The following is a 72,089-nucleotide window of genomic DNA, read 5'->3' on the forward strand; positions in this document are numbered from 1 at the left end:
GGATCAGCGAGACGCTGATTGGCCTTTTCCATCTGTCTCTCGCTCTTGTGCTCTCTCTCTCTCTCTCTCTCTCCTCCTCTCTGTCGCCGGGGCGGAACTCATTGCGGGTTCACGCCCTCGGCCCACGCCCACGGGAAAGAACACACCTGGTGCCCATCAAGGTGAACGGCATTTAAGCCAGGAAGTGACTGCTGGTCTTCGCTGGATCGTTGTCTGCCACGCGTCAGTGAAAGTCGAACCTCAGCTCAAGATAAGTCAAGTGCCTTCTGTAAATATTGTTCTCATTCCTGTCTTCTGATCTGCAGACCCCCTGGATAACCCCTCCCGTGTGAATCTGTGTCGAGTGTGAAAAAAGAGGACTGCTGTCGTGTATGTGGAGAGCTGGAGAGCGAGTGATTCCCCCCTTGGATCCCCTGGAGCCCGTCCCTCACATTTCTGTATATAGCACTACCCCGCACTCTCTGTATATACACTTTGGTGACCCCTGTTAATAAACCCTTGTCTTAAGCTGATTCAGGAGTCCCGCGTTTGAGTCCCCTGCGTTGAACCCTAACACAAACAGCATTCTCACATACGCATCCCTTTTCTCCAGGTGCGAGAGGGCAGTATGTAGTGTCAGGGCTATGGCATCATCAGTGGACCTGTTGGGGTGGTATTCAAATTTTAGAGGGTCCAGTGAGTTGGGTAGTGCAGAGCAGATGAAGTCCCTGACCAGCCTCTCAAAGCATTGCTCACGAAGGGGGTCATGGCTACCGGTCACCAGTCATACAGTGATGAGATGTTGGAGAATTTGGGTACAGGGACGATGGTGGCTGTTTTGAAGCAGGCTGGGACTACAGACAGAGAGAGGTGAAGGTTGAAGATGTGTGGAAACACTCCAGCCAGCTTGACCTCAAGCATGACTTGAGGACACAGCCGGGATTCCCATCCAGACCAGTAGCTTTGCGTGCATTCACCTTTTTGAAGCACTTCCACACATCCTCCTCAGCACTGACGTCATTCATGATGCATACATTGTCCAGTCTCCTGGTGTAGCAATAGCAATAAAGTGTGTTAAAGACACACCTTAAAAAACACTGTAGTGCTGGTAAAGAACAAGAAAATTAAAAACTGAGACAAAAATCAGTTTTGCACAAATTTTATTCTTGTTGGGATTTTTTCCCCTTAACCTCCTAAGACCCGAACTCTTTCATGGCATGCATTTAAAATTTTTCTTTGCTATTTAGGTTGATTGGGACCTGATGAATATAAAAACAAAGAATTACCAGATTTTTTTTTTTTACCTAATTTTTGTTTCTGAGACAAATGAGATCCACATATGAGGACACTGGTTTTAAATTTTGATAGAACAGTGGCAGTATAATGTCCTCGTAGTGGATATCAGACCCTTGTAGAGAAAAATTAAGTATTTTGGTCTAGACATCCCAAAATGTGATGTCCACATATGTGGACGCCAGGTCCTAGGAGGTTAAATCTTCCCCTTAAATTGTGTAAATGTTCAAAACATTCAATCAATATCTTTTAAACTAGTTTATAACTAGGCAAACAGTTATGGCAACAACTAGGAAATTCTGAATTATTACATGACATCCCATGATGTTTTCAGAATAGAGAAATATAGTAAGTGAGGTCCTCTGGTTGTGTCCGTGACAAAATGTTCTGTTGTATGCACAGCACTGTTATGAAAAAGGGAGTCACCTGGTATTTGACAAGGGTGTATATGAAACTAAGCAAAGTTACAAGAATAACATTTATTATTTGAACATAAATTTTCGTTCTTTAAACAACTGTCAGTCACATGATCACTGTAAGCATATATAATAATGGCTCAGTTTGTGAAAATACAGATTGAACCTACTATGAGACTCCTACCTACACTTGAAGGTAATTCCTTGGTAGAATAGGATGATATGAGTTTTTCCATGTATTTTGTAAAATATATCTATATATATCTATATAGATATATATTACCAAAAAAGCAAAACAAAAAAGGAAAAAGAAAAAACCAAAGGAAAAAAACAAAAAAAGTACTTAACTTAAATGTGACAGTAATACCATTAATAACCTTCAGTTGTCAAACTAATATATTTTTGGAAATATTCTACCTTATCAAGGCTTAATTACTGCTATAATTTAAAAATTGACAATTGTATTTAAAAAATTACTCTAGAAGGAATCATTGGAATTTGGCCCAAATCGCAAACCATTAACAAAAATTGTACATCTGTCAAACACTCAAATCCAGATTAAATATGATAAACTTTACATGAAATAATGTTTTCTTTTGTCTATAGGATGTTGACTACGGCTGCAATATTTGTCTTGTTATCTATTCTGGGAAAGCTGACTGGAAATTTGGGTGAGATTAAAAAATGTATTTAGGAAATATAATAAGTAAACGTGAATTCATTACAATTTTAGGATTTGGTTAATTTAACTCACGAAAAGATTTTAAAAGTAAATAACTGGTTTGTAGAATTAATATTTAATTATATATTTTAATTAGATCACTGAAAAAGTGTTTTCAAAAAGATTATAGGAAACATTCAATTAAAGAAGCTGACTGTAGATATTTTGGTGAAATTACTTACACCACTGTTAATTACATTTGGTAATTCTGTGCATCTTTCTATCTTTTAAATATCAAGGTGAAAATGTTGCCAGAATTGGACAAGTGGCTCAGTCTTCAATGTATGGGAATGCCAAACCCGAAAATGCCATTGATGGGAATCGTGCCAGCAACTTCAACCAGGGATCCTGTGCCTGTACAAACAGCAACTTGAATCCATGGTGGAGACTTGACCTTTTGAAGACATATAAAATCAACACTGTGACTGTCACCAACAGACAAGACTGTTGCCCTGAGAGGATCAATGGAGCTGAGATCCGCATTGGAAATTCACTTAATGACAATGGCAATGCGAATCCCAGGTAAATGAGCTATTTATCTTATACTTGATTGAAACTTTGATGTAACAGTCATATATGTGGCAATCATTAATTATGTTTGTAAAAGATATCTACTTCTACCTCTTTTTTTAGAGTTAAGTTCATCAGGCAATAACGAGCAGCACCTTGATTTTCTGAAATTGACATTTATACAAACTTTTATTTTAGATTAATCTTATGTTACTTGTTAATCTGTTTCCTTGTCATTTGTTTTCAGATGTGCTGTAATCTCATCTATCGCTGCTGGGGCATCACAAACCTTTGAATGTAATGGAATGGAAGGTCGCTACATAAACATCGTTATTCCTGGGAGAACAGAATACCTGACACTTTGTGAGGTGGAAGTTGATGGTACACTTTCAGGTAAATCTTGTCCAATTCTTCTTGTGTGTTCCAGCTTAAATGAATACATAATGGTTTTTGGAGTTCTTCTTATCATATTATTGTTAATATTTGCAACTTTTCAGAGACTAATGTTGCCAGACTTGGACAAGTGGCTCAGTCTTCAACGTATGGGAATGCCAAACCCGAAAATGCCATTGATGGGAATCGTGCCAGCAACTTCAACCAGGGATCCTGTGCCTGTACAAACAGCAACTTGAATCCATGGTGGAGACTTGACCTTTTGAAGACATATAAAATCAACACTGTGACTGTCACCAACAGACAAGACTGTTGCCCTGAGAGGATCAATGGAGCTGAGATCCGCATTGGAAATTCACTTAATGACAATGGCAATGCGAATCCCAGGTAAATGAGCTATTTATCTTATACTTGATTGAAACTTTGATGTAACAGTCATATATGTAGCAATCATTAATTATGTTTATAAAAAATTCTACTTCTACCTCCTTTTTTAGAGTTAAGTCCACCATACAATATCGAGCAGCATCTTAACTATCTGAGAGGGACATTTATACAAATTTTTATTTCACATTAGTCTTATGTTACTTGTTAATCTGTTTCCTTGTCATTTGTTTTCAGATGTGCTGTAATCTCATCTATCGCTGCTGGGGCATCACAAACCTTTGAATGTAATGGAATGGAAGGTCGCTACATAAACATCGTTATTCCTGGGAGAACAGAATACCTGACACTTTGTGAGGTGGAAGTTGATGGTACACTTTCAGGTAAATCTTGTCCAATTCTTCTTGTGTGTTCCAGCTTAAATGAATACATAATGGTTTTTGGAGTTCTTCTTATCATATTATTGTTAATATTTGCAACTTTTCAGAGACTAATGTTGCCAGACTTGGACAAGTGGCTCAGTCTTCAACGTATGGGAATGCCAAACCCGAAAATGCCATTGATGGGAATCGTGCCAGCAACTTCAACCAGGGATCCTGTGCCTGTACAAACAGCAACTTGAATCCATGGTGGAGACTTGACCTTTTGAAGACATATAAAATCAACACTGTGACTGTCACCAACAGACAAGACTGTTGCCCTGAGAGGATCAATGGAGCTGAGATCCGCATTGGAAATTCCCTTAATGACAATGGCAATGCGAATCCCAGGTAAATGAGCTATTTATCTTATACTTGATTGAAACTTTGATGTAACAGTCATATATGTGGCAATCATTAATTATGTTTGTAAAAGATTTCTACTTCTACCTCCTTTTTTAGAGTTAAGTCCACCATACAATATCGAGCAGCATCTTAACTATCTGAGAGGGACATTTATACAAATTTTTATTTCACATTAGTCTTATGTTACTTGTTAATCTGTTTCCTTGTCATTTGTTTTCAGATGTGCTGTAATCTCGTCTATCGCTGCTGGGGCATCACAAACCTTTGCATGTAATGGAATGGAAGGTCGCTACATAAACATCGTTATTCCTGGGAGAACAGAATACCTGACACTTTGTGAGGTGGAAGTTGATGGTACACTTTCAGGTAAATCTTGTCCAATTCTCCTTGTGTGTTCCACGTTTAATGAATACATAATGGTTTTTGGAGTTCTTCTTATCATATTATTGTTAATATTTACAACTTTTCAGAGACTAATGTTGCCAGACTTGGACAAGTGGCTCAGTCTTCAACGTATGGGAATGCCAAACCCGAAAATGCCATTGATGGGAATCGTGCCAGCAACTTCAACCAGGGATCCTGTGCCTGTACAAACAGCAACTTGAATCCATGGTGGAGACTTGACCTTTTGAAGACATATAAAATCAACACTGTGACTGTCACCAACAGACAAGACTGTTGCCCTGAGAGGATCAATGGAGCTGAGATCCGCATTGGAAATTCCCTTAATGACAATGGCAATGCGAATCCCAGGTAAATGAGCTATTTATCTTATACTTGATTGAAACTTTGATGTAACAGTCATATATGTGGCAATCATTAATTATGTTTGTAAAAGATATCTACTTCTACCTCTTTTTTTAGAGTTAAGTTCATCAGGCAATAACGAGCAGCATCTTGATTTTCTGAAAGTGACATTTATACAAACTTTTATTTTAGATTAATCTTATGTTACTTGTTAATCTGTTTCCTTGTCATTTGTTTTCAGATGTGCTGTAATCTCATCTATCGCTGCTGGGGCATCACAAACCTTTGAATGTAATGGAATGGAAGGTCGCTACATAAACATCGTTATTCCTGGGAGAACAGAATACCTGACACTTTGTGAGGTGGAAGTTGATGGTACACTTTCAGGTAAATCTTGTCCAATTCTTCTTGTGTGTTCCAGCTTAAATGAATACATAATGGTTTTTGGAGTTCTTCTTATCATATTATTGTTAATATTTGCAACTTTTCAGAGACTAATGTTGCCAGACTTGGACAAGTGGCTCAGTCTTCAACGTATGGGAATGCCAAACCCGAAAATGCCATTGATGGGAATCGTGCCAGCAACTTCAACCAGGGATCCTGTGCCTGTACAAACAGCAACTTGAATCCATGGTGGAGACTTGACCTTTTGAAGACATATAAAATCAACACTGTGACTGTCACCAACAGACAAGACTGTTGCCCTGAGAGGATCAATGGAGCTGAGATCCGCATTGGAAATTCACTTAATGACAATGGCAATGCGAATCCCAGGTAAATGAGCTATTTATCTTATACTTGATTGAAACTTTGATGTAACAGTCATATATGTGGCAATCATTAATTATGTTTGTAAAAGATTTCTACTTCTACCTCTTTTTTTAGATTTAAGTTCGTCAGGCAATAACGAGCAGCACCTTGATTTTCTGAAAGTGACATTTATACAAACTTTTATTTTAGATTAATCTTATGTTACTTGTTAATCTGTTTCCTTGTCATTTGTTTTCAGATGTGCTGTAATCTCGTCTATCGCTGCTGGGGCATCACAAACCTTTGCATGTAATGGAATGGAAGGTCGCTACATAAACATTGTTATTCCTGGGAGAACAGAATACCTGACACTTTGTGAGGTGGAAGTTGATGGTACACTTTCAGGTAAATCTTGTCCAATTCTTCTTGTGTGTTCCAGCTTAAATGAATACATAATGGTTTTTGGAGTTCTTCTTATCATATTATTGTTAATATTTGCAACTTTTCAGAGACTAATGTTGCCAGACTTGGACAAGTGGCTCAGTCTTCAACGTATGAGAATGCCAAACCCGAAAATGCCATTGATGGGAATCGTGCCAGCAACTTCAACCAGGGATCCTGTGCCTGTACAAACAGCAACTTGAATCCATGGTGGAGACTTGACCTTTTGAAGACATATAAAATCAACACTGTGACTGTCACCAACAGACAAGACTGTTGCCCTGAGAGGATCAATGGAGCTGAGATCCGCATTGGAAATTCCCTTAATGACAATGGCAATGCGAATCCCAGGTAAATGAGCTATTTATCTTATACTTGATTGAAACTTTGATGTAACAGTCATATATGTGGCAATCATTAATTATGTTTGTAAAAGATTTCTACTTCTACCTCCTTTTTTAGAGTTAAGTCCACCATACAATATCGAGCAGCATCTTAACTATCTGAGAGGGACATTTATACAAATTTTTATTTTACATTAGTCTTATGTTACTTGTTAATCTGTTTCCTTGTCATTTGTTTTCAGATGTGCTGTAATCTCGTCTATCGCTGCTGGGGCATCACAAACCTTTGAATGTAATGGAATGGAAGGTCGCTACATAAACATCGTTATTCCTGGGAGAACAGAATACCTGACACTTTGTGAGGTGGAAGTTGATGGTACACTTTCAGGTAAATCTTGTCCAATTCTCCTCGTGTGTTCCAGCTTAAATGAATACATAATGGTTTTTGGAGTTCTTCTTATCATATTATTGTTAATATTTGCAACTTTTCAGAGACTAATGTTGCCAGACTTGGACAAGTGGCTCAGTCTTCAACGTATGGGAATGCCAAACCCGAAAATGCCATTGATGGGAATCGTGCCAGCAACTTCAACCAGGGATCCTGTGCCTGTACAAACAGCAACTTGAATCCATGGTGGAGACTTGACCTTTTGAAGACATATAAAATCAACACTGTGACTGTCACCAACAGACAAGACTGTTGCCCTGAGAGGATCAATGGAGCTGAGATCCGCATTGGAAATTCCCTTAATGACAATGGCAATGCGAATCCCAGGTAAATGAGCTGTTTATCTTATTCTTGATTGAAAGTTTGATGTAACAGTCATATATGTGGCAATCATTAATTATGTTTGTAAAAGATTTCTACTTCTACCTCTTTTTTTAGAGTTAAGTTCATCAGGCAATAACGAGCAGCACCTTGATTTTCTGAAAGTGACATTTATACAAACTTTTATTTTAGATTAATCTTATGTTACTTGTTAATCTGTTTCCTTGTCATTTGTTTTCAGATGTGCTGTAATCTCATCTATCGCTGCTGGGGCATCACAAACCTTTGAATGTAATGGAATGGAAGGTCGCTACATAAACATCGTTATTCCTGGGAGAACAGAATACCTGACACTTTGTGAGGTGGAAGTTGATGGTACACTTTCAGGTAAATCTTGTCCAATTCTTCTTGTGTGTTCCAGCTTAAATGAATACATAATGGTTTTTGGAGTTCTTCTTATCATATTATTGTTAATATTTGCAACTTTTCAGAGACTAATGTTGCCAGACTTGGACAAGTGGCTCAGTCTTCAACGTATGAGAATGCCAAACCCGAAAATGCCATTGATGGGAATCGTGCCAGCAACTTCAACCAGGGATCCTGTGCCTGTACAAACAGCAACTTGAATCCATGGTGGAGACTTGACCTTTTGAAGACATATAAAATCAACACTGTGACTGTCACCAACAGACAAGACTGTTGCCCTGAGAGGATCAATGGAGCTGAGATCCGCATTGGAAATTCCCTTAATGACAATGGCAATGCGAATCCCAGGTAAATGAGCTATTTATCTTATACTTGATTGAAACTTTGATGTAACAGTCATATATGTGGCAATCATTAATTATGTTTGTAAAAGATTTCTACTTCTACCTCCTTTTTTAGAGTTAAGTCCACCATACAATATCGAGCAGCATCTTAACTATCTGAGAGGGACATTTATACAAATTTTTATTTTACATTAGTCTTATGTTACTTGTTAATCTGTTTCCTTGTCATTTGTTTTCAGATGTGCTGTAATCTCGTCTATCGCTGCTGGGGCATCACAAACCTTTGAATGTAATGGAATGGAAGGTCGCTACATAAACATCGTTATTCCTGGGAGAACAGAATACCTGACACTTTGTGAGGTGGAAGTTGATGGTACACTTTCAGGTAAATCTTGTCCAATTCTCCTCGTGTGTTCCAGCTTAAATGAATACATAATGGTTTTTGGAGTTCTTCTTATCATATTATTGTTAATATTTGCAACTTTTCAGAGACTAATGTTGCCAGACTTGGACAAGTGGCTCAGTCTTCAACGTATGGGAATGCCAAACCCGAAAATGCCATTGATGGGAATCGTGCCAGCAACTTCAACCAGGGATCCTGTGCCTGTACAAACAGCAACTTGAATCCATGGTGGAGACTTGACCTTTTGAAGACATATAAAATCAACACTGTGACTGTCACCAACAGACAAGACTGTTGCCCTGAGAGGATCAATGGAGCTGAGATCCGCATTGGAAATTCCCTTAATGACAATGGCAATGCGAATCCCAGGTAAATGAGCTGTTTATCTTATTCTTGATTGAAAGTTTGATGTAACAGTCATATATGTGGCAATCATTAATTATGTTTGTAAAAGATTTCTACTTCTACCTCCTTTTTTAGAGTTAAGTCCACCATACAATATCGAGCAGCATCTTAACTATCTGAGAGGGACATTTATACAAATTTTTATTTTACATTAGTCTTATGTTACTTGTTAATCTGTTTCCTTGTCATTTGTTTTCAGATGTGCTGTAATCTCGGCTATCGCTGCTGGGGCATCACAAACCTTTGCATGTAATGGAATGGAAGGTCGCTACATAAACATCGTTATTCCTGGGAGAACAGAATACCTGACACTTTGTGAGGTGGAAGTTGATGGTACACTTTCAGGTAAATCTTGTCCAATTCTCCTTGTGTGTTCCACGTTTAATGAATACATAATGGTTTTTGGAGTTCTTCTTATCATATTATTGTTAATATTTACAACTTTTCAGAGACTAATGTTGCCAGACTTGGACAAGTGGCTCAGTCTTCAACGTATGGGAATGCCAAACCCGAAAATGCCATTGATGGGAATCGTGCCAGCAACTTCAACCAGGGATCCTGTGCCTGTACAAACAGCAACTTGAATCCATGGTGGAGACTTGACCTTTTGAAGACATATAAAATCAACACTGTGACTGTCACCAACAGACAAGACTGTTGCCCTGAGAGGATCAATGGAGCTGAGATCCGCATTGGAAATTCACTTAATGACAATGGCAATGCGAATCCCAGGTAAATGAGCTATTTATCTTATACTTGATTGAAACTTTGATGTAACAGTCATATATGTGGCAATCATTAATTATGTTTGTAAAAGATTTCTACTTCTACCTCTTTTTTTAGAGTTAAGTTCATCAGGCAATAACGAGCAGCACCTTGATTTTCTGAAAGTGACATTTATACAAACTTTTATTTTAGATTAATCTTATGTTACTTGTTAATCTGTTTCCTTGTCATTTGTTTTCAGATGTGCTGTAATCTCGTCTATCGCTGCTGGGGCATCACAAACCTTTGCATGTAATGGAATGGAAGGTCACTACATAAACATTGTTATTCCTGGGAGAACAGAATACCTGACACTTTGTGAGGTGGAAGTTGATGGTACACTTTCAGGTAAATCTTGTCCAATTCTTCTTGTGTGTTCCAGCTTAAATGAATACATAATGGTTTTTGGAGTTCTTCTTATCATATTATTGTTAATATTTGCAACTTTTCAGAGACTAATGTTGCCAGACTTGGACAAGTGGCTCAGTCTTCAACGTATGAGAATGCCAAACCCGAAAATGCCATTGATGGGAATCGTGCCAGCAACTTCAACCAGGGATCCTGTGCCTGTACAAACAGCAACTTGAATCCATGGTGGAGACTTGACCTTTTGAAGACATATAAAATCAACACTGTGACTGTCACCAACAGACAAGACTGTTGCCCTGAGAGGATCAATGGAGCTGAGATCCGCATTGGAAATTCCCTTAATGACAATGGCAATGCGAATCCCAGGTAAATGAGCTATTTATCTTATACTTGATTGAAACTTTGATGTAACAGTCATATATGTGGCAATCATTAATTATGTTTGTAAAAGATTTCTACTTCTACCTCCTTTTTTAGAGTTAAGTCCACCATACAATATCGAGCAGCATCTTAACTATCTGAGAGGGACATTTATACAAATTTTTATTTTACATTAGTCTTATGTTACTTGTTAATCTGTTTCCTTGTCATTTGTTTTCAGATGTGCTGTAATCTCATCTATCGCTGCTGGGGCATCACAAACCTTTGAATGTAATGGAATGGAAGGTCGCTACATAAACATCGTTATTCCTGGGAGAACAGAATACCTGACACTTTGTGAGGTGGAAGTTGATGGTACACTTTCAGGTAAATCTTGTCCAATTCTCCTCGTGTGTTCCAGCTTAAATGAATACATAATGGTTTTTGGAGTTCTTCTTATCATATTATTGTTAATATTTACAACTTTTCAGAGACTAATGTTGCCAGACTTGGACAAGTGGCTCAGTCTTCAACGTATGGGAATGCCAAACCCGAAAATGCCATTGATGGGAATCGTGCCAGCAACTTCAACCAGGGATCCTGTGCCTGTACAAACAGCAACTTGAATCCATGGTGGAGACTTGACCTTTTGAAGACATATAAAATCAACACTGTGACTGTCACCAACAGACAAGACTGTTGCCCTGAGAGGATCAATGGAGCTGAGATCCGCATTGGAAATTCCCTTAATGACAATGGCAATGCGAATCCCAGGTAAATGAGGTGTTTATCTTATTCTTGATTGAAAGTTTGATGTAACAGTCATATATGTGGCAATCATTAATTATGTTTGTAAAAGATTTCTACTTCTACCTCCTTTTTTAGAGTTAAGTCCACCATACAATATCGAGCAGCATCTTAACTATCTGAGAGGGACATTTATACAAATTTTTATTTCACATTAGTCTTATGTTACTTGTTAATCTGTTTCCTTGTCATTTGTTTTCAGATGTTCTGTAATCTCGTCTATCGCTGCTGGGGCATCACAAACCTTTGCATGTAATGGAATGGAAGGTCGCTACATAAACATCGTTATTCCTGGGAGAACAGAATACCTGACACTTTGTGAGGTGGAAGTTGATGGTACACTTTCAGGTAAATCTTGTCCAATTCTCCTCGTGTGTTCCAGCTTAAATGAATACATAATGGTTTTTGGAGTTCTTCTTATCATATTATTGTTAATATTTGCAACTTTTCAGAGACTAATGTTGCCAGACTTGGACAAGTGGCTCAGTCTTCAACGTATGGGAATGCCAAACCCGAAAATGCCATTGATGGGAATCGTGCCAGCAACTTCAACCAGGGATCCTGTGCCTGTACAAACAGCAACTTGAATCCATGGTGGAGACTTGACCTTTTGAAGACATATAAAATCAACACTGTGACTGTCACCAACAGACAAGACTGTTGCCCTGAGAGGATCAATGGAGCTGAGATCCGCATTGGAAATTCCCTTAATGACAATGGCAATGCGAATCCCAGGTAAATGAGGTGTTTATCTTATTCTTGATTGAAAGTTTGATGTAACAGTCATATATGTGGCAATCATTAATTATGTTTGTAAAAGATTTCTACTTCTACCTCCTTTTTTAGAGTTAAGTCCACCATACAATATCGAGCAGCATCTTAACTATCTGAGAGGGACATTTATACAAATTTTTATTTCACATTAGTCTTATGTTACTTGTTAATCTGTTTCCTTGTCATTTGTTTTCAGATGTGCTGTAATCTCGGCTATCGCTGCTGGGGCATCACAAACCTTTGCATGTAATGGAATGGAAGGTCGCTACATAAACATCGTTATTCCTGGGAGAACAGAATACCTGACACTTTGTGAGGTGGAAGTTGATGGTACACTTTCAGGTAAATCTTGTCCAATTCTCCTTGTGTGTTCCACGTTTAATGAATACATAATGGTTTTTGGAGTTCTTCTTATCATATTATTGTTAATATTTACAACTTTTCAGAGACTAATGTTGCCAGACTTGGACAAGTGGCTCAGTCTTCAACGTATGGGAATGCCAAACCCGAAAATGCCATTGATGGGAATCGTGCCAGCAACTTCAACCAGGGATCCTGTGCCTGTACAAACAGCAACTTGAATCCATGGTGGAGACTTGACCTTTTGAAGACATATAAAATCAACACTGTGACTGTCACCAACAGACAAGACTGTTGCCCTGAGAGGATCAATGGAGCTGAGATCCGCATTGGAAATTCACTTAATGACAATGGCAATGCGAATCCCAGGTAAATGAGCTATTTATCTTATACTTGATTGAAACTTTGATGTAACAGTCATATATGTGGCAATCATTAATTATGTTTGTAAAAGATTTCTACTTCTACCTCTTTTTTTAGAGTTAAGTTCATCAGGCAATAACGAGCAGCACCTTGATTTTCTGAAAGTGACATTTATACAAACTTTTATTTTAGATTAATCTTATGTTACTTGTTAATCTGTTTCCTTGTCATTTGTTTTCAGATGTGCTGTAATCTCGTCTATCGCTGCTGGGGCATCACAAACCTTTGCATGTAATGGAATGGAAGGTCACTACATAAACATTGTTATTCCTGGGAGAACAGAATACCTGACACTTTGTGAGGTGGAAGTTGATGGTACACTTTCAGGTAAATCTTGTCCAATTCTTCTTGTGTGTTCCAGCTTAAATGAATACATAATGGTTTTTGGAGTTCTTCTTATCATATTATTGTTAATATTTGCAACTTTTCAGAGACTAATGTTGCCAGACTTGGACAAGTGGCTCAGTCTTCAACGTATGAGAATGCCAAACCCGAAAATGCCATTGATGGGAATCGTGCCAGCAACTTCAACCAGGGATCCTGTGCCTGTACAAACAGCAACTTGAATCCATGGTGGAGACTTGACCTTTTGAAGACATATAAAATCAACACTGTGACTGTCACCAACAGACAAGACTGTTGCCCTGAGAGGATCAATGGAGCTGAGATCCGCATTGGAAATTCCCTTAATGACAATGGCAATGCGAATCCCAGGTAAATGAGCTATTTATCTTATACTTGATTGAAACTTTGATGTAACAGTCATATATGTGGCAATCATTAATTATGTTTGTAAAAGATTTCTACTTCTACCTCCTTTTTTAGAGTTAAGTCCACCATACAATATCGAGCAGCATCTTAACTATCTGAGAGGGACATTTATACAAATTTTTATTTTACATTAGTCTTATGTTACTTGTTAATCTGTTTCCTTGTCATTTGTTTTCAGATGTGCTGTAATCTCGTCTATCGCTGCTGGGGCATCACAAACCTTTGAATGTAATGGAATGGAAGGTCGCTACATAAACATCGTTATTCCTGGGAGAACAGAATACCTGACACTTTGTGAGGTGGAAGTTGATGGTACACTTTCAGGTAAATCTTGTCCAATTCTCCTCGTGTGTTCCAGCTTAAATGAATACATAATGGTTTTTGGAGTTCTTCTTATCATATTATTGTTAATATTTGCAACTTTTCAGAGACTAATGTTGCCAGACTTGGACAAGTGGCTCAGTCTTCAACGTATGGGAATGCCAAACCCGAAAATGCCATTGATGGGAATCGTGCCAGCAACTTCAACCAGGGATCCTGTGCCTGTACAAACAGCAACTTGAATCCATGGTGGAGACTTGACCTTTTGAAGACATATAAAATCAACACTGTGACTGTCACCAACAGACAAGACTGTTGCCCTGAGAGGATCAATGGAGCTGAGATCCGCATTGGAAATTCCCTTAATGACAATGGCAATGCGAATCCCAGGTAAATGAGCTGTTTATCTTATTCTTGATTGAAAGTTTGATGTAACAGTCATATATGTGGCAATCATTAATTATGTTTGTAAAAGATTTCTACTTCTACCTCCTTTTTTAGAGTTAAGTCCACCATACAATATCGAGCAGCATCTTAACTATCTGAGAGGGACATTTATACAAATTTTTATTTCACATTAGTCTTATGTTACTTGTTAATCTGTTTCCTTGTCATTTGTTTTCAGATGTGCTGTAATCTCGTCTATCGCTGCTGGGGCATCACAAACCTTTGCATGTAATGGAATGGAAGGTCACTACATAAACATTGTTATTCCTGGGAGAACAGAATACCTGACACTTTGTGAGGTGGAAGTTGATGGTACACTTTCAGGTAAATCTTGTCCAATTCTTCTTGTGTGTTCCAGCTTAAATGAATACATAATGGTTTTTGGAGTTCTTCTTATCATATTATTGTTAATATTTGCAACTTTTCAGAGACTAATGTTGCCAGACTTGGACAAGTGGCTCAGTCTTCAACGTATGAGAATGCCAAACCCGAAAATGCCATTGATGGGAATCGTGCCAGCAACTTCAACCAGGGATCCTGTGCCTGTACAAACAGCAACTTGAATCCATGGTGGAGACTTGACCTTTTGAAGACATATAAAATCAACACTGTGACTGTCACCAACAGACAAGACTGTTGCCCTGAGAGGATCAATGGAGCTGAGATCCGCATTGGAAATTCCCTTAATGACAATGGCAATGCGAATCCCAGGTAAATGAGCTATTTATCTTATACTTGATTGAAACTTTGATGTAACAGTCATATATGTGGCAATCATTAATTATGTTTGTAAAAGATTTCTACTTCTACCTCCTTTTTTAGAGTTAAGTCCACCATACAATATCGAGCAGCATCTTAACTATCTGAGAGGGACATTTATACAAATTTTTATTTTACATTAGTCTTATGTTACTTGTTAATCTGTTTCCTTGTCATTTGTTTTCAGATGTGCTGTAATCTCATCTATCGCTGCTGGGGCATCACAAACCTTTGAATGTAATGGAATGGAAGGTCGCTACATAAACATCGTTATTCCTGGGAGAACAGAATACCTGACACTTTGTGAGGTGGAAGTTGATGGTACACTTTCAGGTAAATCTTGTCCAATTCTCCTCGTGTGTTCCAGCTTAAATGAATACATAATGGTTTTTGGAGTTCTTCTTATCATATTATTGTTAATATTTGCAACTTTTCAGAGACTAATGTTGCCAGACTTGGACAAGTGGCTCAGTCTTCAACGTATGGGAATGCCAAACCCGAAAATGCCATTGATGGGAATCGTGCCAGCAACTTCAACCAGGGATCCTGTGCCTGTACAAACAGCAACTTGAATCCATGGTGGAGACTTGACCTTTTGAAGACATATAAAATCAACACTGTGACTGTCACCAACAGACAAGACTGTTGCCCTGAGAGGATCAATGGAGCTGAGATCCGCATTGGAAATTCCCTTAATGACAATGGCAATGCGAATCCCAGGTAAATGAGGTGTTTATCTTATTCTTGATTGAAAGTTTGATGTAACAGTCATATATGTGGCAATCATTAATTATGTTTGTAAAAGATTTCTACTTCTACCTCCTTTTTTAGAGTTAAGTCCACCATACAATATCGAGCAGCATCTTAACTATCTGAGAGGGACATTTATACAAATTTTTATTTCACATTAGTCTTATGTTACTTGTTAATCTGTTTCCTTGTCATTTGTTTTCAGATGTGCTGTAATCTCGGCTATCGCTGCTGGGGCATCACAAACCTTTGCATGTAATGGAATGGAAGGTCGCTACATAAACATCGTTATTCCTGGGAGAACAGAATACCTGACACTTTGTGAGGTGGAAGTTGATGGTACACTTTCAGGTAAATCTTGTCCAATTCTCCTTGTGTGTTCCACGTTTAATGAATACATAATGGTTTTTGGAGTTCTTCTTATCATATTATTGTTAATATTTACAACTTTTCAGAGACTAATGTTGCCAGACTTGGACAAGTGGCTCAGTCTTCAACGTATGGGAATGCCAAACCCGAAAATGCCATTGATGGGAATCGTGCCAGCAACTTCAACCAGGGATCCTGTGCCTGTACAAACAGCAACTTGAATCCATGGTGGAGACTTGACCTTTTGAAGACATATAAAATCAACACTGTGACTGTCACCAACAGACAAGACTGTTGCCCTGAGAGGATCAATGGAGCTGAGATCCGCATTGGAAATTCACTTAATGACAATGGCAATGCGAATCCCAGGTAAATGAGCTATTTATCTTATACTTGATTGAAACTTTGATGTAACAGTCATATATGTGGCAATCATTAATTATGTTTGTAAAAGATTTCTACTTCTACCTCTTTTTTTAGAGTTAAGTTCATCAGGCAATAACGAGCAGCACCTTGATTTTCTGAAAGTGACATTTATACAAACTTTTATTTTAGATTAATCTTATGTTACTTGTTAATCTGTTTCCTTGTCATTTGTTTTCAGATGTGCTGTAATCTCGTCTATCGCTGCTGGGGCATCACAAACCTTTGCATGTAATGGAATGGAAGGTCACTACATAAACATTGTTATTCCTGGGAGAACAGAATACCTGACACTTTGTGAGGTGGAAGTTGATGGTACACTTTCAGGTAAATCTTGTCCAATTCTTCTTGTGTGTTCCAGCTTAAATGAATACATAATGGTTTTTGGAGTTCTTCTTATCATATTATTGTTAATATTTGCAACTTTTCAGAGACTAATGTTGCCAGACTTGGACAAGTGGCTCAGTCTTCAACGTATGAGAATGCCAAACCCGAAAATGCCATTGATGGGAATCGTGCCAGCAACTTCAACCAGGGATCCTGTGCCTGTACAAACAGCAACTTGAATCCATGGTGGAGACTTGACCTTTTGAAGACATATAAAATCAACACTGTGACTGTCACCAACAGACAAGACTGTTGCCCTGAGAGGATCAATGGAGCTGAGATCCGCATTGGAAATTCCCTTAATGACAATGGCAATGCGAATCCCAGGTAAATGAGCTATTTATCTTATACTTGATTGAAACTTTGATGTAACAGTCATATATGTGGCAATCATTAATTATGTTTGTAAAAGATTTCTACTTCTACCTCCTTTTTTAGAGTTAAGTCCACCATACAATATCGAGCAGCATCTTAACTATCTGAGAGGGACATTTATACAAATTTTTATTTTACATTAGTCTTATGTTACTTGTTAATCTGTTTCCTTGTCATTTGTTTTCAGATGTGCTGTAATCTCGTCTATCGCTGCTGGGGCATCACAAACCTTTGAATGTAATGGAATGGAAGGTCGCTACATAAACATCGTTATTCCTGGGAGAACAGAATACCTGACACTTTGTGAGGTGGAAGTTGATGGTACACTTTCAGGTAAATCTTGTCCAATTCTCCTCGTGTGTTCCAGCTTAAATGAATACATAATGGTTTTTGGAGTTCTTCTTATCATATTATTGTTAATATTTGCAACTTTTCAGAGACTAATGTTGCCAGACTTGGACAAGTGGCTCAGTCTTCAACGTATGGGAATGCCAAACCCGAAAATGCCATTGATGGGAATCGTGCCAGCAACTTCAACCAGGGATCCTGTGCCTGTACAAACAGCAACTTGAATCCATGGTGGAGACTTGACCTTTTGAAGACATATAAAATCAACACTGTGACTGTCACCAACAGACAAGACTGTTGCCCTGAGAGGATCAATGGAGCTGAGATCCGCATTGGAAATTCCCTTAATGACAATGGCAATGCGAATCCCAGGTAAATGAGGTGTTTATCTTATTCTTGATTGAAAGTTTGATGTAACAGTCATATATGTGGCAATCATTAATTATGTTTGTAAAAGATTTCTACTTCTACCTCTTTTTTTAGAGTTAAGTTCATCAGGCAATAACGAGCAGCACCTTGATTTTCTGAAAGTGACATTTATACAAACTTTTATTTTAGATTAATCTTATGTTACTTGTTAATCTGTTTCCTTGTCATTTGTTTTCAGATGTGCTGTAATCTCGTCTATCGCTGCTGGGGCATCACAAACCTTTGCATGTAATGGAATGGAAGGTCACTACATAAACATTGTTATTCCTGGGAGAACAGAATACCTGACACTTTGTGAGGTGGAAGTTGATGGTACACTTTCAGGTAAATCTTGTCCAATTCTTCTTGTGTGTTCCAGCTTAAATGAATACATAATGGTTTTTGGAGTTCTTCTTATCATATTATTGTTAATATTTGCAACTTTTCAGAGACTAATGTTGCCAGACTTGGACAAGTGGCTCAGTCTTCAACGTATGAGAATGCCAAACCCGAAAATGCCATTGATGGGAATCGTGCCAGCAACTTCAACCAGGGATCCTGTGCCTGTACAAACAGCAACTTGAATCCATGGTGGAGACTTGACCTTTTGAAGACATATAAAATCAACACTGTGACTGTCACCAACAGACAAGACTGTTGCCCTGAGAGGATCAATGGAGCTGAGATCCGCATTGGAAATTCCCTTAATGACAATGGCAATGCGAATCCCAGGTAAATGAGCTATTTATCTTATACTTGATTGAAACTTTGATGTAACAGTCATATATGTGGCAATCATTAATTATGTTTGTAAAAGATTTCTACTTCTACCTCCTTTTTTAGAGTTAAGTCCACCATACAATATCGAGCAGCATCTTAACTATCTGAGAGGGACATTTATACAAATTTTTATTTTACATTAGTCTTATGTTACTTGTTAATCTGTTTCCTTGTCATTTGTTTTCAGATGTGCTGTAATCTCGTCTATCGCTGCTGGGGCATCACAAACCTTTGAATGTAATGGAATGGAAGGTCGCTACATAAACATCGTTATTCCTGGGAGAACAGAATACCTGACACTTTGTGAGGTGGAAGTTGATGGTACACTTTCAGGTAAATCTTGTCCAATTCTCCTCGTGTGTTCCAGCTTAAATGAATACATAATGGTTTTTGGAGTTCTTCTTATCATATTATTGTTAATATTTGCAACTTTTCAGAGACTAATGTTGCCAGACTTGGACAAGTGGCTCAGTCTTCAACGTATGGGAATGCCAAACCCGAAAATGCCATTGATGGGAATCGTGCCAGCAACTTCAACCAGGGATCCTGTGCCTGTACAAACAGCAACTTGAATCCATGGTGGAGACTTGACCTTTTGAAGACATATAAAATCAACACTGTGACTGTCACCAACAGACAAGACTGTTGCCCTGAGAGGATCAATGGAGCTGAGATCCGCATTGGAAATTCCCTTAATGACAATGGCAATGCGAATCCCAGGTAAATGAGGTGTTTATCTTATTCTTGATTGAAAGTTTGATGTAACAGTCATATATGTGGCAATCATTAATTATGTTTGTAAAAGATTTCTACTTCTACCTCCTTTTTTAGAGTTAAGTCCACCATACAATATCGAGCAGCATCTTAACTATCTGAGAGGGACATTTATACAAATTTTTATTTCACATTAGTCTTATGTTACTTGTTAATCTGTTTCCTTGTCATTTGTTTTCAGATGTTCTGTAATCTCGTCTATCGCTGCTGGGGCATCACAAACCTTTGCATGTAATGGAATGGAAGGTCGCTACATAAACATCGTTATTCCTGGGAGAACAGAATACCTGACACTTTGTGAGGTGGAAGTTGATGGTACACTTTCAGGTAAATCTTGTCCAATTCTCCTCGTGTGTTCCAGCTTAAATGAATACATAATGGTTTTTGGAGTTCTTCTTATCATATTATTGTTAATATTTGCAACTTTTCAGAGACTAATGTTGCCAGACTTGGACAAGTGGCTCAGTCTTCAACGTATGGGAATGCCAAACCCGAAAATGCCATTGATGGGAATCGTGCCAGCAACTTCAACCAGGGATCCTGTGCCTGTACAAACAGCAACTTGAATCCATGGTGGAGACTTGACCTTTTGAAGACATATAAAATCAACACTGTGACTGTCACCAACAGACAAGACTGTTGCCCTGAGAGGATCAATGGAGCTGAGATCCGCATTGGAAATTCCCTTAATGACAATGGCAATGCGAATCCCAGGTAAATGAGGTGTTTATCTTATTCTTGATTGAAAGTTTGATGTAACAGTCATATATGTGGCAATCATTAATTATGTTTGTAAAAGATTTCTACTTCTACCTCCTTTTTTAGAGTTAAGTCCACCATACAATATCGAGCAGCATCTTAACTATCTGAGAGGGACATTTATACAAATTTTTATTTCACATTAGTCTTATGTTACTTGTTAATCTGTTTCCTTGTCATTTGTTTTCAGATGTGCTGTAATCTCGGCTATCGCTGCTGGGGCATCACAAAACTTTGCATGTAATGGAATGGAAGGTCGCTACATAAACATCGTTATTCCTGGGAGAACAGAATACCTGACACTTTGTGAGGTGGAAGTTGATGGTACACTTTCAGGTAAATCTTGTCCAATTCTCCTTGTGTGTTCCACGTTTAATGAATACATAATGGTTTTTGGAGTTCTTCTTATCATATTATTGTTAATATTTACAACTTTTCAGAGACTAATGTTGCCAGACTTGGACAAGTGGCTCAGTCTTCAACGTATGGGAATGCCAAACCCGAAAATGCCATTGATGGGAATCGTGCCAGCAACTTCAACCAGGGATCCTGTGCCTGTACAAACAGCAACTTGAATCCATGGTGGAGACTTGACCTTTTGAAGACATATAAAATCAACACTGTGACTGTCACCAACAGACAAGACTGTTGCCCTGAGAGGATCAATGGAGCTGAGATCCGCATTGGAAATTCACTTAATGACAATGGCAATGCGAATCCCAGGTAAATGAGCTATTTATCTTATACTTGATTGAAACTTTGATGTAACAGTCATATATGTGGCAATCATTAATTATGTTTGTAAAAGATTTCTACTTCTACCTCTTTTTTTAGAGTTAAGTTCATCAGGCAATAACGAGCAGCACCTTGATTTTCTGAAAGTGACATTTATACAAACTTTTATTTTAGATTAATCTTATGTTACTTGTTAATCTGTTTCCTTGTCATTTGTTTTCAGATGTGCTGTAATCTCGTCTATCGCTGCTGGGGCATCACAAACCTTTGCATGTAATGGAATGGAAGGTCACTACATAAACATTGTTATTCCTGGGAGAACAGAATACCTGACACTTTGTGAGGTGGAAGTTGATGGTACACTTTCAGGTAAATCTTGTCCAATTCTTCTTGTGTGTTCCAGCTTAAATGAATACATAATGGTTTTTGGAGTTCTTCTTATCATATTATTGTTAATATTTGCAACTTTTCAGAGACTAATGTTGCCAGACTTGGACAAGTGGCTCAGTCTTCAACGTATGAGAATGCCAAACCCGAAAATGCCATTGATGGGAATCGTGCCAGCAACTTCAACCAGGGATCCTGTGCCTGTACAAACAGCAACTTGAATCCATGGTGGAGACTTGACCTTTTGAAGACATATAAAATCAACACTGTGACTGTCACCAACAGACAAGACTGTTGCCCTGAGAGGATCAATGGAGCTGAGATCCGCATTGGAAATTCCCTTAATGACAATGGCAATGCGAATCCCAGGTAAATGAGCTATTTATCTTATACTTGATTGAAACTTTGATGTAACAGTCATATATGTGGCAATCATTAATTATGTTTGTAAAAGATTTCTACTTCTACCTCCTTTTTTAGAGTTAAGTCCACCATACAATATCGAGCAGCATCTTAACTATCTGAGAGGGACATTTATACAAATTTTTATTTCACATTAGTCTTATGTTACTTGTTAATCTGTTTCCTTGTCATTTGTTTTCAGATGTGCTGTAATCTCGTCTATCGCTGCTGGGGCATCACAAACCTTTGCATGTAATGGAATGGAAGGTCGCTACATAAACATCGTTATTCCTGGGAGAACAGAATACCTGACACTTTGTGAGGTGGAAGTTGATGGTACACTTTCAGGTAAATCTTGTCCAATTCTCCTTGTGTGTTCCAGCTTAAATGAATACATAATGGTTTTTGGAGTTCTTCTTATCATATTATTGTTAATATTTGCAACTTTTCAGAGACTAATGTTGCCAGACTTGGACAAGTGGCTCAGTCTTCAACGTATGGGAATGCCAAACCCGAAAATGCCATTGATGGGAATCGTGCCAGCAACTTCAACCAGGGATCCTGTGCCTGTACAAACAGCAACTTGAATCCATGGTGGAGACTTGACCTTTTGAAGACATATAAAATCAACACTGTGACTATCACCAACAGACAAGACTGTTGCCCTGAGAGGATCAATGGAGCTGAGATCCGCATTGGAAATTCCCTTAATGACAATGGCAATGCGAATCCCAGGTAAATGAGGTGTTTATCTTATTCTTGATTGAAAGTTTGATGTAACAGTCATATATGTGGCAATCATTAATTATGTTTGTAAAAGATTTCTACTTCTACCTCCTTTTTTAGAGTTAAGTCCACCATACAATATCGAGCAGCATCTTAACTATCTGAGAGGGACATTTATACAAATTTTTATTTCACATTAGTCTTATGTTACTTGTTAATCTGTTTCCTTGTCATTTGTTTTCAGATGTGCTGTAATCTCGTCTATCGCTGCTGGGGCATCACAAACCTTTGCATGTAATGGAATGGAAGGTCGCTACATAAACATCGTTATTCCTGGGAGAACAGAATACCTGACACTTTGTGAGGTGGAAGTTGATGGTACACTTTCAGGTAAATCTTGTCCAATTCTCCTTGTGTGTTCCACGTTTAATGAATACATAATGGTTTTTGGAGTTCTTCTTATCATATTATTGTTAATATTTACAACTTTTCAGAGACTAATGTTGCCAGACTTGGACAAGTGGCTCAGTCTTCAACGTATGGGAATGCCAAACCCGAAAATGCCATTGATGGGAATCGTGCCAGCAACTTCAACCAGGGATCCTGTGCCTGTACAAACAGCAACTTGAATCCATGGTGGAGACTTGACCTTTTGAAGACATATAAAATCAACACTGTGACTGTCACCAACAGACAAGACTGTTGCCCTGAGAGGATCAATGGAGCTGAGATCCGCATTGGAAATTCACTTAATGACAATGGCAATGCGAATCCCAGGTAAATGAGCTATTTATCTTATACTTGATTGAAACTTTGATGTAACAGTCATATATGTGGCAATCATTAATTATGTTTGTAAAAGATTTCTACTTCTACCTCTTTTTTTAGAGTTAAGTTCATCAGGCAATAACGAGCAGCACCTTGATTTTCTGAAAGTGACATTTATACAAACTTTTATTTTAGATTAATCTTATGTTACTTGTTAATCTGTTTCCTTGTCATTTGTTTTCAGATGTGCTGTAATCTCATCTATCGCTGCTGGGGCATCACAAACCTTTGAATGTAATGGAATGGAAGGTCGCTACATAAACATTGTTATTCCTGGGAGAACAGAATACCTGACACTTTGTGAGGTGGAAGTTGATGGTACACTTTCAGGTAAATCTTGTCCAATTCTTCTTGTGTGTTCCAGCTTAAATGAATACATAATGGTTTTTGGAGTTCTTCTTATCATATTATTGTTAATATTTGCAACTTTTCAGAGACTAATGTTGCCAGACTTGGACAAGTGGCTCAGTCTTCAACGTATGAGAATGCCAAACCCGAAAATGCCATTGATGGGAATCGTGCCAGCAACTTCAACCAGGGATCCTGTGCCTGTACAAACAGCAACTTGAATCCATGGTGGAGACTTGACCTTTTGAAGACATATAAAATCAACACTGTGACTGTCACCAACAGACAAGACTGTTGCCCTGAGAGGATCAATGGAGCTGAGATCCGCATTGGAAATTCCCTTAATGACAATGGCAATGCGAATCCCAGGTAAATGAGCTATTTATCTTATACTTGATTGAAACTTTGATGTAACAGTCATATATGTGGCAATCATTAATTATGTTTGTAAAAGATTTCTACTTCTACCTCCTTTTTTAGAGTTAAGTCCACCATACAATATCGAGCAGCATCTTAACTGTCTGAGAGGGACATTTATACAAATTTTTATTTTACATTAGTCTTATGTTACTTGTTAATCTGTTTCCTTGTCATTTGTTTTCAGATGTGCTGTAATCTCGTCTATCGCTGCTGGGGCATCACAAACCTTTGCATGTAATGGAATGGAAGGTCGCTACATAAACATCGTTATTCCTGGGAGAACAGAATACCTGACACTTTGTGAGGTGGAAGTTGATGGTACACTTTCAGGTAAATCTTGTCCAATTCTCCTCGTGTGTTCCAGCTTAAATGAATACATAATGGTTTTTGGAGTTCTTCTTATCATATTATTGTTAATATTTGCAACTTTTCAGAGACTAATGTTGCCAGACTTGGACAAGTGGCTCAGTCTTCAACGTATGGGAATGCCAAACCCGAAAATGCCATTGATGGGAATCGTGCCAGCAACTTCAACCAGGGATCCTGTGCCTGTACAAACAGCAACTTGAATCCATGGTGGAGACTTGACCTTTTGAAGACATATAAAATCAACACTGTGACTGTCACCAACAGACAAGACTGTTGCCCTGAGAGGATCAATGGAGCTGAGATCCGCATTGGAAATTCACTTAATGACAATGGCAATGCGAATCCCAGGTAAATGAGCTATTTATCTTGTACTTGATTGAAACTTTGATGTAACAGTCATATATGTAGCAATCATTAATTATGTTTATAAAAAAATTCTACTTCTACCTCCTTTTTTAGAGTTAAGTCCACCATACAATATCGAGCAGCATCTTAACTATCTGAGAGGGACATTTATACAAATTTTTGTTTTACATTAGTCTTATGTTACTTGTTAATCTGTTTCCTTGTCATTTGTTTTCAGATGTGCTGTAATCTCGTCTATCGCTGCTGGGGCATCACAAACCTTTGCATGTAATGGAATGGAAGGTCGCTACATAAACATCGTTATTCCTGGGAGAACAGAATACCTGACACTTTGTGAGGTGGAAGTTGATGGTACACTTTCAGGTAAATCTTGTCCAATTCTCCTTGTGTGTTCCACGTTTAATGAATACATAATGGTTTTTGGAGTTCTTCTTATCATATTATTGTTAATATTTACAACTTTTCAGAGACTAATGTTGCCAGACTTGGACAAGTGGCTCAGTCTTCAACGTATGGGAATGCCAAACCCGAAAATGCCATTGATGGGAATCGTGCCAGCAACTTCAACCAGGGATCCTGTGCCTGTACAAACAGCAACTTGAATCCATGGTGGAGACTTGACCTTTTGAAGACATATAAAATCAACACTGTGACTGTCACCAACAGACAAGACTGTTGCCCTGAGAGGATCAATGGAGCTGAGATCCGCATTGGAAATTCCCTTAATGACAATGGCAATGCGAATCCCAGGTAAATGAGCTATTTATCTTATACTTGATTGAAACTTTGATGTAACAGTCATATATGTGGCAATCATTAATTATGTTTGTAAAAGATTTCTACTTCTACCTCTTTTTTTAGAGTTAAGTTCATCAGGCAATAACGAGCAGCACCTTGATTTTCTGAAATTGACATTTATACAAACTTTTATTTTAGATTAATCTTATGTTACTTGTTAATCTGTTTCCTTGTCATTTGTTTTCAGATGTGCTGTAATCTCGTCTATCGCTGCTGGGGCATCACAAACCTTTGCATGTAATGGAATGGAAGGTCGCTACATAAACATCGTTATTCCTGGGAGAACAGAATACCTGACACTTTGTGAGGTGGAAGTTGATGGTATACAACTCGATTCCTACAAAGAATCTGAGTGTAACTGGGTCTAAACAAAATTATTTAGTCTTGTAGTATTCCTTCAGTTGTAAAGTAGGTGTGTGATAATAAGGGTCATTTAGTTCAAGTTTTTTGCAACTTTTTATTGACTCTTTTTTGTACCCCCTACTTTTCATGACACACTGCAGGGAAATTCTATTCTGATCAATCAATTTTACTGAATGCTTCCATTCATATATCAGCTCATAAATAAAGTTTTCCTTTATCTGTTGTATCACTTGTAATATTTTACAAAACATATTACACTTTCTGTTTCTTTTCCATGCACATGTTTAAACTCCAAATAAATATTGGTGCAGCACATGTTTGAAGAGTCATTCGTTTCAGTTGCAGAGGCATAGTTGAAAGGTTAGAATCCTTTGCTCTACCCATCAGTCAATCAATCAATCGTTAGAGAACCACCATTCTGTCGTTCTCTAAAAGTGAACATTAACTTTATTAAAAGTGCTTTCAAAGTCCAAATACCCACAGGTACAAACATCTGACTGGCACTACCCCCTCTAGGTATCCCACGCAGGATTCTCATTGCGTCATTATATGCAACATGCAGCTTCTGCATGCTACATTGCTTGTAAGATGACCACAAGGAAGCAGTATATAGTGCTGTGCAATACGCTTTAAGCCAGTGGTTCTCAACCAAGAGAGGCCAACAGTGATCACTGACTGTTTTTTAGGTGCTTTTTCAGATTAAATAGAACAAAATACAAAGCATTAAAACATGTTAAAAACACAACAGCCTTAATAAACGCAGAGTAGTTTGGTCCCAGAAGCAGAGTTCATCAGGTCATTACTTAAAGATTGGATATCCAATCTGCTGTGAGTGTTTTAATCCAATACAGTTGTTATTATTATCATTTGTCACATCCTGTTTATGACAGTTGAAATATATAACAGTCATATAAGTAATAAAATTGTCTCATGTAAACTGTATGTGGTGTTAAATAGGCCTATACTACTGTACTTTAATGTCAGTCATAAGGGTGGTACTTCAAGAGCCATATATTTTATGAGGTGGTACTCATTGAGAAAAGTTTGAGGACCACTGCTTTAAGCAAAGCCACTTTAAATGGAACTGAACAGAAGCTGAACTTACATGCAGTGGTATTTGCCTGGATATAGAGCTTACAACATTGTCTATATAAGTATAAAGTGTTGGGAAGGTTACTTTTAAAATGTATTCCATTACAGAATACCGAATACATGCCCCAAAATGTATTCTGTAACGTATTCCGTTACGTTACTCAATGAGGGTTACGTATTCTGAATACTTTGGATTACTTAATATATTATCATGCTGTTTACAACTACGTGAATGTACTATTGCTGTGATTTATTACTGTTACTGAAGGTCCGCGGCTCCGAACCGTAGTAAAGGGACATCTGGCTAATACGGTGGGTTCCGTGTCGGGCTCGTAGCTGAAAACTAGCTTTACTTTGTTGTCTGGGTCAACTTTGCTAGCGAGAGACAGAGAGAGGCGTTGAAAGGCTGCTACGGAACTTATTTTTTCCGGAGGAAAACACGAACACAGTGTACAGTCGAGTCTTAATAGCTTACTTACAAATGGGCTCGTCAGGCACTCTTCTTGGCTGCAGTGGTTATTATTATATTTACATGCTTCCAGCTCCCGTTTTTGCTCCATGACAGCTCGGACTTTTCCTTTCTCTCCCTCCCTCGCTCACAGACACATAACGTGTATGGTAGTCCATTCTCGCTGCAGCACGGACTACACTGCCCATGAGGCTACATTCTTTAGGGCCATGCCTGTAGCATTCTGCCTTTTAGCTTAGCACAACAACAACAACAACAACAAAAAAGCGCTCTCTCACCCAGGAAACACGCAGAGAGAGAGAGTGTCACCCTGTAACCATGGCAACCGTAACGCCGCCGCCTGGAACAACAGAGCGTAGCTGTCAAACAAACCCAAACAGTCCTGACCCGCCACAATATGAAACAGGAAAGTACCGCCGTGTAATCCATTTATTTCAACAAAGTAACTGTATTCTAAATACCACCTTTTTAAACGGTAACTGTAACGGAATACAGTTACTCATATTTTCTATTCTAAATACGTAACGGCGGTACATGTATTCCGTTACTCCCCAACACTGTAAGTATATATATATATCTCATCGCCATCATTCATTTGATCAGTAATAAAGTGACCCACGTATTTCACCTTTTTTATAAACCTCAAGAGTAGGGCTGGGTATCGTCACTGATTTCTAGAATCGATTTTGTCGAGACTTTATCAAAGGTGTAAGCATCACAGCAGATGTCAAAGTAACTGAGGATAAAACAGAAAAACATGAAGGAGATTTTACTGGCCTGGCTTTTTATATCAGATAACCTTAAAAATATTCTGCAGTAGAACAAAAACTAAAGAAAACCATAAATCAACATATAAACATTACCTGATGCTGCTGAAGTGAAGCAGAGCAAAGTTACAGAGGTTTTATTAGAGACACAGCCAAGCGTTTTGCAGTTTCGCATAATTTTAAAAAGTTTACATTTCTTCAGTATTGAGACTTACTTGCTGGAAGTCAGTTAAATAAAAAAAGAAAAAAAAAACAGCGGCTGACAGCGCTGTAAACAACGGTAGACTGGTGGTTAATAAGCAAGCGAATAATGCAGAAAACAGAGATTTTTAGATGGGAAACTGTTCTTGGAGTACACTGAGAGAGAGAGAGAGCTGTACATGAAGTGTGATTTTATCGTGGTGGAAGCAAAACAGCAAAACTAAGAGGGAATTCATGACGATGTTTATGTGAAGCGAAATGTGAAGCGTAGTTTGGATCTTCTTTTGCTGCTGGTTCAGTGAATATTGTTTGGAGAGTGATGAAACCTGCAGCTTCAGAATCTAGTGCAAAAAAGATGTAAACACAAAGCTCGGACCCAGCAACACATCAGAATCTGTGAGCTGTCAGCTTTTAGCCCCGACGGCGCGTCGGTGTGAGAAGGCCAACATCTCACTGATTCTGATGCGGAGATTCTGGAGTTTTGGGCAAAATAAATTTATATTTAAAAATTGATTCAGGATTTTAATGAATCGATATCGAGTTATTCATGCTCAAATCGATTTTCTATCGGAAAATCGATAATCAAAACAGACCCCTACTCGAGAGTATGGTCTGACAGTTTAAACACAGGGAAATTTAGCTGTTCCTCTAACAGCATTTCTGCAAGCAGGCTGTCCACAACAATCTGTCAAGCTTTATCCCCTGCACTCTGTCCCAAACACAGGCTTTGTGCATATAAAAACTAATCTGAACTAAAGTATAAGCCCCATTCTAAAAAAGAAATGGGTTGCTGTGTAAACTTTTTTTTAAAAAGAAATTTTTATCCAAATTTGTACTTCTTTAAACAACAGCCCAGATTCGTGGGATCTATTCCAAATTTATGTCTAATAAAGGATTCCAGCTGATCAATAGTTCTGGTTCTTCCTTTTGTTATTTTTCTTTTCATGATGTGACACATTTTCAGTTGGTGAATTGGTAAATTGTCCAGATATCTGGCAGACTAGTTCAGAACTCAAATTCAGACTCTTCCTCTACAAACAAGAAGTCCTGACATAAAGCCAGATGGTCTATCCTTGAAGCTCGGGTCCTCTACCAGAGGCCTAGGCGCTTGAGGGTCCTGCGCAGTTTCTTAGCTTTTCGTAGGACTGCACTCCCCTGTTGTTCCTGGGATCTGATGGAGCCACTCACCTAGTTTGGGAGTCACTGCACCTAGTGCTCCAATTACCACTGGACCACTGTTACCTTCACACTCCAGATCTTCTTGAGCTCTTCTCTGAGCCCTTGGTATGTCTTCAGCTTCTCATGTTCCTTCTTCCTGATGTTGCTGTCATTCAGTATCGCTACATCTATCACTGCTGCTGTCTTCCTCTGCTTGTCTTTCACTACTATATCTGGTTGGTTAGCCATCACCATTTTGTCCGTCTGTATCTGGAAGTCAATTTTAACCACCCTAGTGGGCGTCTCCCAATTTGACCTTGGGATTTCCAGGCCATACTCAGCACAGATATTTCTGTATACTATGGCATTCCATGTATGCCCTGCCTGCTAATATCTTGCACTCTGCTGTTATGTGTTGGATTGTCTCAGGGGCATCTTTACACAGCCTCTATGGATCTTGTGCTCAAAGCTTGTTTCTGTGCTGACATGATTAAGACCTCTGTGCTGTCTTTCATTCCAGCTTTGTCCAGCCACTGGTAGGACTTCTGGATGTCAGCCACTTCCTCTATCTGCCGTTGTTACATACTGTGCAGGGGCCTGTTCTTCCATGATCGTTCCTCCTCTTGCTCCTCTTTCTTGGGTTTCTGCTGCCTGAGGTATTCACTGAGCATGTGGTCGGTTGGGGCCATCTTCCTGATGTATTCGTGGATGTTTGTTCTCTCATCCTTGACTGTGGTGCTGACACTCACCAGTCCCCGGCCTCCTTCCTTAGCATACAGCCTCAGGGTGCTGGACTTGGGGTGAAACCCTCCATGCAGGGTCAGAAGCTTCCTCGTCTTGATGTCAGTCTCTTCTTTCTCTTCCTTTGGCCAGCTTATTATCCCAGCAGGGTACATGATCATGGGCAGGGCATAGGTGTTGATACCCCAGATATTGTTCTCACTGTTGAGCCGATTCCTCAGGACTTGCCTGACCCTCTGCAGGTAATTAGTGGTTGCAGCTTTCCTAGCAGCCTCTTCATGGTTCCCATTTGCCTGTGGGATTCCCAGGTACTTGTAGCTGTCCTCGATGTCTGCAACGTTGCCTTCTGGTAGTGCAATCCCTTCAGTTCTGACTACCTGTATATCTGTATATCCGGGTGGTGTGGATCAGTGAATTGATGTCTAGTTGACTCTTGGCATACAGCTTGATGTCATCCATGTAGAGGAGGTGGCTTGCTCCATTCCGTAGTCGGTATCCATCATCAGTCTTGACAATGATCTCACTGAGAGGGTTCAGGCCTATTCAGAACAGCAGTGGGGACAGTGCATCTCTTTGATATATCCCACACTTGATGGTGATGCATGGTGCATGGGTTGGTGAGCTTGGTGTTGCAGTCTTAGGCAACAACTGCTATGTCTACCAGGAGATGGTGTTTCACCCCTCTGGTATTCCTGCCAATTCCTTTGTGTGCCCTGCTTACACACTACAGGTCAAAGGTTTAGACACACCTTCTCATTTAATGCTTTTTCGTTATTTCTTTTGCTTTCTGCATTGTAGAGACATTCTAAAGACATCAAAAATAGGAAGTGTATATTTGGAATTATGTAGCAAAGAAAAAATAGGTAAATAACTCTAAAAATGACTTATATTTTAGATTCCTCAAAGTAGCCACCCTTTGCTTTGTTGACAGCGCTGCAAACCCTTGGCCTTCTCTCAGTGAGTTTCATGATGTTGTCACCTGAAATGGTTTTCACTTCACAGGTTTGCCTTATCAGGGTTCATCTGTGGAATTTCTTGCCTTGTTAATGGGGCTGGGACCATCGGTTGATACACAGCTGACAGCCCTATTTGACAACTTTTAGAATTCATATTATGTCAAGAACCAATCAGCTAAGAAAAGTGAAATGACAGTCTATCATTACTTTAAGAACTGAAGGTCGGTCAGTTTGGAAATTTGCTAAAACTTTGAATGTGTCCCCAACTGTAGTTGCAAAAACCATCAAGCAATACAATGAAACTGGCTCACATGAGGACCACCCCAGGAAAAGAAGACCAAGATTCACCTGTGCTGCTGAGGATAAATTCATCCGAGTCACCAGCCTCAGAAATTTCAAGTTAACACCACCTCAGATTAGAGCCCCGATAAATGCCACACAGAGTTACAGTAGAGGGCACATCTCTACATCAATTGTTGAGAGGAGACTGCACTAATCAGGCTTTTGTGGTCAAATACCTGCCAAGAAACCACTACTAAGACCAAGCAACAAGAAGAAGAGGTTTGTTTGGGCAAAACCCCTCACAAGGGGTTTTGAAATCAGTCAGTAACACAGATGTGACTTAGGCTACGTTCACACTGCAGGTCTTAATGCTCAATTCCGATTTTTTGATCAAATCCGATTTTTTTGTCTGCTTGTTCACACTACAAATAAAATGTGACAGCAAACACGCTCTAGTGTGAACCCTCAAAGCGGCCCGCATGCGCAAAAGAAGACGTCACACACAACGCGCTCTGTTTAGACCCAGAGCAAACAATATTGTTTGACTGATGGCCCTTAATATAAAGACTTCGGACTTTACGTTTCCCAATTTTTGCTTTAAGTTATTTTGTTATTCACATAATAATGTAAATAACCTAATAATTATCCTTATTGCTGTTTTAGAGGAGCGGTGCTTCAAAGGATAGTTGCAGATTTCTGTCAGAATCTGCAGATTATACAGTACAAATAAAATGTTCACGTTTCTCCAACGTTGTCTTCCCAACAGTTTCACTAACATCTACACGGGATGACCAGGAAGCGTTCGCGATGTCTTCTCCGGCGCTGATAATTGGCGTCTGTCTTGTGTCAGTGACGTAAAAGACGGATTTAATGTGACCTGACCATTCAAGCAGCAGTCGCTTTCTAAAACATCGGATATGTATCGGATTCAGTACCAGATACGAAAGTGACCCAGATCGGATTTGAAAATATCGGATTTGTGCCGTTCACACTGTCATACCATGATCGGATATGGGTCGCATAGGGTCAAAAAAATCGGATTTGATGCGCTTTCGCCTGCAGTGTGAATGTAGCCTTACTTTGGTAAAATGATACGTATATGTTTTATGTTGAATCACATTGAGTCATTGTCACATGCGTGCAATGCAAATAAACTTGTTCAGTATAATATATCTAATTTTTTGTAATATTGTTTAATTTATATAGCAAGATTCTTACCAGGTTGATAGTCTAAATGCTTTACTGCACATGAAGTATACAAAAAGACTTATATTCACACAGACAGGCACAGAACCATCAGTGCAAGGTCAAGGATGACAGCAGGCAGATGAAGAGGCACTTAGGAGACCTTTCTCTTGTCTTTATTCTGGGCGTTCTCTTTGAGAGCTCTATACTCAGTGAGCCTATTGATAGGGAATAAATGATGGCTTGCGGTGTTGTTGGAAAATGAATAATTTGGCTTGATTTTAAGTATAAAAGTATTAATAAATACATTACGGTATAAAATCAGAATCACAAGATTAGTGATGTTGAGTGTCCTTTTAATCAAGTTTAAATTTGAAAATTTACTAAAACATATAAAGAAAGAAGAAGCGTCATGCAGAAACAAGAGAAAAAGAAGACTGAAAGGCACAATGTGATCTGAATATGTATAAAAAATAAAAAAAATGCCAGCACATACAGTGCAAAAAATACTAAATTTAAATGAAAAAACTGAATCATTGTTTAACAACAGCATAAAACCAACATCTGATTGCATGCAATGTACATAATATGCACACAGTGGACAATGAGTATGCAATGAGTCAGAAGTGAATGCTTTATATCATCAGTGCTTAAAGGCAGGATTGGAGATTCCTTGTCTGTTCAATATTGTTGATTCTGCTCTATGGAGGAGGCCTATCACCTCTAAAAGCCCCAGAGAGCCCCTGGTTCAGCACAGATAATAAATATGCATGGCAATCAATACATATTTGGTGGTGGGGGACAGAAAAATAGAGGAAAACACAAGAAAAGAGCAGAGGGTCTGGAATGTTCATCTTCATTTATTCTTCCCTATGCGGCACATGTACACAGACACACATCACTGCCTTTACAAGCACGCACACAGTCACAGGTTCTGGTATGGAGACACTATGCATGCACAGCAAGAGAGATGAGGAAAGGAATATGCCGAGATCAGCAAATTATCCATTCTTTTCTTTTCAACTGTCCCTTTGGGAATGTGCAGTGTGTAATGGCAAATGCACTCCTCTTATGATTTGCTGGTTCCTATAGTCATTCCATTGACTCCCACCTGAGACATAGGAACAAACTCCTCAATTTATGCTGAATAAGATTATTTATTAAGCTATTGAAATGCAAACTACACAATTTGGGTTAAAATGTATTACAAGTCTTAAACAAGGATGTTTTACTTGCCATATATTCTTTAGTTTCAGCAGTTTCAGGACTGTAACTATGGCAAAATTTCAAGCAACTTCCCACAACAGCTATATACAATGTATATTAGATACATATTTAAAATGTCTAACATGGAATGGCAATAGTCTTAAACTATGTATTTTCTTTCTTCATGCCTAATTAATAGTTAGAGAAGGATTGATTTATTTTCTTAGTCACTTATCCCATTAAGGTTTCCAAGGGAGCCTTTTCCAGCTGTCATACCACTGTACCCTACAGGTCATCACAGGAATAACATAACTTGCTTTTCCAGAGTGCAGTTTAGTAGACTGTATGCTGGTTTAAGATGATTTCATAGCTAAGTTAATGCTGGTATTGTTCAAAAGCATATTCAATAATGGAAGCAATAGGCTCAGAACAGAACATCTTCAGTACTTTCTCAGGGCTCTGACTGTAAAATATGGAAAGCAACTGATTCTTTAACTTCGAAATTATTCAGCAAAATAATACAAATATATTTATTCTTCTGCACAAATGTGTGCACAGAGATCTGTGAGCTGTGAAACTGCATTTTGTAGCCATCACTGTGAAATACTGTTGACCCAAAAGGAAACATCTTAGGCTCCTTCATCATTTTTTGGTGTAGACTTGGCTGCATTACAGTTCATCAAATGCCTCAACACATACTCAAAGTACACCCAAATGACCTCCATGTAACATTAACATTTGACAAAACACAGTATAAATGTATGTTGGTGATATTACAACTTATCTTTGTTTAGTAATTGGTGTCACTGGGTGGATATAATATAGCCCAAGGGGTCATTTGACACTGTAATGATAGCAGGTTGTCATAGCCGGTGGATGATTGTCACTCTTTGCTCTCAGTATTTCTTTCATAGTGGAGTAAATGGAACTTCAGACTGTCTCTTCTGAGAATGTTTTTCATGTAGGCAAAAAAAGACAATTGCGTGTGCATTGTTGTGATGACAAATGATCAGTAACTTTCACAACCGCATCCATACAAAATCAATGGCAATGACCTACAGGCCAAAGATCATTGGTAAATGGAAGAAACTGCAATTTCTAAACCCAAAATTGTCACATAAGGTCTGAGCACAACCAGTACCCTGCTTGTCATTTTTTCAACATTTATGGGGTTTTGCACCACAAAATCATCCCCCAGAGGCAGTCAGTTAGGAATTCTACTGTAACATCCCAAGGCATCTGAGGTAGAACATTTGGGGGAAATAGAGCTATTGTGTGTGCCATCTTGTGCCAGTACACCCTGAAAGGGGACTTTCAAAACGAACGTGAAAACAGCAATCCTGGAAACTGTCTAAATGTATACAAGATGACCCTCATGAACGAAAAGTCAGATTTATAAAATAATATTATGTGTGTTCAAGTCTCTTTTTCCCACTTTTTTCTCTTCTTTCCCATTTTATATTATTCAGTTCTTGCCTCTTTCTTTCATTTTGCATTTGTCTTTTCCCGTTTCTTTATTTTTCTTGAAGCCCTATTTTCCTAATTTTGGTCTCCTACTAACCACTCATTTTCTCCTTCTCTGGCATCTTAATAAGCCCTAACATGCAGGCCATTATCAAGTACTCCATATAGACCAAACAGGTGCATCATTAATCTAAGCTCTTTCCACAGCTAGCTGGGTGTAATGGTAACTAGATAACACATTGTTTCCTATGTGAGCCAAGGCATCCATATTATCTAGCATCACTCCCTAATAAATTTTACCTGGAGATGTGGCATTTTGTCTCGTTGTGCCAAGGCATTGTGTTACTGGGTGTCCCTAGTGTATGAGAATGAATATAATACAGTGTTCTCTAATTAGCCCTTCCTCTCTCTTGCTAACACCCACACATTCTCTCTGTTTTCTCTCTCCAGGTTTTTATATGTTTATACATGTATAACACATTTGCTAAGATCTGGAAAATGTGCATTTTTGCAAAATGATACATTAAGGAAAACAGGATTCTGTGCAGTCTACAAATATTTATTATTTGGTAAATTAATAAACACAGACAAATAACAAATAATTTCCCAGGATTTTACGAAATATATCCATCCTTTTCTGCAAAGCACTTTCTTCAGCACCTGCTGTTTAAAATGTGCCACTGACATACAAATTATTTGACTTAATACTACAGAAAATTATATGACTTGAGTGGTATCATTAATTTTGTACTGTCCAAAATAAAACTTTAGCTATCAGATGCATCTGGCAAGCTGTCACCAAATGCCTTCTCATAATACCATGTCACTGTATTAAGATTATTTACAACACATTTAATAAAACAGTAACAACTGCAAGAACAATTGCTTATATTTGAACAAGCTCTACTTTCATCATCTGTTGACCTGAAGTATATTGTAGAATGCTGTTAAGGCAAATTCAACATTTCCTGTAAGGATTTCATTTTAAAAGCCCCATAGCTCTTAATTTGACAAAAAAACCTAGACAGTCTTACACTTTGGGACAAGCTGACACTGCATAACACTGTCTCAAAAAGTGTTGGAGAATTTGGACTCTTCAACAGAAAGCTGCAGAAGACTCCTCTGGCATAGCTGGAGATTCAGCTCTTGCAACAAACAATGATCCCTTACTTGAAAATCAGTTTAGTTTAATAAACCTAAGTTTTTTGGGGGTTTTTGCGCCTGTCCCGTTTGGCTCTTTTGCCATCAGAATTATTGTCTAAAGGCGAAGAAAGATGCCCAACAGATTTACTTTACCAAATGGACCATCCCAGCCTTGCTGTAATGGTCTATTTGATTCACCTTTTATTGTTTATTTTATTTTCACTTGCTGAATACGGGACAGACTTGACCAAGGGAAAGAAAGGGGAGAAAGAAAGAGGGAAAGACAAGAAGGAAAGAAAAACAGCTGAGAAGAGGAATGGGGAAAAAGGGCAAAAAACAAAAACCAACAGAATAAGTAGACAAAAAATACATATATCGATCACCTGGATCACCTGTTGAGAAAGAAAAAAGAAAACAAGCAGAAGAAAACGAGAGTAATAGAATAAACAACATCACAATGATATATGGGAATATGACAGTAAATACTAAATATTAAACATTATTGTGCAGCACGTAAGATTGACAGCGCACAGTGTACTTTGAGGTAGGAGCCAAAAAGGGTGTAGTTTGTGTGTGTGAGTACCCGTGTGTACACCTGTGAGCATGAACGCGCTTGTTTTTAAAAGGTTCCTTCATGTAATGATCTGCTAGAGCAGTGGTTCCCAAACTTTTTTTGCTGGGCCCCCCTTTGTTTTACAAGAAAAATGTTCGCCCCCCCTTTCTCGCGCACGCACGCGCACAAACACATCCTCCAACCACACACACCCATATTTTGCTCCATTGCGGTTTATTTCACACCTCAAACATTTAGTAAACAATTAAGCAAATACGAGTAATCTGCAATAAATTACAGGTAGTAATAAAATACACTACTAACTCTTTTACCCTACGTCCACACCTACACGGGTATTTTTGAAAACGCAGCTGTTTCGTCACACCTAAACGGCGTTTCGAATCACCGAAAATAGAGATTTTTTAAAACTCCTTTTTTGCGTTTACATGTGGACGAGGAATACAGTTTGTCACGGTATGTGCCTTTTCACGTCACGCTGTGCGCCACGTTTTGTTTACATGAGATGAATTGAATGGCAGATAGAGACAAAATACTGTTACTGTTAATCTGACTGTCTGCAGTTTTTACACGCTTACATATACACACGCAGTTACTGTCCCTCCATTTAGAAAGGCAGAGGCGTCATGGTGTGATTATTTTACATGTAGTTGTTTTTTTCCTGTGTAATAATATTCAACATTGCTATCAATACATTTTTCAAAACATGTGTCACGACTGGGGAGCAGTCGTGTGGAGTATTGAAAAAGGATCCAAAATGCAGGTACTGGCTGGGGTGCGAGCGAGTGTTTATTTACAGTGGTGATAAGGTGACGAAAACAGGAAGAGCAGAACGGGGAGTAAACAAACCTAAACTGGGAAAACTAAAGAACAAAACTTAAACCAGAAACTCACGAGAAGAGGAGCAAACGGCACAAAGAAGGATGGCGGAGAGACGCAGACTGAACACCGAGTTACACAGAGAAGAGATGACTGTTACGGAGGAACACAGACGACGCGACAGTGAGCACAGGAAAACACAGGGCTTAAGTACACAAAGGGAGTAATTAGGGGATGAGCAACAGGAGGGAAACACAGCTGGGGGAAATAAGGCTAACGAGACAGGGGAGAGGTGAAACTGAGCACACTCACATAAGACACCGACCTTCACAATAAAACAGGAAACTCAGACACGGGGAACCAAACAAGACGCTGAACTGAACAGATTCATAAACAGACGGGGTGACACCATAGACAGACAGAGACACGGACTCAAAGGCAGGCCGAATATAACACATAGAACTCAAACAATCATCATCATCATCATCGCTAAAGAAACAGAATATAATCATAATCAAAACAGCATCCCCAGAGAAGAACTAATGCAAAACTAAACCAAAACATAAGAAACTCAAAATACTGGGCCGAACCGACCCAGGACCGTGACAACATGCCTCTCTGTGCAAAATGGGTTCAAAAACATAAACAGCTGTGGGATATTGTTTGTCCGTGATTTGGAGAGCCCAGCGCGTGCTCCCGACACAGGGAAAACCAATTCTGCAGGGGAGACCTACCTTGGCACTTGTGCAGGTGAAACCAAAGGGAAGATATGTTTCACCATATTTTCTAGTCTTTGGCTTAGAACGAAGTTGGTTTGGAAACATATTCAGCGATGCTTCATCTCCTGCTTTGCGTTTGTGTGGGCGCCTCGTGCTAGCAGTGTCCAAGCATTGTTTTTTTTGTTTTTTTTCCGCTTTTCATACTGCGCCCCCCCTGCAATGGCTCTGCGCCCCCCCTAGGGGGCGGGCCCCACACTTTGGGAAGGTCTGTGCTAGAAGGTGTGGGGGGCCACTGCCCCGTCCTCCAGGGTATGAAGCAGGTATGGAGGAGATCAAAGCTCCAGACATCCAGAGGCCTTCAGAACACAAGAGACCAAGGAAGACCAACAGAGGGGCAGCCGCGCCACTATCCCAGAAAGAGCTGAGGAGAGTCCCAGATGAGGGGTCACTCAGCAGCCGCGGAGCAGAAGCCAGGGGGGGTTGCAGTGACGTGCCCGTGAGCTCCGCCGGCAGCCAGCTGTGCCTGAGTGACCGAGCCCCAGGCTGAGAGGCCGAGGGCACCCCATCCCCGAAGTGGCCCGAGCGAGCCCCAGGCTCCAGGCCCCGATAAGCAGCCACCAAGGAGTGAGCCGGTGTGTACCTGGACGCCCATCCCCGGACACAAAGAACCACCAACGCACCGATGTCTGAGGGCGTCCGCCACCGGCAGGGGAAGTGGTGGGGGGAGATAGGCCTCCAAACCTTGGAGGGCCTGAGATGTCCCCAGAGAGGTGGCGTCTGATACCCAACCTGACATATAGACACAGACATACAGGCACACACAGATACAAACATCCATTCCCATCCTCATGCTCTCATAAGCAATTACTCAACACTCACCCAACGTGGAGACAGACATAGAGAGACACTGTACACACAATCACACTCCCCAAGCGTACTCTAAGAACCGGGTCTAGGTACCCTTGCCCCTGGAGGGGGAAACTGCACCCAGACCCAGGTGGTGTTACCCTTTTCCCTGCAGTGGGGAGAAGCAGACCACCCCGACTCCGCAGCAGCAGGGAGGCCCCACATTCCAGACCCCAGTCGGACGGCCAACTCCTCCTCCTAGCCCCCCCGCTCCAGCAGGCCGCAGAGACTGGGGGTGTGAGAAGACTCCAAACCTCCCTCCACCCGCTCATATGTAGTGTTGATGTATATGTGTTCTAAGGTGCAATTAAAACCCAGGAGGGCATGGAGCTACCTGCCAGAGAGCAGCAGGTAAGCGCATAGCCCCTCCTGCTAGCCCTCAATGTCTACGTGTATTTAAAATTGAGAGGTGGGCAACGACGCCAGGGGTGAGGTGTACACCCTGATGGTAATTTGGAGTCCGTGTTGCGTGCCCACCCCCAAGATCCTATATGTATGTGTTATGAGAGTGTGAGTAATGTGAATGTCTAAGTTGTGAAATAAAATTGAGGCAGAGGCAGCCAGAAGGGGACAGAGGGGGGGGATGCCTCCTCTGCACCCTGGTGACACACCCCTACCCCAAGGCCCTGCATGTGTGGGTGATTGTGGTGGAGCGGGAAGAGGGAGGCAGCTGGAGATGGGGAGGGAAGGAAGGGAGGGGCAAGGGACCCCTCCCTGGGGCCAGCTCCCCCGCTGACCCCAGTAGGCACCCCCATACTCTGCAACCCGCCAGGGAAAGGGGGCCCAGGCCCATCCGGACCAGGGCCCAGTGCAGCAGCGCCGCCCGGCCCCACAGAGCCCCGGACAGCCCACCCGACCTCACTACAGAGAAAACTGCACCCACCCCATCATCCACTCATCTTCCAGACTACACAAGACAATAGACGCCCAGGCTGAGATCTTCCTCCACCTCTCCTATATCGCCCCCTCCTGCAGAGAGAATTCCTGAGGAGAGGAAAGCTCCTGCAAGATGTGACAACCTCCCCCACCAGTTGAAGAGCCCCCCAGGTGGCTCGATGCACTGGCACTGCGCCAGGGCTGGGCCCCCATACACCCACCCGCCCACAACCCCGGCAACACACCAACCAGGACCCGAGCCCCCGAGGCCCGGCCAGGGCCCCAGCCCAGAGACGGAGCGCCCCCAGAACCTCACGCCCGTCCCGGACCCACCCAGGGGCAGCCAGGCTACCAGGTCAGTAACCCACGTCCGTCAGCACAGATCCTCCCCTAGCCCCGCTGCACGCAGCCACGAGGAAACCGTCACCTAAGAGCCAACAGAGCCCTTAATTGGCCATGACCGCTACCCCGGGTTGAGCCCCCCAAGGAAGATGCTCCTGGGGAACCCCCCGACGCCCTAAGCCTGTCCCTACCCCCACACCAATCACAACAGTGAAGGTGGGACCAAACTATGACCCCCCACCCCCACTAGGTGATGGAGCTGATCAAAGGAGCCCAGAGCAATTGATCTGATGTGGTGGCAGAGGCTGTATCAAGACTAATGTAATCTAATAGATAATTTCTATATTGGTTAGAATTAAGATTATTTTTATTTTTCCAGTTCATGAGGACTGTTTTCTTGGCTATGCATAGGGCAGTGAAAACCATGTGGGCTATATTCTTTTCTGAAGTGACATTATCTAAGCTGCCCAACAAACACACTAAAGGGGAAGTTGGAATGTTACATTTCAGACACTTTGATAAGTCTTCACATATCTCGCGCCAAAACTTCTGAACTGGTGGACAGAACCAAAGAGCGTGGATATAATTGTCCGGTGAATTGGTTTGGCAGTGTGAGCAGTTGTTGGTAGACGTAAAGCCCATCTTGAACATCCGATGACCTGTATAGTGCACTCTATGTAGTATTTTGTATTGAATTAATTGAAGACTGGGATTTCTAATTAGATGAAAGGTTTTTAAGCAAATCTGAGACCAGAAGTTTTGGTCTAAGTTAACTGATAAATCCGCTTCCCATTTTGCAATAGGAAGTGATATTGATTCATCTGTTTTAGAAAGCATTCTGTATATTTTGGATAGTAATTTGGGGGTTTTAAGAGTAAGAAATTGAACCACACTTGGTGGTGTTTGTAGTTCAACTTGACCCGGTTTAAATTTCTTTTTTACTATGGATTTAATTTGTTGATATTCTAAGAATCTTTTCTTGTTGATCCCATATTGTGTAACTAGTCTGTCAAATGAAATAAATTCTGTTCCTTCTAGTATATGTTCTAAATATTTGATTCCTTTACCACTCCAATCTGAAAAGTTTATCATATTATTGTTTTGTAATATGTCAGGGTTGTTCCAGATAGGTGTACGTTTGCATGGGATTAATGAAGACTCTGTCAACTTCAGAAACTCCCACCATGCTGTCAGAGAGGAGCTAATGTTGACGCTTTTGAAGCATTCATGTCGTTGAATGTTTGAGCTGATAAATGGTAGATCTGAAATCTCTAGATTATTGCAAAGTGCTTGTTCTACATCTAGCCAAGGTTCATCTAAGAGGGTATGTTTTAGCCATCCTGAGATAAACTGAAGCCTGTTGGCTAAGAAGTAGTGCTGAAAGTTGGGTAGTTCTAATCCTCCTTTATCCTTGGTCTTTTGTAGTGTTTTTAAGCTTATACGTGGGGGCTTATTTTTCCAAAGGAATTTGGACATATATGAATCTAGAGATCTGAACCAATCTTGTGGCGGTTTAGTTGGGATCATTGAGAATAAATAATTTATTTTTGGTAAGACCATCATTTTTATAGCGGCAACCCTTCCCATGAGTGATATGGGTAGACATTTCCACCTAGCCAGATCACCTTCTACTTTCTTTAAAAGTGGGATATAGTTTAATTTAGTTAGATCTGCAAGCTTGGGAGAAACATTAATACCTAAATATTTTATATTTCCCGATTGCAGTGGAGTAGAAGAGGAATTATGGAAGAAGCAATTAATCGGAAGGACTGTAGATTTTGACCAGTTAATTGAGTAATCTGATATTCTTGCAAAAGAGTTTATCAATTCAATCACCCCAGAGATATTGGTTTGTGAATTTTGGAGAAAGAGTAACACATCATCCGCATAAAGGCTGATTTTATGTTCCACGTTCTTGCATTTTATGCCCTTAATTGTTGTAGCCTGTCTAATTGCTGCTGCTAATGGCTCAATAAAAATTGCAAACAGTGAAGGGGAGAGTGGGCACCCCTGCCTGGTGCCCCTCAGGAGACAGAAGCTGGAGGATGTCTGGTCATTTGTTCTGACACAAGCTGTTGGGGAATTATATAATATTTTTAACCAGTTGATGAAAGAAGATCCAAAACCAAATTTGTGTAAAGTTGCAAATAGAAATTTCCAGTTAACTCTGTCAAACGCTTTTTCTGCATCTAAAGAAAATATTGTAGTTTCAAGGTTTTTACTGTATGAGTAGTCTATCAAATTAAGTAATCTACGTGTATTTGTTGATGAGTGCCTACCTTTTATGAAACCAGTTTGGTCAGGATGAATTAAGAGGGGGGTTATTTTCTCTAGTCTCTTCGAGAGAGCTTTGCAGATTATTTTAAGGTCTACATTTATAAGGGATATTGGACGATAGCTTGAGGGATATACAGGGTCTTTGCCTGGTTTTAGCAGGAGATTAATGTTTGCAGAATTCATATTTGATGGAAGTCTGCCATTTTCTTTGATTTCCAACAACGTTCTGTAAAAAACTGGTGCTAGAATCGTCCAGAATTCTTTGTAGAATTCTGCAGGAAAGCCGTCTGGACCTGTAGCCTTATTATTGTGCATACTTATCAGGGCTTCCTGGAGTTCACCTGGTGTCAGTGTCAAATCCAGTGCCATTGCTTGAGAGTCTAATAATTTTGGGAGAGTTATGTTGTCTAAAAACTGATCAATTTCCTTTTTAGATGGGTTTATTTGTGGTGAATACAACGTTTTATAGAAATCCCTGAAAATGTTGTTAATTTGTTTCGGTTCATATATTGTGTTCCCAGATGAATCTTGAACAGCACATATAGTTGTTTTTTCTTTATTTATTTTTAGCTGGTTTGCTAGAAATTGACCGGATTTATTACTATGTTCATAATTTTGTAAGCGTAGTCTTTGTACTAAGAATTTTGTTTTTTTATCAATTATCTCATTTAATTCTAGTTTTGTTTTGCGTATTTTGTTCAATGTTTCCTGATCTTGGTCGGACGCATAGGCTTCTTCTAGTGATTTGATGTTTTTTTCTAATTCCTGAATATTTTTGTTTTCTTTTTTCTTTTTATGTGATGAGAAAGAAATTATTTTACCTCTCATCACAGCTTTCCCTGCTTCCCATAGAACAGAAGCTGATGTTCCGGGAGTGTCATTAAAGTCTAAATATGAAGTCCACTCTTTTTTAAAATATTTAATAAAGTCTTCATCTTTAAGCAGTGATGTATTAAATCTCCAGTTTTTACTAGGCGTAGTATTATTCTTGTGCATTAGTGTTAAAGATACAGGAGCATGATCGCTGACAGCTATAGGGTGAATCTCAGTGTCTGAAATGTCCCTCAGCAGTGAGCTGCTGACCAAAAAATAATCTAGACGAGAGTAGGAGTGATGGACATGTGAGAAAAAAGTATATTCCTTACTGGTGGGGTGAAGGGAGCACCATGCATCGCAAAGACCAAAGTCGCTCATATACTGTTTGATTATATTTATGGACTGCCAATTACGCTGAGTTCCTGCTGTATTGAGCCTATCCATTTCTTCATGTAGTCCAAGGTTGAGGTCGCCTCCAAGAACAAGTGTGCCATCTAAGTGTTCAGAGAGTGCACTGAAAAAAACGTGAAAGAATGAGGGATCATCAACATTTGGACCATATACACTTACAATACATAGCTTTTTATCAAGTATAGATAGTTTAATGATTAAGAAATTGCCCTCTGGATCTATAACTGTATCGAGTACTGTGAAATTAATATTTTTATGTATTAAAATTGCTACTCCCCTTTGTCTAGAATTATAACAAGCTGAGAACACATTAGGAAACTCAGGTGTTTTAAGTTCATTCGAACCTCTAAGAGGTCTGTGGGTCTCTTGTAAAAGGACAACATCTGCCTGTAGTTTTTTGAGTTGGTTAAATATTTTTAACCTCTTTTCTCTGGAGCTAGCTCCATTTACATTCCATGTAACGAATCTTAGTGCACCCATAGATGTCTGTGTATAACCAGGGGTGTATGCTGTGTGTGTCGCTTAGACAGGTGGAGAGAATACATCACTCGTAAATAAAGAGAGGGAGAGAGAGAAAAAATGTGTGGCGAGATGCTCCCTGAGTCTGACTATGTGTGTGCATATTTACTAATATGAGTACGCTTGGCTTAAGTGTGTGTATCCTATACGACTGTGTGCGCTGTCTGACTGATGTAAATGTGCTGCCGTTGAGCGCATGACTGTGCGTGATCGTGCTGTGCGTATGTGTCGAAATAAAGGGTGTTGTTTGTGGATGAGTCTGGAAGCAGGATATCGAAGCAGTGAAAGAAAGAAAAAAGAAAGAAAGAAACCAAGGACAAGGGTGAGCAGCATAAAAACAAGAGGGGGAAAAAGAGAGAAAAAAAAACTAGAAGAAAAAAAAAAACCCCGGAAACATTCCAATCAAACCATTGACGGAGAATGACGGTTTTAATACTGCTATGAAATCACACTTAAGATGTGATTTGATACTAGTAAGTTAAACAGATGTTAATGCAATTTAGTGTGAGTGGGTGGGGAAAGGGTGTAGCGGATTCTTATCTAGTGTGAAGTTAATACAGCCACGGAGTGATGTCGGGGTCGCGGTGGAGCTGTCCGTCCACGTACAGCTGGTCCACAGCGATGACAGCGCGGGAGCCCTTCTGGATAAAGCTGCGTCGGATTGGGAAGAGGACCCTGCGTCGTTCCAGGATCTCTTTGGGGAACTGGTCGTTCACGCTGAAGTCCGTTCCTTTTAATTCCCTGCCGCGGCTTTTCACATGTTCCTTTTGTTTGAAGTGACCGAATTTGGCCACGATAGGACGTGGTCTCCCGGCCGCAGCCCGAATGGGGCTGAGGCGATGCACCCTATCGAAGACGATGTTCTTCACCGTGTCCTCCGGCAGCTTCAGGTGGGTTTTGATGAAGCTTTTTACCGTGGTCTCCGCGTCCTCTCCAGCGGCTTCTTGTCCGTCACTTCCACTTCCTTAACTAATAAAGTTAAGTTAAAGTTAATGCCTGGATGTGTTTGCCCACTACATTTTGGGAGTCGGGAATGGCACAGAATGCCCAGTGTGATTTTATCCAAAATACATTTGATATGGTATTTAAAAAAATTGCAACAGAATTAAACAGACAAAAATTCATAAAATGTACTGAAAACACATACACAGTGGAATCACAGTAAAACAGTTGTGCTCTGTCAAAAAATGTATCTTACAATGTATCTTGCAAAAAACAAAACTTAATCTATTTATGAGCAGAGTGTTACTAATGTGTTTCCATGAATCATCTGTCTTTTGGTCAGGTAGGTACGTAGGAAGCCACTGGCTCTGGCCTTTGCTGGTTGTTGAATACTGAACCTCTGATCCATGTCAGTGATACTAAATATAAAGTGTGAAATCTTCTGTTTTTATGTAGTAAAACACAGCAGAATTTCTAAGAGTATCTACTTTGGGTAACTTTTATCTTCAGCCTTTACCTCGTTAGAGTTGTTAATTTGCCCCACAAAATATTCTAACCGAGCCTGTCATCTAACAGTATCATACCAGTAAATAAGTAATAATGATAATGATAGATTTTCTATCACTTATCTGCCTTCTCTGAATAAACTTATCTAAATTTCCACCATGCTCATAGTAAAGAACATTTCTGTATTTAAAAGCAAAAGGCACCCTATGCTTTTATTTATATGGGGTTTAATAAAACATTGGATGTACCGCCCCATGAGAGATCCAAAATGGCGTTGCTGTTTATTAATCTCTGTTAGATACATAGTTTTCTGAAGAAGTTTTTTCAGTTGAGAATGAGGAAAACAATTAGCCATTTATCAAAGCTGCTGTGTATGTACTACTGATTGACTGATGGTGAGACATAACTGTTCCTCTAGCAAAGTACACACGAGAAAAAGGTTCTGTGGTATTTCCATGGCACACGCACACACACACACACACACACACACACACACACACACACACACACACACACACACACGCACAACCTCAAGTCAACCACAATATTCCATTCCAGGCAATTATTTTATCTCATGAGCCAAAGCTTACTGTCTGTACAGCCCTATACCACATACATGCATGCACGCACGCACGCACACACACACACACACACACACACACACACACACACACACACACACACACACTTTTATACAATTTTTTGTACTTGGTCCAAATCCAGGGATAGCCCGAGGATGGGCACCAGTTGGCTGCCACATTTGGCTGGTTCCACACTGTTAGTCAGATATCGGCTCCATTGTACAGGGGGAATTGTCTTTCAAATGATACCTAGCCCACAGTCTGTTTATGTCTTCACATCTTTGTGGACTCTATTCAAATGTGAAATGCATGCATATGTGCATATGTGTATGTAAAGGACTGTGGCAGTGCAAGCATTTGCTTCTGTCATTATTTGATATGTTTTTTTTTTCTTCTAAACACAAGCAAGCTGTCCTGTCCAACTGGTCCATTACGCCTTCTAGTGAAAATGTGTGTACTCAAGCAGGCTTAATTTCCTGACTCTCACTTTTTCTCATTTACCACATCTTTTTGTAATTTGTAATGAGTCTGTCTATCTGTGCGAAGAAAATAAAAATGTGTGTTAATGTTTACTGCTTTGCAGCTACCAGTATCATTAGTGAAATCTAATGTGTTGTTAAAACATTGTTAGGCCCACAGCATGCTAACATCATCACATTTTACCTTGCTTGCCTGTCACGACAGTATTTTTTAAACTGTTCTTTGAAATTCCCAAGTCAGATGCTCCTTGGTCTTGATCACACTTTATGCTCGTTATTATTTTTGTTAATAATAATAATAACAATAAAAATAATAATACATACTAATTTTACAAATAAATAATGCTATTTTAGCCTCCTTTCTCAGATTATTATTTGACCTTGAATTATTTAAATTGGTATTTTAAAATCACTTGCCATGAGAGATAGTTTACTGCATGCTAAAATAATTCTGCAATTCAGAATATTTCATATTTAATATTTACTTAGTGTAATGATATGTTTAAAACATTTTTTATTTAGCATTTCTTCTTTTAAATATAGACGTTCACATTCTTTTTTAAATATTCTTTGGGCTATTTATTGCAAAATACTTTAAGAGGAAGGCACTTAATTGTCCCATTTAGAAAGCTTGACCTTGGAAGAATCTAATTAATTAGTGTGGTATGAAGGTTAATTAGTAACAAAGGATGTCCATGCATCATAAAGCCCCTTGTCTTAACCCACGGTGGCAGTCAGGCAGAAAAACAGTCATCAGTCATCCCCTCGGTGAGAGAACTCTGAAGTGATATTCATACATTTAGTTCATTTCTGACCAGCTCTTGATCGCTGACCCTTTTTGCCATGAAAGGCAAAGGATCCACCTGCTGGGATTCTGTATTTGAATAAGCAACGAGTTAATGGGATGTCCCATTCTCTTTGATGAATGAGATTTGTGATGTAAAAGGTGAACGTTGCAGCCATCTTCACTGCCTCAAGCCATATGAATGCAAATTTTAACAGTAAGAGTTTGGCATTTCTAAATAACTAGGGGATAAAAAACTGAAACTGTATGTGCTAGAGAGTTGCACTCTGTTTTATTGACATCTATTCAAGTCAGTAATTTCTTTGCTGTTATATGAAATGCAGCCAGGATTTTAATTCTGGAGATGTTAGCTCATTGGAGTAGATGTACTTAAAGTACTGTAAATGTGCAGTGGTGATTCTAGTGTTTGTTGGGGTCCTGACTCTAACTCCTGGCCATGCAGAGCTGGACACACTAAACCCCTCTGCTAGCTAAGTTAACCAATGTAAAAAAAAAAAAAGAAAAAAAGAAAGAAAGAAAGAAAGAAAGAAAGAAATGATGTGATTCTAGTGGAAGTTACATTACTCAAGTGTCACTCCCCTACTGTTAAGACTAGCAGCATTTAGATATTAACATATTTAATCCTTATCTGCTCCACTCACCTTGGTCTTGCTTTATTTATCCTCTTCACCCCTTTTTTCCTTTCTCCTTTCTCTCCTCTCAAATTTTGCTGAGCTTCAATGTTGTCATTAGGTTTGGTTAAACACTATCATGCAGGGAGGTTAAGTCTCTCCTTTTTTTAAATTGGCACTGCTGTAGTTTAAAGTTTGTCAGGCCTTAGGGGTCTCCCAGTGGCCTGGGGCCTATAAAAAGTTGTCTACTGTGCCTGGTGGCAAACAATGCCTCTGTATATGCAGTATTATGTATCAACTTATTTAAAAAAGCATGGGGAAACATTTTTTTGACATGGCATTCTCTGACTTACAGAGGAAGATAACCATTCACACCTCCACCTACAACCTATTTAGACTCAAAAAAGTAACCCACATTGCATGTCTTGGACTACGGAAAGAAGTGAAGTAGCCACTTCCACACAGAAACACACCCAGGTGGTCTGAACCCAGAATCATTATGTTCACCACTGATGATGTGTTGCTAGTCTGTAGCTAGAATGTTACATGTAATGTGTTTAACCAATACTGTACAGTAAAACACGACCCCACCCCCCCCACCCCCCCGCAACACACACACACACACACACACTAATAATACAAATAACACTATGCTGCCTCCATTATTAATCTTGTGAAACCTCCACTTATTAACTGGCAAGAAATGGTACGAAACATAATCGATCCCTGACCCTCGTGGGGGCTAAAGGCAAGATGTGTCACTGGGAAACTCATACCAATGTGAGTTCTGTTTTATGTGATAACTTGCAGGGTATTTTAAAATATTAGAAGCATTTCTTATTTTCAGACAGTTATCATGTATATTTAAGTCTCTACTGCAAAGTTTATTACGTTAAAATTATTTATTTTATGATGTTCCATCCAAGGTTTTGAGTCATAAGTGAACCTCATGGGTGGTGGTTATTGAGGACTGTACTGATAGATGCTAACTACATGTCACAGAGTGAGGAAACAATTGTCTTTAAAGGTTTTTAGGTTCAATGAGGTTTAAATACACAGATCATTAAAATGTAAATGGGGCAAAGAAATCAATAAGAAAGTAGTACATATGACTATGAATTTTTAATTTAAGTTAGCTTTCTATACAATCATTGAGACAACACTGAAATAGAAAATACATTCACAGTATACTTATGTCATACAAAATTATACTGAAGACTGTCTTTCAGAGTGGTAAATATTTATAGACATTGTCAAACAATTCACAAGATGATATGTTTACCATGGCCTCAATAAATTGAGCAGTGCTAAATTTAAATAAAAAAAAATCATATGGAAGGAAGATTCTGTGATTCCAAGTCCCTGATTCTCCAAGTCTGCCATTAGGAACCTCCTAACTCTGCCAAAAAACAAACACTCTCTCAGAACTCCACTGGGTCGTCCTAAGCACAGGAAGAGGCACATTAGAAATTTTCTTCAAGTTACCAGAAACAAAGACTTGAAGAGAGGTCCCACAGAGACTACCACAGTTAGCCAACACTCAGGTGAAGACTGAAGGTCAGGTCCGAGCTTAAATAGCAGCCAGCTGATTGCCATGCAATCCACAGGTGCTTGATTGATTCAGGTGTGGCCAGGAGAGGGTGGAGCTCCACACACACACACACACACAGAGCAGTCAGCACATAAACAGAGTAAGAGAGAGAGGGAGAGAGAGGTAAAACAAAGGAGACAGAGAAACGGTGGAGACACAAAGGAGGACTGGAGGACCATGACATGATTTTGTATTTTAATAATGTGAAATGTTCACATGCCACAATTTTAAAGCTAATAACATCAAAAATACTTTGCTACCTTTAAACCTACCCCTAAATTTTACACATACCAGGGATTTTCACTAGAAGCGAGCCTTTATTCATTTTTCTATTTCTTTTCCATTTAAATCTTAAGTTGAATCAGTCTTCCAGTTCCTGTGTAACAAGCACACATGCTGTTTCTGTGAAGCAAATCTTGAAATATAGTTTCTCTAGCACACACACACACACACACACACACACACACACACACACACACACACACACAGATCAAAAAAGCAGAGTGAGTGAGTGAGAAAAAGAGCCTTTTCTTTCTTAACTCTCTCTCCTTGTTATGTTCAGTTAGGACTTAAGGGCAGCCATTTGTATGCTCTTATATTCCACAGGGAACTGTCCTCAAAAGCCACTATCTCAAGCTTTTCATATGATTTTGCAATCAAAACCTTGGGAAATACTTGAGCAGAGGTGGCTCTCAGAGTGCTGAGATGTGCAGTTTTCCATCCATCTGTAGAGTGGTAATTGACAGGAAAGGTAGGTGAGAGGAAAGCAAAAGGAAGGGTGCTGCAGATCAGTCGCTGAGTCTGCACAGGGAGTCTGTGATTGGAGCAATTCCACTTAGGGAATTTGATATTGGAGGCTATATGGATGGATTGCCTGTCTGTCATGGCATCTATGCAGCACTTGCTGAATCTCTGATTGGAGAATTTCAAATAGCACCAAGGATTTAGAATGGTATGACAAGGACAATTTGTCAAGTATCACAACCGAGTGTTCCTTTTGTGTGGCCTGTACATTTGTCTCATATTTTCTGGGTATAGACAGAGGAAATAAAATACCCAGCCCATCCTCAAACTCTCAGCACTCCTGTAAAGTAATTTCAGAGACAACAAATGTGATTTAAATGTGTTTTTTCATTGTGTAAGAGTATACAAGTGATATTGTGATTGCACATACGGGTGCACACTTGCACATATTGTAGGCGTCAGTCCTTGTAAATACACAGTGTTTGGGCATATGCATGCACTTACACAAGACATGAAGAAAAGGAGGTATATGTGTTGTCTGTGTAGGTGTAAAATAGAGGTAAGCTGAGAAATTGCAGAGGACTTGCAAGTCTTGCATGGTAATGAGAAAAGGGACACTAATTCTTTCATTTGATGTTCTGTAATTATGGCGTCCACGGCCCAGTCTGGCACACCAACTAGATTTATGGTCTCCTTTGGCATGAAACTGTGTGTTCATGTGTGTGTGAGGAAGAAAGACAGTGGAGGTGAGGCAAGATAGAGAGCAGAGAGCGAGAAGCTAACAGGCAATTGGACAAAGGGGAGGGAAGGCAGAGTGAGAAAAAAAATTAAAGAGTGTTATAAAACACAGTCTCCTCTCTTAAATCACAAGTTTTGCCCAAGTGAAGTGTAGGCTGTGATTACTATGATATAAGGTCATGGCTGAATACATTTACATCTTCTCAATGACAAATTGACCTTGTTGGAGTGCAAGCCAAGAGGATGTACCTACATCTGTTTGTACTGTATATATTTATTTATTTTTTAAATCTCCACTCGAATAAAGATTTGAATCCATGTGCCTCTGTCCCTTCAAATATCAAAATATCTTCTATGTAAAGAAAAAACGTGTGCTCCATGACATTTATCCACTTCTATTTTACTGACTTAATCAATTACCTTCTAACAATACGTCAATTCTGAGTTTCAGTGCTTGACAATTACGTTTTTTTCTCTGTGTTTAATGACACCCATTAAGCCCGCTTTGGTTGGCGTTACCATGGTAAAAAAAAAAAAACAATCGTAAAAGCTGTCCTTCGGTGTCCTTAATGACTGAGGATATCACAGCCTGTTTGTTAATACTGTAAGTCATCTTTCTGATGACTTTTAACCCTTTTAAGGATGATTTATTGCAAATACTCATTCTTTTTAATTATCCCTGCATCAAGGTGTCCAACAGTTTTGTAAATCCATTACTGAAAATCAATACTCAGCTTTTAGGTAATGAATTAATTAATGAAGTGTGAAGTTTACTCTGAGTGAGGGCCCATTGATGAAGAAGGAATGTGACAGTGACATAAAGGTAAAATGACAGAATGAAGACAGACCAGGTGACTCGAAATGATCCCATATTGCCTGGAATGGCACATATTAGCATTGTGCTAACTGCCTTTAATTTCTGTTGTTCATTTAAATTAATTTGAGGTCTTGGAAGCAAACATTTATCTGCTGGATATGAGTGAGTAATTTCCCCCCTCATGCCTTTGACAGCCAGTCTCCCGGACTGGCTATCATTATGTTAGGACCAATTTAACAGGAAAAAAAGTGTTGGAAGCTTCAGTGAATTTTTGTTGTTGTTGTTTTTTGTTGTTTCTGTTTTCCTGTGTGTTTCCAAATGTTGTCCAAATTTTACCAATAACCACCACTAATTAGCTAACTAGCTAGCCAACTTGTTAAAAATATAACCTTAGGCACTTTAAAGGTTACAACATAAATTGTTACTAAAACAAAAGATAGTTGCTATTAAATGAGGACATGATTTAATGTTACATTTTGCATAGTTGCACACTTTTAAGCAGAAGAGCATCTGAGAGAAAAACAGGACAGGAGCCTCTAAGTTCATTGTGCACTTGTGGGACAGAGACAAGAAACAGGCAAAATATATGTTTTCTGACCTGAAGCATGCTCCACATTCAAGTTGATATTGTATGCAAAACATTTAGCAAACTGTCTCGTTCTATCCCATGTTTAAATTAAATAGCCCTGCAGCTGAAATCACTACTTTTCTCAGAGTGCACTACCTTGCAACTAATAGTCCCCATTATTCATGGCTCTACAGCAGAGGTCACTGCCATGGGGTTTACTTTTCTCTACCTCACTAAATTGGAAGTCAAGAGAAAATGAATCGAGACACCCACACATGGAATGAGCTATAGGTTTGACTTTGACTTGTCCTCAAACTGCAAAGTGAAAAAATAGTTTTATATACATGTCATATGGATCATCAGAAAGTGTGCTGCAGGTCAATCTGGGTATCGATGTATCAAGAATTTTGAATGAAATATCATTTCGTTTTTTTCTAACATTTATTTTCTTTCCATTATTATTTAGGCTCAGAGGTATGATATAGATAAACTGAGCCATCCCTTGTGTGTTATTATTTCCTTGGCTCAATAATGATAAGAAATAGAAAAAAAGAAATTCTTAACAGTTTTATAATATTGTGAGGTCAACATGTTCTGCAAAGGTTTTACTGTAAAAAGCTACACTATCACTACATGCCCTTTGATAACCAGCATACGTAACCATACAAACTATGCTTTTATCCAAAATTTCCTTAACTTGGAATTATCTGTTTTGACTGTATTTAAAGGAACATACTACATAAATACTAGGATACTGACATCAAATTACAAAGCTAAATGAAGTGTTTTGCCTCATTTTTCACTTTGTCTTAAAATCTGATACTTCTGATATCACCTGCAAAAGCTTTTTGAAAATATTATTCACCACAAACAATGCTGGCTGCCAGTCCAGAGCAAGTCTTCAATTTTCCATGACTGCCACAAGGACGTCATGGACAAGACCGACATCTGATAAATTGGTGATTTTAAAAACCAACAGTTGAGTTAAGGTGATGGTTTGAAGCCTGAAACTATTTGTCACCTTGCAAGTTCAAGGTCTGGCTTTTGAAAATTGAGACATTTTGCCATAAGACTGAAAAATCCTCTTCAATTTGCTGAGCTTGACCTTTTCATCATCCCGGCAGAGAAATGATTTTATAACACAGAAGGACTGTGTCATTCAGCAGCCTCTTGCACACAAATATGCCTGGTATCCATATATTGCTTAACCCCTGATAATCTCATTTCCAGAAAAGGTTGGGGAAGGTCTTATAGCTGATTGGGCCAACAGGAGTAGAGTTTAGACATCCCCAGAAACAAAATGCATCACTCATACAAATTTATCAGGGTCATTAAGAACCCCATTCATATTCCCTGCATTCGAAGTTATGTGCATTTGCATGTTTCATTATTTTTCTAATTACAGGAGAATGGTGTAGTGTGATAGGATTTAATGTATCTCTCCACCTCCTTTGTACGTCAGGCAAGATGGATCCTCCCTTCCCCCTTTGGATGGGCAACATATTATATCAGCTTTGCAAGTCTTATTTAGCGACACAGTGGTTAAGACCAAGACTGTCCTAGGTTCAAGTCCATCAGCCAGGGTCTTTTTGAACTTGAATCTGGAAAACTCTCAGGTAGTTCAAATGATGTATGTTTTGCCAGACCTGTATTTTTAAGAAAAGCTAAAAAAATTTAATTTGGGTTTACATACTAAAACGTGTGCTACATTGATAGCAATAGTTGCAATGCTTTTATAAACTAGTCTAAGATAAACTTACCCTTTGTACGAGACCAAGTGGATCAAACAAACTATTGATAGTTGCAACAACTCCTCTTCGGGTGAATGGCTTCTCGCTCTTGCAACACGGAATGTAAAAGTGTCATTCACAAGGTCCCAGCTTAATCCAAGACTTCGCTGCAAAGGAGGTGAATCTTTGTCCAGGTCGAGATTTTTCAAGTCTTTTGCATGATCTGTTGATAGGAAAGCCTGCATGACAGTTAGGCAATTGGATGCTATTTTATGAAGTCTCAAGTTGGAGATGGCAAGCATGCCTTGGGCTGCCTATAATAGATAGATAACTATTATTGTTTTAGCCTTGTTATGAATCGTTTTTCCTTTTTCACTTTTGTATATGAAATTCCTTCCCTAAAAAGATTTGTACATTTGGCTAAGGCACTAATTTCCTGGTCAGCATTGCTTTTGAATATAGACATACTGTAGGCTCCAGGGGATGAGAAACCGACAGACAGGGAGCTGAGAAAATGGATGAAGCCAGATCAGACTGGCCTAGCAAGATCATTCCCTGGGTTATTCCCTCGTTTAATATCAGCTCTGATTCTAATATATATTTATGAAGCTCTCCTGTGCACACTGACATCCTAGTTACCACAGCAGCAGGTGTTCGGTCGATGTAGTATACGGCCTGGGTCTCAGACAAACACACACAGTGGAACACCTGGATGAAGACTAGCATATTATTCAGGACACACAGATTCCCAAACATACACTAGTTTTTATTTATTTATTTTTTCAAGCAAGCTTTTTCCTGGAGGGTGACCGCTTTCACTTTTGGTGCTTCCAAGGTCAAAAAGAACTCTGTGTCTCATTATAATCTACAGGTGCTTTTGGAATTCTAATGCTAGCGTATGTGTGTGTGTTTGTTATTATGTGCAGTACACGACTATGTTGTGTCTATGTGTGCTTACGTGTGTGTTTGAATGGAAATGAGTATGGCTAAAGGGCTCTCACCCTCTCTCACAAGATAGATAGGATCTTAACAAGCATGAGGGCAGAAGGGAAGTGTGTGAGTCTGTGTGTTTGTCTTCTGGCTACAGCATTTTTTCCCAGATTGATATTGCATCAAATCACAACGACAATTCCCTTGATTTTCTGACTTGTGGCATGGCCGGTGGTGAACTATGAGAGCTGTTCGATCAAATATTTACCAGTATATATCCTGACTCACACCACAGCAAATGTTATTTATGTTCTTGGCAAAAAGTACTGCAAAGAACTTGCACATTACAGGGACAGTAAGGAAAGGACAGTGCATCTGTTATTTTATGTTTACCTAATGAAAAAAGACAAAAATAATAATTAAAAAGAAAAATCGACTTGAGTTTATATGGAAATATTGTTATCATACATCTCTGTAAACAATACTGTCTCTGTGCTAACACTTGAATAACACTTGAGTAAGTACTAGATAGAATGATCTGTCATTCTAATGAAGAGCTTGTTTGTCCTACCTGGTTAGACAAGCTTATTCTATATCTTACCTTCTGTGGATCAAATTTCCCAACCACCCCTCAAGAGGCATCAGAATGCTGTCTTGTTCATCTTGTCCAACATCTTCATAATATACAAATACATTTGACATGTTACATGATCAACAATATGTTTTCTCCAGACAAGCTATTGTTAAAGGTTTTGCATAAACTGGCCACCTCTAGTTTGTTATGAAAGTATATTCAGCAAAGCTGGCCAAAGCTGGTTTCATCATATTTTAATTGCATATTTTTTGGGGCATATTTGACATAGCATTGCACATCCATTTCATGTTATAGGACATGCACTAGAAAGGATTTCAGAAATAACAGATAAAAAAATTGATTACAGTGCAATTTAATAATTGCAGGTCATTACTACAGAGGTAGAAAGTTATTATAGTTACATAATCTATACAGTGGATTTACTGCATGTAGTTAAATAGAATTGATTTGCTTTTTCACATCTTAAAACAAATTACATTTTAAAAACTAGTCCAAATGGCACCAATTTGAAAAGTGGCTGAGGTTTAGCCATTAAAAGGAAGCCTGATATAGAAGCCCAACTAATGGTCTATTTTCTGTTTTGGGTGTTTTTGTTGATGTTTTTTTATACGCAAGAATAGTGACTTGTGGAGAATTACATCACTCACTGTATATAATGCAATCAAGGAACTGAAATGGAAAATGTATGGTATAGAACGGTTTGCAGGGAAGTACATTTGTTCTCCCTTTTGGAAGGGAACTCAAAAAAGTACTGTGAACATCTGCCCCATACTTTAGCTGGACTTTGGGTGTGACATCAATAAAGAAAGAGAGAAATAGAGAAAGATACAGAGAAAGAAGAGAATGCAAAGAGGACAGGATTAGTAAAAAAGAAGTGATGGCAGCTAAACAAAGGATGACGAGTGGAACAACACTTGGTCCACATCCCACATAGCAAGCAGGTCTGGCCCTGATCCGGTATCAAGCCGGCACTGCTGGATGACTTCTGGCATGATAAGACGTGTGTCATCCAGATGTGTGCCAGGCCTGGCATAGATGGCACTATCTATGTGATGGCATGCCATATCTGGCTTGATTGTAGTTTGGTGTATGTGGCCCAGGCCCATAGAAAACAGGTCTGGCCCGGATCTGGCATCAAGCTGGCACTTCTGACTGACCGGTGTCATGGCAGAGTGTATGTCAACCAAATGTGCGCCAGGTCTGGCAATGATGGCACTGTTTATGCGATGGCATGCCATATCTGGCACGATTGTGGCTTAGGTTATGTGGCCCAGGCCCATAGAAAACAGGTCTGGCCCGGATCTGGCATCAAGCTGGCACTTCTGACTGACCGGTGTCATGGCAGAGTGTATGTCAACCAGATGTGGGCCAGGTCTGGCAATGATGGCACTGTTTATGTTCCTATTTTCCTATTTTAGTTATAAAGACCCAAATGCCATGTTGCAATACTATACTGCTATGGTAGCCAACGTTTCAAATGCAGGTTTGACAGGTTTGTGAGTGTACACTTTATCCAAAACCTAGTGATGGTTTACTCTTCTTTGTCAGTGGGTGGCTGTAGCTCAGGAAGTAGAGCGGGTCACCTACTGATCGCAACGTTAGTGGGTTGATCCCTGGCTCCTCCAGTCTGCATGTCAAAAGTGTAAACGTGCATGAATGTAGTTAGGAAGCACTCAGTTTAGAGAAAGTGTGTGATTGGGTGAATGTGGCATGTTGTACAGAGCACTTTGAGTAATCCGGGAGAGTAAAACAGCATTTTATAAGAATCAGTCCATTCACTGTCTGAACAGAGTTTCGTCATGTTACTTTTGCACTATTATGTTCTGGCACATGTTGTTATTACATGGCTTGATTAAGGTACACATTAGGCTGACATCTGGGGCCAGAGCTGAAACTGTTTTGAGCCAGCACAGGGCCAGCAGTGTGTCTACAACTGGCCCATGGCTGCACTCAACTTACACATGGCACACATACCGCAAAGAATGACGGCCCTTTGGTGGCCCAGATCAGGTTTGCCAGAGGTAATCTACACATGGGCCAGCACAGGACCACCAGTGTGTCTGCAACTGGCCTTGTGCTGGCCCATGTGTGGGCCACCTCTGGCAAACCTGATCTGGGCCACCAAAGGGCCGTCATTCTTTGCGTTATGTGGGCCATGTGTAAGCACATTGTATGGGCAAGATCCGGGCCATACCAATTTTGCTATGTGGGATGACATACTGTACATATGGAGGTATGGAATTGCCTAGGAGAGAGACCAGTGGATGACATACAGGTATCAAATTTAAAGAAGGTCATGTACAGCACTGTTGTAACTCCAGAGGGTTGATAAGTCATAGTATGAAGACATGGGAAAAAATTGTTGTCCTCTAAAGAGGAAGGTGATGAGCAGTAAGCAGCAGTATGGCCTCAGGCAGAGAAAGAGCTCTACAGATGTGATGTTTGAGTGTGTTGATAGAGGAGTAAATAGCAGGTCAGATGGAATTATACTGTGTCTTTTTGGATCTAGAGAAAGCATGTGATTGGGTGCAAAGAGAAAGAACTGTGGTACTGTGTGAGGAAGGTCTGATAAAAAAAGATGGGAGATGGAACTGGAAATGGCAAAGTTGAAGATGCTAATATTTTCATTAGGAGGCACCAGGAAATGAGTTTATCAGAGGGTCAACTCCAGTTGAGTGGCTTGAGAACAAAGTAACAGAGGCAAGGCTGTACGGAGTATACTGAAGATAGTGGACAAAGAATGCAGAATATGGAGGTGTCAGACATGAGGAAATGAGGAAGACCACTGAGAAAATTTATTGATGTACAGTAGTGAAGGAGGACATGCACAGGGTTGGTGTGACAGAAGAGGATGCCAGAAACAGGGTGAAATGGAAATAATTTGCTGTGGCAACCCCTAAAGGGACCAGAAAAAAAAAAGATGAACAATTTGTATTTGGTGTCAGTATTAAGACTGAAAATCAAGTATACTTAATGAAAAATGAGAATTTGCATAGGATGCAATTTTTATTAGAAAATATTTAGTCCGTATTCACACTGATACAGTTTCACCCAGAATGCAAAACTAAATCATAATCCTACATTCTTAAAGTGAATTTTCAAAAGGGTTACAATCAAAACAAGTCAGTGCACCGTGAGTTTAGTCAAGTGACACAACATGTGGGAGGAATAAAATGAGGAAGGGTAGCACTGTATGTAGTAGAGGAGAAGGTGGTGGTAAAGGAGAGGACATTATGTACTCGCCCTTCATTTAACAAGCAAACTCTCAGCACCATGCACAAAAGTATGAACATGGAAAATCATTTGACTTGCATGAAGTGATTTCTACAAGTACAGAAAACAGTACTATGTTTTTGGTATTCTGTCTGCTCTACAAATGTCTTGCTACAGTGCTTGTTGAAATTGTGTTATATTTCCCTAGTGCATTAGCTCCATTTCACATTTTGGAAAAAAAAAAACAACCCTTTCTGTGTATGTGATAAAAAAAAATCCTTGCTGGTGGTGAAGTGTGGTGTGATGGTAGTGCATTGGTGGTTCACTGCACAGTGAAATAGCAGGGCCAAATGACAGCATAGATTCCAGCTGGCTGGTAACATGCAGCTGCTGACACATTCTCACATCATTCTATTTGTCATAATATCTTTTGGGGATTTTCTTAAATTACAGGTATACATCCCAAAACATAAGCAATAGTTGAGATGACTAAATGTTATCGCACATAACTAATGGGTTTATATTTATTATTTCTTCTTTTAGGCAATGCACAGGGTCAACAATGTTTTACCAGTGTTTACAAATGTTGTTTTTAAACGTCATTTGCCAGTATTGCTTTTCGCATTCTAACAATCAAGAGATGCAGTTACGGTATGTCTGGAACAATCACCATCACTTAGTTCCTATTCTGCTGGCACACCATCTAGCCTGGAGAAGGGCCAAAAAAAGTGTGAATTCTAAAGATGTATGCAGGATGGCCGAATGCTTCCCTATTCACATCTCTAGAAGGTGTTCAGGAAAAAATATTCTCTTACTCTCTGTTACTTCTTCAGAAAGTAAAGACATCTGTAGGCCCATTTATCTGTGTTCACTGTGTTTGTGGGTTATATAGCCTACATGTAAAAGTAAGGGGCTTCCAGCCAGTCTTCTATTATAGAGGAGTGGGAGGAAGTTCATGTACAGTAGGCTGGTCTGTTACCTGTAGACAGCATTGTGTCTCCAGGAGACAGACTCAGTGATATTGCCTGTGAAGCAGTTCTGTGTATCCACGAGGGGCTGCTGTCATAGGAATGGATTCTTTAAAACATGCTATGACCAGCAACACTTGTACTATGGTAGAAAGTGCCACAGCATGGAATTCACTCATGCAATAGTGAAGTATTTCAGGACTAGGTTAGTGATGCGATAAAAAATTGTCCATCAGCACATCTGTTAGCTGATGGGCACATTCTTTGAAAGCCCAGCCTGGGATTATATTAGACCTTGCAGCTCTGCAAGGGTTAACACACTGCACACCGCTAACATGAGTCATATATACATTACAGAGTTTTTGCAACTGCTTTGTAGCACTAAAATATATCTACATTTTACTTTGTTTTTCATGCATTTTCAAAGGTCACAGATATATTTCATTTTTAGGATTACTCTTACAAACATACAGTACATAAGAAGCTGGTGAGGTATTAACAGTATGAAAGGAAGCTGTTGTAGATCTGTTTTTATTATAATTGTGGGATATAGGGGTTTGGGTTTGAATTGGATTCCTTATCAGAATCAGAATCAGAATACTTTATTGATCCCTAGGGGAAATTATAACATAATTATAATAATATTACTATATAATAATATAATAATAAGTGCTTATTAATGAATTGCAAAACATTTTCACATTAATAAAGACTAGTTATAGTTCACTACAACACCCTACATTTTTTGGAGTTTGGGAAGCTACTGCTTTTTTTTGTTTTTTTTGTTATCATGCCTCTGTGTAACATACTGACATGATTTAATCTTTCCTTGAATTTCTTTGAGTCTCACTGAGTATACAGCACCAGTGGCTAGTTTTCATCTGTGAATTTTTCAATTTTCATAGACTTCCAATCTTTTTGTCTGTCTCTGTCTTTCTCTTTCCCTTCTGTCTTAGAAACACTCATCATGAACAACAGCACACATTCCTATTTTCAATTATTCTGGCTGAGGGCAATATGTTTTAATGATGAGCTGATTCTCCAAGTGCAGTCTCCAGCTTTGCCAGCCTGAGCAGCAATGCCTTTTGCACATGTCAGGGTCGGGGCCTAGTTGTAATCTGAGGCTCATTACAGCTGGTGAGGCCAAGAGCAGAAACGGAACACAACATCTCCCTGCAGCGCTGAATTACTTTTCCACCACCGGGTTCCCCTCTCTCTCGCTCAGTGTTGCTCTCCTTGTCTCAGCTGCTTCACTGTTTGTCTTTGATCTCTCTCTTTCCTGTCTTATTCCCTCCCTCCTCATCTCTCTCAATCTCAATACCTTGTTCTCCCCATCTGCTTCTCCATTTATTTCTCTGTGTCTTTTTCTTGCTCTCTCTCTCCTTTCTCCCTTCGTTCTGTCTCAGCACTCATTGGGGAGTGCAGTGGGTTTTGAGGCTAGTTTTATTGAGTTTACTCAGGGTCCTGGAAAGGACTATTTACCAATAAGGTCATGATGAGGTATACCAAGTCTATGAGCAAATCCTCAAATCTCTCTCAAACCATCTGGTGTGTGTGTTTTTATGTGGAGTTGCTTGTTTATTATATGTTTTCATTTTTTCTAGTCCTGAATATTAGATTTCTAGATCCTTCATAGAAGAAGGTTTATCTCACATATTGAGAGGTAAGCTTAGTACTGACAGAACTGTGAATAACCTTGTTAAATAGATACTGGACTGCATCTAAATTACAGCACTACAATTTTCATACATTTAGTAAATTGGAGATGTAAATTATTCATTGTGAAACTTTTCTGCAGTCAGGGGATGCATGAAAAAATGAAGCCAATGTGGAAGTGTCAAAAACTACAGTTCGTCGAAAGGCCACTCGAGGCTCGCTCCAAAAGCAAATCAGTCCTCATACACTTCCATATTAAAATGCCCTACTTCATTCTATCAGTAAAATATCAGTAAAAGCATGTTTATATTATTGAAAAGCACTATTAGTACAAAGTGTATTTGCACTGAATGATACAAATATAGTTTTGAGTTCCATGGATAATTTCCACATTCATAAAGACTGTGTGGTGGGTAAATGTTTTTTATAATTCAACCATCTGGATACTAATGTTAGGGGTGTGGCTGCTTTGATTACCAGCTCTCCTCAATCATGGCTAGTAAAGTTATCTTTATAATCCTGGTACCATTTATCTGACAAGAACTATGGTTTGCTGTGTTGTACAGACATTTGTGCTTCGGTTTTGGTGAGCAAAATTTTAGTAATTTATTGATCTGTTAGTTAGCACTAATTAACAGCCATTTGAGTCTATTTATGTATCACTACAGTGTGTGGATACAGCTTGCAAACCAGCTTTACTAGTGCTAGGTGGTAAATTACCACTCCATCTTCCCATTTAAATACAAAAACTTCTTTCCCTGAAGCAAACAGCATGGTGGCATTTTCAGCATACACTTTTATTTACGGCTTCTGTGTCACAGAGACGGCTGGAGCTTTTCAGCTCACAGGCGAGCACAACACCAGCAACAACCACAACAGGACCTAGTTCAGTGTATTTATGCCGGTGTGGCGTGATTGCGAATGCCGCTCAGGTGCATCCGCCTCCCCCTGCAGCCGCAGCGCAGACCACACCGCGCCACACTTGCGTTTCTTTAAGATCTGAAAACCATAAAAATAGTGTGATTATGTTGGTAAGAAAAACCAAGATTATATTGTAACCACTGTATTTCTGTCCTTATGTAATGCCTTAAAAATAATCAAAGTAGAAAGTCAAAATAATCAGTTTAAAGCAATATTTTCGATTACAGAATGAACATATAAAAGGACTTCTTCTGGATAGCTACATTTTAAGAGTTTTGGCCTTTTTGCTTTTTCATTTTCCACCACAAATATTCAAATAAAACTTTCCTCTGTGTCTGACAGATAGATATGTGGGATTATGTTGAAGAGAGAAAACTTTTCCTGACTCCTTAGGGTATATACGGATAATTTATCCTTTACGGGGATTTGTGTCTATCAAACAAGAGTGAAATGTTATATAAGAGAAGTATATCTGGGAGGAATTTATTCAGCTGTAACTGATCCATTCCCTTTCTGAGCCACTTTTTGACGTTCTTTGATATAATAGAAGAGTGGAGGAATTGACTAGTGTGGGTAGCTTTTGAATGTTTGAATGCATGAACCCCCTGTGTCAGAATAAAGATAGTAGACTTTCTTCAATATTCATGGACTGAAAACATGATGGGCTATTTGAAAATGAAAAGCCGGCCGTGTAGAAAAATACTGAGAGAAAAGCTGAAATATCCTATAAAATGAAACTGTAGCCCTTCGCAAAGACATCACAATAGGTTTTCTTGAGGAATTTCTCTGGCATTATACTGTCCATCAGAAAACTTTAACTCAGACTCGATTGACTTTAATCCAGTCTCTCTGATTTGCTTCCATTAATGCAGCTTGTTCAAAATTTTGCTGAATGTAGCATGTAGAAATGATTTTTATTGTTGCAACCACAAAGTTATATTGTTGAAGAGTGCATATTAAAAAGAGACTACACTGTCAGTAATCCTCTACACTAAAGGTTGAGGACTCAACTATACTATAATGTGGCTTAAATCTTAAAGCTTGGATCCGACCCAGATGGACTGCAAATGGGTTTTTTCCCCTCCTATATACGTTATCATACAACAACATGCACACTGAATCAGTCAATATGAGATGCAAAATGTTATCAAGTTGATGTCTGTTGTTGACATACTGTTGCATGCTAACACAGATTTTATTTGAACATAACCCTTATAGTTTAATAGTGATCCTATTTGTTTTAAGCAACAAATTTGTAACTGCAAGGTCAAATGTTTTCTGTTACTGGCATGGAGACAGTTTCAAATTCATAAATTAATAATCATATTTCTTCTAGTAACTGTTTCATAACAGCAATATGGTAGTTTAAATAGACAAAGACGGCCTGCATCAGCTAAATTAGACCTCATTATTAAAAACTTTGTTGTTTAGTAATGTATCAGCCCATTAATACATTTATAGCACAATTTTAAAGCAAAAAAGAAAAAAAACTTTACTACAATGAGGCCGTTCACTTTTGTTGTCTGTCTTTTACATGTCATTGAACCTGTTTGAAAGGGTGCACAGATAATGCCTGTTTCTGTTTTGCTGAAGTGAACATGAAGTGATTAAACTGTGCTCTTGTCTTTCTGAAGCAGGTCACAATTTGTGCCACAGCTGTCACCCATCTGGCTTGTGTGCTACCTTGCCAGGATATGTCTTTAGCATTACACCAGTACAATATGAAAAACAAATGCACGTGTCTCCCCCTGTAAAAACATCAAGGAAGCTGGTGATATTTTGAAGAACCCCTATAATGTAATACAGATGCAATAATTCCTCTGTCAGCGGCAGTTTTTTTTTCTTTTTCACTACCAAAATATTAATAGAATTAATAAGCTCATACAGTGGCAAGCAAAATCATCACCAACTACACACACAGTGCTGTTATGACAATCAGCAGCAGTCTCATATTGTGTGCAGGCAGATTGATTACCAGAGGAGCGGGGCCAATATTCAACATTTTTTTCTCAATGCCCCAAAACACTGATTTTTGTGACCACTGCTAATTTTAAGATAATGTCTTCCACTTTTATATGTCCTCAGTTAAATTACATACTTGCAAATGTAGATGTGTGTATCTGTTTTGACTCAGCAGGGATGATATTAAATGAGTAAAAAAAAAGAAAGCAAAATTGATATTTTAAAGCAATACAGAATGCTTGAGAGTTTTGCTGCATCCTTGGAGGACCACCCAGAGAAGCTTGATTTCTGCTTGAAGAATTGAACAAATTAAGTTTCTTGATCTTCCAATTACTATTCTGAAGTGCAATCACATAATACATCATGATTAGGGAAGCAGATGTTGCAGTTGTTTCTATAATGCAGGTTTGTAGCTTCATTGATACCTTCAGCTTTATATGGCTACATAAAAAAATGAACTTTGCTGGAGGCATTTTCCACCCCATTTCTCCATTCATTAAAATGACACCATGGAGTCAATTGGCTTCAACACTTTTGTGTCTTGTTTTACCTCCAGTGAAAATATCCATGAAATTATTTGATCATCTTATGGTTAGATGGTTTGTCCTAAATTTTGCTGTAATCTTACACTCAAACTGACATATTCATAGTACAAGGACAAGGGATTTGTGAAAGCAACGAAGGCCTATATGTCAGTTCAGCAGTGATGGTTTATTATACAATGCCCAACTCTAACAGATAAAAAAAGGTACATCAGTAAAAATACAGAGGATATGGGACTCCCTCCTGTATGATATATTCTGTGGTTCAGTGTTGATGGCAGGTTTTCCCTGTGTCTCTATTATGCAACTCTGCAGCAAGAGAATTTGAGAAAAAAACACACTGTACTCTTCACAGTCTACTATTGAATATTTAAACCAAATGTTATTTTAAACATTCAAATTTTGAATCTGAAAGAGCCAATAAGATCAAATAAGCAAATATTGTAAATTATACAACGTGTATATTATTTTGGAGCGGAAACTGTATATGTAGTACTAATGACCGTGGAAATTTTCTAGTAAAGATTTTCATGGATGAAGAGACCAGAGGCCAAAACAAGATCAGGTCAGAATGGTGGGAAGTTAGCCAGCTATAGTATTTCCAGGTGTGATAAAAAAAAAAGAAGAAATGCCCAAGAAGTACATAAAACTGTCCACATCTGAGGCCTGCCACTTGAAGAGGTATACCAGAGAGATAGAAGATGGGAGAATAAACCAGGGAACAATACAAGAGCAGCAGCCCCAGCAAGGCTGGACATAAAACAATACGGGAAAAGCATATGGGAGAAGGATGTAAGACATAACAACAGTGGCTACAGGGCTCGCAAAATTTCAAAATCCCTGGTAGCCCTTCGGGCAGGCACTCTTTAGTTTTTGGTAGCCCGAAATAAATTTAAGTAGCCCGAATAAAAAAGATTATTTTTATTGTATAATATTGTAAAGGAAACAAAACATTAATCAAAAAATTGTTAAAACACAAATTACAACAACTGTATAAACATTACAATCAACTCAAATATCTGGTTCTAATTAAACAGAATTTTCTGTGAACTTGTTAGAACTGTGTAGAACATGAATTAGTCTGTGTCAGATCCTGAATCTGAAATTTCCACTGAAGTCTCGGATGAGAAAATGCCACTCGACGTTGAGGGCATAGCATCTCCTTCATCAGCTTTCTCTTCCTGTGCATTGCCCTCCATTTCACTGCTCTTTGTTCTTGTCGGGGTTTTATGATCCAGGTGTCTTGAACCTTTTCCAGAAAACATCCAGAAACGAATCGACTTGTCAGGGCAAAAAGATTCAACTGTTTCCCCATTAATGGAGAGTTGCATGCAGTCATTCAGTGTTTCAGGGTGTAGAGAGGTACGATGTGTTGTCTTCACTCGGTTCATGCAAGAAAATCCTCTCTCACAGATGGCTGTCGATGGACTAAGTGTCAGCATTAATTTCACCAGCAACAAGATATGAGAGAGATGTTCTGGATTCTCAGAGAGGAGATCTCTGTACAAGCAATCTACTTTGCGACCCCGGCGTTCTGCAAGCCACACTTTTAGATCCATCCATTCTTGTGGAATTTTCTCTTTCTCTTCTGCATCTAGCAAACAGGCAAAATGTGTGACAAGATAATCCACCTCTTCATCCCCATAATTTGCTAGTTCTTCTCTGGGGTAGGGAAGAGTGGAAGGGTCAAAAACCTTGAAACAAGAGAGAGGCTTTTCATGGAGATTTTTAAATCTGTTGTCCATGTACTTGACTGTGTTGTCAATAACCTTCTGGATCTCTGCACCAAAGGTGTCTTTGTCTGTTCCCTCACCTCTTCTAGCAGGTCGCTGACTTTTTGTTAGCTGAGTTCCACAGTAGCAAATGCTACCATCCTGGTTCGCTGTGAACTTTGTGTCCAAGGTTTTCTGATATTCTCCTGGTTTTGTTTTTAGGCTGAGTAAGCGTGATGTTGTGCTCTCAACTAACTGATTTGTTCGTGTGATGTTTAGGTTATCATGCTGAAAATCAGTAGAGCACTTGGATAAGATGGTACTGTAGTCCAACATGAAATGCAGGAAGCGAACAAATTTCTCAGTCTTCATCTCCTGCACCACCCCCTTAGCCTTGGCTGCATCCTCAGCTTTGACATCACTTCCTTCTGCCATGTTCTCCATATGAACAACAGTGGGAGTGTAATTTTTTTCCACAGCCTTTAGACATCTCAGCCGGCTTGGAAGCCACCGTGTGCTCTTCAGGCCACTGAAATGTGCCAGCCTCTCATTTAGCAGTTCACCTATTTCTGTCAGCTCTCTTCGCTTCTTTGGGGAATAGTAGTACATCTTAAAGATGGTTTTCAGTGTATCTTCAAATTTCACCAGGTACTCACAGCCTTTCACGCTATCCAGCACGGCTAGCTCTAGTTTGTGTGCCACACAGTGGATTGTTATGATGTGGGGTATCCTCTGTTTCAGTCTCCCAGCTACTCCTGTTTTCTCACCCATCATCACTGCAGCACCATCAAAATTTGCACACACTACTTTCTTTTTCCATGTGTCTTCTCTGATACCCATGGTGTTCACGGCTTCATCAATAGCCTCTAAAATACCTGCAGCATTTGCACTCTTGACTGGCTGACATTTGATCATGTATGTGGCTATGTCACCATTATCCCTCACATACCTGACGTGAACCAACTCCTGTTCTGTTATACCAGTGTCTGTACTGCCATCTGCAAGAATGGATAAGAACCTGCTTTCTTGAATTTCCTTTTCAATCTGGTCTCTTGAAGTTTGTGCTATTGCTCCAATAAACTCTCTGCAAGCATGGTCATTGAGGTAAGTGGAACCAAGATCTAGGCCATTTGCTTTCTGAAGTTTGCAAAGACTGCTAAATTTTGCCAGTGGTAGTTCACTCTTTGCAACATAGTACGCAGTTCTAAACAGCTTTTTCAGGACTTCTTGTTGTGCTTGGTTTATTTTTAGTATGGTTTTTGCAATTGGTGTTTGTTCTGGGACAGATGCTGCAGACTGAGCACCAATGCATTTCTTGTGATGCAGAGATTTCTCATGAGTTCTGATGGGGTCTTTCCTAAAATTACTGGTCCCAGTAACAAAGGCGCTTGTCGACTCAGAAATAGAGGGAAACTCACGACACACCCGGCAGAACATCATGTTATTTACCTTGTCATATTCCAGCCACATAAATTCTTTTGTCCATGAATCCAAAAAACTGCGCTTTCATTTTGCCTCGTAATCTGATTTGTCGTAACTTTTCCGCTTTGTGGTAGGCCTTTCTTTGCCTGTCCCTTCTTCATCCTGACCTGTCTTTTTTGGCTCAGCAGAACTAAAATACCTGCGTAAATCCATCTGTCTTTACACATGCCAGAGATTTTTTTTTTTTAAATTCTCTGCGCAGTCAACCTCTAGCACGTTTAAGCTTGCTGCGGGAGATTTCACTTGCCACGTTTGAAGAGTAAGCTAGTGAGTGATGTTGTGTCCTGTCTGACTATACCATATTGCACCACTAGAGGGTGGTGTCGTGAAATAAGAGGAAAGTGCAGTCGGGAAATTGTAGAGTTAGAATATAGTTAAGACGGCTATCTCGACGGATTTACTTTACCAAATGGACCATCCCAGCCTTGCCGTAATGGTCCATTTGATTTACCTTTTATTGTTTATTTTATTTTATTTTATTTTTTTTACTTGCTAGATACGGGACAGGGGAAAAGAAAAGGGAGAAAGAAAGAGGGGGGAAAAAACAAAACAAAACAAAAAAAAAAACAGCGGAGAAGAGGGACGGGGATAAAGGGCAAAAAACAAAAACCAACAAAATAAGCAGACAAAAAATACATATATCGATCACCTGGATCACCTGTTGAGAAAGAAAAAAGAAAACAAGCAGAAGAAAACGAGAGTAATAGAATAAACAACATCACAATGATATATGGGAATATAACACTAAATACTTAATATTAAACATTATTGTGCAGCACGTAAGATCGACAGCGCACAGTGTGCTTTGAGGTAGGAGCCAAAAAGGGTGTAGTTTGTGTGTGTGATCACCTGTGTGTACACCTGTGAGCATGAGCGCGCTTGTATTTAAAAGGTTCCTTAATGTAATGATCTGCTAGAGGGTGTGGGGGGCCACAGTCCCATCCTCCAGGGCATGAAGCAGGTATGGAGGAGATCAAAACTCCAGACATCCAGAGGCCCCCAGAACACAAGAGACCAAGGAAGACCAACAGAGGGGCAGCCGCGCCTAAATCCGTTGGGCATCTTTCTTCGCCTTTAGACAATAATTCTGATGGCAAAAGAACCAAACGGGACAGGTTTAAAAAAAAAAAAAAAAAAAAAAAAAAAAAAGACGGCTATCTCGATGTGTCTCCCTGTTACCTCTACGATGTAAAGTTATGTGCTGCATTCATTAAAGAGCACTGTTCTTTGATGAGGACTCAGCTACATTTGCGAAAGAAAGCAAAGGCATTGTCATATATTTTACTTCCTATGATAGCCCGACGGGCAGGGCTGAGATAGATTTTGGTAGCCCGACTGGAAATATCACTAGCCCTGGGACGTCGGGCTAGCGATTTTGCGAGCCCTGGGCTAGTAGATCAAGAACAGACCATAGCAACCTCCGTGAACAGGCTCCAGTAACCTTCACAGTGGCAGACATCCAAAAAAGGGTCTCAAGCATGAAGATTCGGACAGCATCAGGCCCAACTGGATATCTATGCCTACTGACTAAAGAAGACACCCAGAATGCCTAATTGAAGCCTGGACAGTCCTGATCCCCAAGCATCCCCCCCAAAAAAGACCAGTCTCATCCAACTACCATCTAATAACCTGCCTCATTGCAACATGGAATCTCCCATCAGGCATCATAGCGGGTAAAATGAACAGGGACTTGACTCAATACATGACACAGAAAGGGCACAGAAAGGAATTAGCAGAAACACCAGAGGAGCAAAACATCAGCTACTGGTAGATAGAGCAATCACTCGAGACCATAAGACCACATTGCACACTGCTTGGATTGACTACAAGAAAGCTTACGACTCAGTGTCTTACACATGGATCCTGGAATGCCTAGAACTACACATTAAGAGCCTTCATCTGGAATTCCTTGGGGATGTAGTGAACAACACTAGGGGCCAAGTCAAGCCAATTGCACAAGTTGCCATGAAGTGTGGGATTTACCAAGAGATACTGTTCTGCATAGACCTTTAAAACCCCCTAAGCTACATCATTATTAAGACTGGCTACAGATACTGACTATAGAACGGACCAATTGTCAGCCATCTCCTCTCTATGGATGATATCAAGCTGCCAATAGTGAAGACGACATTGATTAACTTATCCACACTTCTAAGATGTACTGCAATGACATCAGTCATGACTGGAGAAGTGTTGTCAGATTCAGATACTAGCAAAGAGGATAGGTAGTCAGAACTTATGGTACTGCACTACCAAAAGGCAACATTGCAGACATTGAGGACAGCTACAAGTATGTGGAAATCCCACTGGCAAATGGGAACCATGAAGAGGCTGCTAGGAAAGCTGCAACCCCTAAATATCTTCAGAGAGTAAGGCAAGACCTGAATGGGAAGAACAGAGATCTGACCAATCAACAACTATGTCCTGCTGATCGTTAGAAACCCTGCTGGGTTAATAAGCTGGCCAAAGGATGAGATAGAAGCCACTGACATCAAGACAAGAAAACTCCTTAACATGCATGGAGGGTTTCACCCCAAGTCCAGCACCTTGAGACTGTACACTAAGTGGAAGGAAGGTGGCCAAGGACTAATGAGCAGGGGTGTCCAAACTTTTTTCGCTAAGGGCCACATACATAAAAATATAGGAGGGGCTGGGCCACTTACTAGAAATTAGGTATATAACCTTAACTTTACT

The 72,089-nt window shown here is 39.5% G+C and overlaps 1 protein-coding gene across 1 annotated transcript; it reads left to right on the top strand.

Moving 5' to 3' along the window:
* The first annotated feature begins 2,689 nt into the window (after positions 1 to 2,689).
* Positions 2,690 to 26,386, top strand: LOC134635416 (uncharacterized). Its single transcript, XM_063484796.1, is given in 62 exon segments — positions 2,690 to 2,931; positions 3,167 to 3,337; positions 3,376 to 3,699; positions 3,934 to 4,079; positions 4,184 to 4,466; positions 4,702 to 4,856; positions 4,952 to 5,234; positions 5,470 to 5,615; positions 5,720 to 6,002; positions 6,238 to 6,383; positions 6,488 to 6,770; positions 7,006 to 7,151; positions 7,256 to 7,538; positions 7,774 to 7,928; positions 8,024 to 8,306; positions 8,542 to 8,712; positions 8,751 to 9,074; positions 9,310 to 9,480; positions 9,519 to 9,842; positions 10,078 to 10,223; positions 10,328 to 10,610; positions 10,846 to 10,991; positions 11,096 to 11,378; positions 11,614 to 11,784; positions 11,823 to 12,146; positions 12,382 to 12,552; positions 12,591 to 12,914; positions 13,150 to 13,295; positions 13,400 to 13,682; positions 13,918 to 14,063; positions 14,168 to 14,450; positions 14,686 to 14,856; positions 14,895 to 15,218; positions 15,454 to 15,624; positions 15,663 to 15,986; positions 16,222 to 16,367; positions 16,472 to 16,754; positions 16,990 to 17,135; positions 17,240 to 17,522; positions 17,758 to 17,928; positions 17,967 to 18,290; positions 18,526 to 18,696; positions 18,735 to 19,058; positions 19,294 to 19,439; positions 19,544 to 19,826; positions 20,062 to 20,207; positions 20,312 to 20,594; positions 20,830 to 21,000; positions 21,039 to 21,362; positions 21,598 to 21,768; positions 21,807 to 22,130; positions 22,366 to 22,511; positions 22,616 to 22,898; positions 23,134 to 23,279; positions 23,384 to 23,666; positions 23,902 to 24,072; positions 24,111 to 24,434; positions 24,670 to 24,840; positions 24,879 to 25,202; positions 25,438 to 25,583; positions 25,688 to 25,970; positions 26,206 to 26,386. Coding segments are annotated over 62 exon segments (14,169 nt in total).
* Positions 26,387 to 72,089: the final 45,703 nt, after the last annotated feature.

Source organism: Pelmatolapia mariae, linkage group LG10_11, assembly GCF_036321145.2.
Source record: "Pelmatolapia mariae isolate MD_Pm_ZW linkage group LG10_11, Pm_UMD_F_2, whole genome shotgun sequence".
In the NCBI taxonomy this organism is placed as follows: Eukaryota; Metazoa; Chordata; class Actinopteri; order Cichliformes; family Cichlidae; genus Pelmatolapia; species Pelmatolapia mariae.